We start from the raw sequence: 62,830 nt of genomic DNA, 5'->3' as shown, positions 1-62,830 counted from the left end.
TTGAAAAACTTCTCACAGGTAATTGTAATTCACCCTACTATAAATAGTTTTTTTCTTTCACAGAAAGAAATTAATCACGAGCAAATCAAATTGAAAACCTTAAGAATGATGAAGAAAACCATTAAACATAATTAATTTTTAGTTGTATACCACTTAAACAACAGCTGAATTTTTAGTTTATGGAAATCAAAACATTGAATTCCAGAACAAAATGATAATTTTCTGCTTTAAAATACTTAGGTTGGCCTTGACTTAAAAGGCCCAAGGCCCTTTCTGTCTTGCAGATTCATTTAATAGCTAGTTTATGCAATTACAAAAATGGTGAATTCAAGCTACCCTTTTTAATTTCTGTACGATAACTAAGAATTCCTATTGTGTGGGGAGGGGAGCTTTGGGGGATGATGACATAAAATTTCTTATAAAATAATTACTAAATCTATGCATATTTCTACATATATACAATATTGAAATTAGTGGAAGAACTTCAATGGGGAATATTTTTTCTCATAAACTGTGGACGAAGTAATATTCCCTAAAGAGGTAAATTGGGATTGGCCGTCAAACATGCATTCAAGGATAACAAATTTACCTTTTTTTGGTATTTTTATTGACAAGTTGAAAACTTAACCCTCCCCCTAACTATTGAAAAAAAACATTATACTCTTCTATTCTCAAAGGTTGGACCCATTCACGTTATTATTAAGCTGCAAAGGTCATTTTTTAATAAATTTTTCTCCTGTTTAAATTTGTCTTGACAGATTGTGCCTCTGACCTATTTGCCTCTAGGCCTAAAAGACCTATAAAAGGTTACGGGTTGGGGAAAAAACAACAATCAGATGTATATTAACAAATGAAAAGGATTAACAAATAAAACAGAAATGGAGACTGGGCTTAATATAGGACTTTTATAAGGTTTATTAAAAACTTCTTTTTGAAGTTACGAAAATGGATTTTTTATTGACATTTTTATATCCCTTAGCTTACGGATGTAAGTTTCAGATACTTCCTTTTAAATTTTTAGCGTAGTAATTTTTTTCACAGTAGCCTGTTTGGTATTGCAGCAACAGCAGCAGCTGCTTATTGTTTGTCAGACATATGTATTACTAACTTGTGCTTTTTAGCCAGAATGTGCTGGACCTTATCAGCACAACCAAGTTTTTCCCACAAAATCATGTTGATTAATAAGGTTTTGGATATTCAAGTTGCTCGGAACTTTGCTTAACACAACCAGAATAGAAGATTGCGCCTGAGCTGGGACTGAGGGCCAGCCTACTGGGCCTAGGGGCTTTATCGAGGTCTCCTTCTTTTCAACAATAAAATTTAACATCCTCACGTACTTGTTTTAGCGAGATGGTACAATAGTGCTTGGTTTATTACAGATAACTGGCATGTCACAAGGATCAACTATAACAAAGAGGGGTAGCTCCTCTTTGGACGCTAGGAAACACTTATCAGATTATTAAATATTGTCAAAAATGTTGTCCTTGGATTCTAACCCTTGCACTTCTCAAAAACATCAATTTTCAAGTCACTTTTTCAGATGTCCTTTGCCTGCTTTATGGCATCTTTCGCGAACATTTTTGATAAAATCTTCATAATTGTTTCTTTTTTTTGTAATTTTCCGCTGCAGAAAATTCAAAAACTGATTACAAAAGTATAGAAACCGTCATTTTTGGAGGGTTTCCTTACGAGAGAAATTAAGGAAGTATTAAAGGCCGACCACGTTGTCCCCGCAAATTTTAGCAAAAGCCCGATGGATTCCACGGCTCTTGCTACCAACTCTCTCAACCCCCTTCTGCTTACTTTTCTCTCGTCACCTCTATCGCAGCTTGATTTCCTATAAATATCGGATTTCCTAATTATATTCTTACTGCTTGATGGTTAAATGAATTGTCTAATTTCTTGCTAAAAACTAGTCAAAAAAGTTTCATACGCAACCTTAACATGTTGAGCTATTGTAAAATAAGTTCATAAAAAATTTCCAACCCCTTTTGCTTAAAATCCAGAAAAAGATTATGTTTTCGTTCAGAATACAGTGGTTCACGCAACGAATGCTATTTCAAGATTGTCATTACTCTAGTCAGTGTAATCAAAGTGGGAACAGCGGAATTTTTTTCACGAAAAAAAATTACTCAGAAAATGTACAACTTAATCATTATTCAAAAATGTAACACAAATAAAAAACGTAACCAAAATCTACTACTTTTAGGACCGTAACCTGACTTAAAACGTACCGAAAATGGTACGAATCTAAACTTCGCGGCAACCCTGAGTACACCACGTTAAAAATAATTCATCACTTCAATCAATCTGCAGGAACTAATGGAGGCCACATAAATATCATACGGTTATCTCCTTTAATCTTTTTTTTTTTTGTAAGTATAACATTTATAATTTAATGTTAAGATAAAATAAATTGACTTGCTTACTATCTCAGAAATGGTTTAGGTTAGGAAAATAAAACCTTCAGGGATGAAGCTACATACTAAAGTATGTACTGGGAAGGTATCTTGTAGCAACTACCTCCACTCCCTCTCCCTCTAGAGGGCCCTGACCTTTGATGACCATTAAAAAATGTGTGTTATTAAAGTGAAACCTTGCATAATAGATCGTCTGCTTCATTGATATACAAAAAAAAATTGTTCTCAGGTCTATAACTTGGCTCAATTTTATTTTATAAGGTTTCTAAGATATGTAAATACACTTCCTAAACTTAAAAAAAAAAAATATTTATATGGCTCAAAATTCTACTGAAATAACAGGAATTTCATTTTCAGAACTAAAGGCAGAGAAAAAGCAAGTAGGCTTAGTAACTGAAAATTAAGGTTAACTTCTTTTGGGCATAGTTTTTTTTCTACATTGGTAAGTTTATGCTTGGTGGCACTAGGGTCAAACCAGCAGATAGGAATTCTTGACTTTGTTTGCTGCTTTTAAGTTTAAAATATGAAGTATTGAAAGAAAGGCTATCCTTATCCCCTTTTATTTGAAGTTCCTTTGATCAGAAATTTCTCAATTTGTATATTAGATTTGGTGCAACTTCATTTTCATGGTATAAAAACACTTCATTTATGTAAATACATATCAAAAACAGATCATGACAGGATTGCCTGCATTTTCTATGCTTCTTCTGAGAAAACTTATGCACTTAGCCTACTTCAACTTGGAGGAATTTTTATTAGGGTTTTTGATGGCACTAACCCTGCAATAATTACAAATGAAATTCTAGTCTGAACTGATAATGCTAGGTGGATGCTAAGTTAATGCTGGATCCTGAGCTTTCAGACACACACTGTTTCTGGGCTGTGCAGTAGTTAGCCAGTTCTTGTCTTCTTCAGGCATAACACAAACTATCTTAACTTGTTACAATTCTTAGTCCAACTCAATTCCTAACTAAACCTCATGTAATTTGTAATTTCTGTATTAATATGTCAGTTAACAACTAATTTCTCCCTAGCAACACTACCTTTCCAACTAGCTAGAAACAAAAATTGCCCCAGAAACACTTCAATGAACTTCCCCAGAAATTGTTTTATTAACCAACTAGCTGATGATTAACTTTGCCCCAGAAAACGTTTCCATTTCCAACTAGCTAGAAAAAGTGGTTGTCCTGGAAAAAATTCTGTTAACCATCTAGTTTGGAATTACCTTTTCCCCAGGAAAATTTTCATTAACCAACTACCTGATGACAGGAATACTTAAATTTTTGCTCTATTTTTATGGCACTTGGTATTAACCAAGTGACATATAGCAGTCGCCAATTCTGTCGGTCTGTCTGTCTGTCGGTCCCGGTTTTGCTACTTTAGGCACTTCCAGGTAAGCTAGGACAATGAAATTTGGCAAGCGTATCAGGGACCAGACCAGATTAAATTAGATATAGTCATTTTCCCGATTTGACCATCTGGGGGGGAGTGGGGCCTCGGTTAATTCGCAAAAAATAGAAAAAATGAAGTATTTTTAACTTATCAGCGGGTGATTGGATCTTAATGAAATTTGATGTTTGGAATGATATTGTGTCTCAGAGCTCTTATTTTAAATCCCGACCGGATCTGATGACATTGGGGGGAGTTGGAGGGGGAAAACCTAAAGTCCCGGTTTTGCTACTTTAGGCACTTCCAGGTAAGCTAGGACGATGAAATTTGGCAAGCGTATCAGGGACCAGACCAGATTAAATTAGAAAAAGTCGTTTTCCCGATTTGACCATCCTGGGGGGGGGGAGTGGGGGCTGGTTAATTCGGAAAAAGTTGAAAAAATGAAGTATTTTTAACTTATGAGCGGGTGATTGGATCTTAATGAAATTTGATGTTTGGAATGATATTGTGTCTCAGAGCTCTTATTTTAAATCCCGACTGGGTCTGATGACATTGGGGGGAGTTGGAGGGGGGAAACCTAAAATCTTGGAAAACACTTAGAGTGGAGGGATCGGGATGAGACTTGATGGGAAAAATAAGCGCAAGTCCCAGATACATGATTGACATAATCGGAACTGATTTGCTCTCTTTGGGGTAGTTGGGGGGGGGGAGTAATTCTTAAAAATTAGAAAAAAGAGGTATTTTCAACTTACGAATGGGTGATCAGATCTCAATGAAATTTGATGTTTAGAAGGATATCGTGTCTCAGAGCTCTTATTTTAAACCCGAACGGATCTGGTGACATTGGGGGGGGGGCAGTTGGGAGGGAGAAACCTAAAAATTGGGAAACACTTAGAGTAGAGGGATCGGGATGAAACTTGGTGGAAAGAAAACACGAGTCCTAGATACATGATTGACATAACCAGAACGGATCCGCTCTCTTTGGGGTAGTTGGGGGGGGGGTTAATTCTGAAAAATTAGAAAAAATGAGGTATTTTTAACTTACAAACGGGCGCTTAGATTGGAGGGATTGGGATGAAACTTGGTTGGAAAAATAAGCAGAAGTCTTGCATATGTGATTTACATAATTGGAACGGATCCGCTCAATTGCGGGGGGGGGGGGGTAATTCTGAAAAATAAGAAAAATGACGTATTTTTAACTTACGAAGGAGTGATCGGATCTTCATGAAACTTCATATTTAGAAGGACCTCGTAACTCCGATATCTTATTTTAAATCTCAACCAGATCAAGCGTAATTGGGGGGGGGGCAGTTGGGGGGACTGGAAATCTTAGAAAATACTTAAAGCGGTGAGATCAGGATGAAACTGGATGGGAAGAATAGAAACCTGTCTAAGATACGTGACTGACATAACTGGACCAGATCTGCTCTCTTTGGTGGAATTGGGGGGGGGGGGGTAATATTGAAAATTGAGGTATTTGTAACTTACGAAAGGGTGACCAGATCTTTATGAAATTTGATATTTAGAAGGATCTTGTGCTTTAAAGTTCTAATTTCAAATTCCGACCAGATCCTGTGACATTCGGGGGAGTTGGAGGGGGGAACCGGAATTCTTGGAAAACATGAAAATTGGAGTATTTACATCTTACGAATAGATGATCGGATCATAATGAAATTTGATTTTTAGAAGGAATTCATGTCTCAGAGCTCTTATTTCAAATCCCGACCAGATCTTTTGACATTGTGGGGATTTGGAGGGGGAAATCTTGGAAAAACATTTGGAGTGTAGGAATCGGGATGAAGCTTGGTGGATAGAATAAACAAATGTCCTTGATACGTGATTGACAGAATCGTACTGGATTCGCTCTCTTTGGGGGAGTTGGGGGGAGGGGTTCAGTGATTTGGCGAGTTCGGTGCTTCTGGACGTGCTAGGGCAATGAAAATTGGTAGGCGTGTCAGGGAGCTGCACAATTTGACTTGATAAAGTCGTTTTCCCAGATTCGACCATCTGGGGGGCAAAAGGGAGAGGAAAAATTAGAAAAAATTAGGTATTTATAACTTACGAGTGGGTGATCGGATCTTAATGAATTTTGATATTTAGAGGGACTTTGTGACTCAGAGCTCTTATTTTAAATCTTGACCAGCATTAAGCCTCTTATTTTCCTTTTTAAATCAATCTATTGATTCATAGAATTTTGTTAGAGCTCATACCATATGATCTCTTGGCTCTTAGCTCTTCTTGCCTCGTCACAAGTGCCATATGAGCTCTTAGCTCTTGTTGAAATTTAAACTTTTGAAAGTAGGGCTATCCTTGTACACTAGTATTGGAAGTTCCTTTGGTCAGAAATTTTTCATTTTTTGGATTAAATTTTGCACAACTTCAATTGCTTGGTCTGAAAATGCTTCATTTATTTAAAGACAAACCCAAAATGGATCATCACAGGATTGCCTGCATTTTCTAGGCTTCTTACACTAACCCTGCCATAATTACACATGAAATTCTAGTCCAAACTGTTAATGCTATGAAGGATGCTTGGTGGATGTGACACACTGCATTTGGGCTGAATAGTAGTCAGTCATTTCTCCTCTTATTCAGGCAAAATGCAAACTGGCTTAACTTGTAACAATTCTTAGCCCAACTTGAATCCTAACTAAACCTCAAGTAATTTCTGTATTATTATGTGAATTTACAAGTAATTTATCCCTAGCAACACTTTTAAAACTACCTAGAAGCAAAATTTCCCCCAAAAAGACTTCTATTAACTATCTAGTTGGCAAGTAACATTCTCCCCAGAAAATTTGTATTAACCAACTTGCTGATGAAAAACTTTGCCCCAAATATTATTTCATTTGCTAATTAGCTGGAAAGTGTTTGCCCTGGAAGCAATTCTGTTAACTGTCTAGTTGGCAAACAGCATTGCCCCAGAAACTTTTGTTAACCATCTAGTTGGCAAGTAACTTTTCCCCAGAAAAGTTTTCATTAATCAACTAGCTGATACAAAATTTCGCCCTAGAAAACATTTCTATAAGATGGAATTCTATAAGATTTAGATTATACTAATCATACATGCCAATTATGCTCTTTTCCTCACAAATATACAGTGGCAAGGAGGAAAGTTGGCAGGCCTAAGCTTATAGTTTAGCCAGCCTCGAATTGGAACAACAAATCAATAATATGATATTAGATAAAACTTGAATTGGTTACAGCACAAGCACATGATAAAAGTATAAAAAAAACAATCCACTCAAAACTAGACTTGGAACCTTCTCTGCCACTTGTTATGGGTGATGGGAACTTGACTAATCAAAAGGAAAAGTCTTTTCTTTGTCAGTGATTTTTGGTATGAACTTGGTTAGGAGAGTTCCACCTTCATCAACTTTATTTGTTAGGTTTCCTTTCATCTTAGCTTAGGCCTAGGTCATTAAAAATAAGTTGAAACCATACTCAAATTCAAGTGAATATTTGCAAAATTAAAATATTCAGGGGCCTCTTCAAAATTTGCGAATATTTGGAAAGTTTGAAATATTTAACATAATTGAAAAGTTCAGAAAAATTTAAAAATATGGAAAATTTTTGCAAGATTTTTATACAAAATATTAAATTTTTCTCAGTCATTTTTAGGCTTATGCACCATGTCATTACATAGTCATGGGTAAGAATGCGATTTGATGGCTTAGCTTAATAAACTGGTGATGAGTTACCTTGGTCAAGGATTACATTGCATTTAGAAGCAGTTAAGAGTATAATTTAATACTTAAAATGAAAAATTTGTGGGCAAAGGAGCTTCCAAAAAAAGCGGCAAAGGATAGCCTTTCCTGCTGAAAACAGTTTTCATGTATTTATATTCTTCTTTTATGCATAAGATCAGTTTTGCAGGGTTTTACTGTTGTAGCACAAGGATTTTTAAAGGTCACTGCCCTCTAGAGGGAGAAGGAGTGGATATAGATACTACAAAGTCCCTTCACATGAAATACTTAAGTCTGTAGACATATACCCGAAAGGTTCATTTTTGTAACCTAACCCCTTTCCAAGATAGCAAAAAGTAGATAAGCCAGAATTTTACCCAATGTATCTCCAATTTTGGTATATATATGACTGTCCATGTTATTGACTTAGCAATAAAGTGAACATGCCACTCAATACCTTGTTTTATGCTCTTTACAGATAAAATAAGGGTTTCTATTGCAAAATTTATATTTAGGCACTTATTGAGCTCTTAAAAATGATGAATTTTCAATTAAAGCATGAGTTATTGGTCTTTTTGTGACAAAATAATACTACATTTTCTTAGTGCTATTTTCTTGGCTTGTTTTTGACAAATAATACTACATTTTCTCAGTGCCAAAATTATTTATAGTAAGGTTAGATTAGATCAAAAGGTGCTTAAATTTGAATTTGAAACAATTATTATTTTGTAAAGAGCAAAAAAAGGCTTGAGTGGTATGTTCACTTTATTGGTGAGTCAATAATATGGACAGTCATATATTTACCCCAATATCTTGGCTAAAGTAGAATTGTACCAAGGAGTTACATTGATAATTAAATTAGGCTAATCAGGTTATAAATTGATTTCTTTATTAAATGTCATATTAGGCCTAGTATTTGTGGTAATTACTATGCTATTAGCTATATTGTTTCTAATTTTGTCCCTGTCTAATATTTTGGTAAATCTGCATTCAATCACAGAGGAAAAGGACCAAGGTTCTAGACTCCTTAAAAACTTTGTTAACAAAGTACTTGAACTGTGATCTGTAACTAGCTTAGATAGGATTAATAGCAGAAATATCTTATAAAGACTACAAATTGAATCATCAAGGATTATTTTTCATTTTCTGGGCAATGATTATTATATCCAAAAGGAGAATAAAATATTGTATCTATTGTTATTCCTTCAGTAGAGTAGCACTTCTAGACTTTAACTAGCTTTTAGGGCACCCTCATAAGTATTGGGAATTTCACAATGTAAATATAAAATGGTACCTAACTTGCTTCTTTTTCTTTTTGTCTTATCATGTAGTTTTGTTTTGGAAGTACAGAGCTAAGCTGAAAGATGAAGACAAACTTTTGGACATTAAAATTATATTCAATATCTACCTGTAAAAATAGTCCTAATGAATTGACTTCTGATGTACTATATGCCCTCTATATATGATGTACAATGATTTACTACATGTCCTCTCAGCTCTTCAAACAGTTTTTGTCTCTCCAGAATTAAAAATAGAAAAGTAAACGACTGTCATCAGGACAAAAGAGCCATAATTGTAACCTCTAGTTGTACCTTTTCATTATTCATTGTTTTATCTAATAACACACTTAAGCTTAATTTATTATTACCATTATTATGTAATTATAATCTCTGCTCACATAACTAAGCTAGACAGACTTAGTGTGTACTAAAACATGTACAAATCATAAACTGGCTCTTCATGAAAATGTTAGCATATTTTGGACAAATATTCAGGAATTTAGAAAAAATAAAAATTCAACAATTCCTAGGCTAATATCAAGGGCCATGCCATCAAGTAGCAAATTAAGTAAACTAGTAAATAGCTTCAAAACATAAATTGTCACTTTCTAACAAAACCTATTAAACATAAATCTCAGCCTAAAAATCCTATAACTCAGCACAGAAGGAAATCTCAGCTAGAAATGTGGCATAAAATACATCTATGTTGAACAAATACAGCAATTTTTTATCAGAGTATGGATAACCTCTAAGAGAGTGAACTGGTGCTAGTACAAAAAAAAAAACTATCAAAACTATCTAGTTTTTGGTGACACACGACATTTTGTTTTTCAGTTTAAAGTTTTCTTATTTACATTACAATATTGAGCTACTAATGCTTTACCGGGAACAAAATACCAACATGCTAAAAACCACGCTAAGACAAGAAGTGCCCTAAATTAAGCATGTTGACCAGAAAAAATCAGGCCATCTAAAAAAAATACATTGTGGTAATTTTGTCATTTTTCAAATCTAATGGCTAAAATTAGTAAATTGGAATTGTCAGTAAATGGGATGAGACATAGACCTAAATGAAAAAAAAAGCCATTCTGGTTTTCAAAATGGTATCCAAGGAATTGGTAAGGGCGTCATTTCACAATGTTTAGACTTGATGGATATGTTGAACTCAATCAAAATGTATCCCACTGGTCATAAGTTGCGTATGTGCAGTGTATGAGGGTTGGTTTGCTAAAGGTATTTAGTTGGAATTTTCAGGGTATGTCAAATAATTTTTTTTTTCTTATGTACATCTAGCTTGTTAAAATGGAGTTTGTATATCTTAGGGACACTTAAGGATGTTAAGTTGAAACTTTCAGGGAAAGATGAGTGGGATTTTGAGCTGTTAAAAAAATACTATGTTCATCCTTGTTGTCCAAATGGTGTGTCTTCCACAAGTGACTAATAGTATTCTTTGAAGCTTTTAAGGAATGTTGAGAGGTACATTGAGATAAATCACAAGACACAAATTAGAACTAATAAATTAGAACTGAATATTTCAATTCTTAATCTGGAACCATGAAAAACTAGACAAAATTTTATTATAATAACCAATAACAGAAATTTTGCTATCAGAACTGAACAAGATGATTGAAGAAAAACTTAACGGAAAAGATTTTTTTTTAAAAAAAAGAAAGATCCACTTTGAGCTTAAGACCAACAGAAGGAAATTTCTATTGTAACCTAAAGCAAAACCTAACAGGAATGAAAATAAACCATCATGTGATACCATACATTGGTAGAAATAAGAATTGTACCATACGTTAGAGGAAATCATAAAATTAAACCATACATTGGAGGAAACAAGGTGTGCCAACTATGTTGCTTTCTAAGAACATTCCAAAAGATGTTGTTACAGATGTTTGGTGACAGTAATCTTTTCAAAATATAGTGAAATTGAGGATATTTTTCAAAATGAGGTCACAGTGCAAATAAAATAAACCTAACTTGCTTCATTTTCTATTTGCCTGATCATGCAGTTTTGTTTTGAAAATAGAGTTAAGTTGAAAGTCTACCTCTAGCTTAAAGCCAACAGAAGGAAATTACTATAGGAACATCAACCCAAAACAAACAGGAATGAAAATTAACCATCATGAGTAACATAAATTTTAAATAAAAAATGTAAATGAACAAATAAATCTTCAAACGAGTGAATTGAACCAAATTTAAAACAAACAAATATTAATACAAACAGGAGTTTGGCTATTGTCCCCCTCTCCCTCCCTCCCCCATAATTATGGAAGTCTAAATGCTGTTGTTCCATTTGAGCTTTACTGAAAACGATTTATTTCTCTAATGTTTTCTTTATGTCATTGAAAACATTGAAAAAAAACCCACAATAACATAAAAAGTAAAATTGTAATGAAATAGCCTATAATCTTGAATTGCAGAGTTCCTAAGAAGTAAGGTTATTGTATATTGAATATGTTTTTAGGCTTATTAGTACTTTCCAGTGATGTTGGTTATCATAGTGATTTAATTTTTTTTTTGTCCTAGTCGTTTTGACAAAAATAGAAAGTTGTTTGTGACAGTTGCCAAATTCCTAAATTTAATATATTTTATTCGTTTTAAGCTTGAACTAATATTAAATTTAAATTTATTCGTTTTAGAGTTTCTTTATTCATCTTTGTCTGTAGGCTACATGTTGTCTCTAAATTTATTATGATTGTTTACTTTGTATAGCCAGTTTTTCAGTATGAAGAGTTTCAGTAATGTTAAATGTTTATTTTAAATTTACGAAAAATTGCTACCTTGGTTTTTATGTTGTAGAAAACTCTGCAGTAGGTTGGATATCTTCTCTTTAAGCTAGAAGGTGGAATTTTCTGAAAACAACGATTATAAGAAGAAAAAAACGCGGAACCGGAAAAATTTTAGGTGACTTTTCCATGGTTGCCTCTCCAGAGGAAATACTACTAGATTGAAGATCTTATTTTAGTTCAATTTTATTTTTTCTGCTCGTACATATCAAGTGCAGCTTATATATGCATTTACGCTTGAATTGGCCCTCTCCCTATTGTCTTCGAACAATGGCTCAATACTGTTGTACCATGGAGAAAAACAAATGATCACCCATCCGCGGGCTACAGTCACAAAAAATTAAGATTCTCATATCTATGGATAAAGAAATCTGGAAGCTCTGGTTTTGGGAAAAATTGATGTTGCTATTTTCATCAAGATCAGAACTGTTTTAAGGGTGCCATTTTTCTTAAATTTTGCAAGTTGGCTCTGCTAATAACTTTTGAAGCTCAATTTTAAAGATAACACATTTTCACGTATCACCCAGGTCAGATTTTAATCTTTGACGCCTCTAGGCCCAAACGTTTTTGCTGCTCCTTTTTTGCAAGATTTTCGGGGAAGCTCCCAAAACTTTGGGAATAGTGAAAGTCGTAGGGCCTAGTGGGCCTATTGGTAAATCCATGTCTGGTTTCACTGCAATTTCCATTTTATTTTCAATGTTGTATTAAGAACAAAAGAAAATATTTGTAATATAATTCCTTTTAGTAAAGCGCCAAATGTGCAGTAGGCCTTAAACCTTTACTGTTAGAGAAACGGGCAGTAACCATACACTTGCTGTAGTGAAGACATCATTCGATGGCAGTACATAGCCCCACTCCCTGAAAAATAACTGAGGTTTAAAAGCCAATCTTTGATCCAATTCTTACTTGTCTTTGAATTCCCTTAACCCAATAATTATAATAAAAAAGAAGCTGAATTGATTTTGCAGAACGTTGTAGCCGCTTAAGTGAACGAATGATGATTCTAAGCCAGGGAATTGGCTATTTAAGTAGGAGGATGATACTTTTACCGTTAGGGAAATGGGCAGTAGCCATACTCTTGTTTGTAGTGAAGACGCCATTCATTAGAAGTACACAAACCCTACTCCCTAAAAATGACTGCCTTCTAACAACCAATCCTTAACCGAATTCATACTTTTCTTTGAATTTTGTTCTCCCATTTATTACAATAAGGAAAAAGTAAACTTTGTTGCCACTTAAGTAAGAAAATGATAATCCTAAGTAAGAGAGTTGGTTACTGAAGTAGGAGAATGATAATTTTACTGTAGGGTGGATGATTGTCTCCAAGTTTTGACCAGATGCCCCATGGGAAAGCTAGAAGTTTCAATTTCCGATAGAATGAGCCCCCTCCAAAGTTAATATGACCACCCCTTCCACATAACCTGATATTCCAATACATGGGCAACTTAAATAATGTACAATCCTAGCCCCAGGGGATACAGAAGATTTCTTAACCCCTAAGTTGTAGTAATTTGAAATTTGGACTATTTTGAACAATTTCTAAATTTTGATAAGATGCTGTTTGAAGAAAATGGTACAGGAGGGAGTGGGGCTTGGTACTTTTTGATCATTTTCGATTCTTAAGAACTTAAAACTACCATAAGTTATAATTCTTATCCTGGGTGCTATGGAGGATTTATCAACCCCTAGTATTTAGTAATTAGAATTTTGGACTATTTGAACAAAATGACTATCTTAGAGTTTTATCGGAAGTATTTGGGGAAACAGGCGTTTAAGGGGGGGGGGTTAGATACCCTCTGATCACTTTTGATGACTTAGAAAGGTAACTAGAACCTCCAATTTCCGATCAAATGAGCCATCTCTGAAGTGTATATGACCACCCCTTACATAAACCTTATATGCCCTTAGAGCAGAGCTTAAAACACTTGCCTGGGCTCTGGGGAGATGTGTCAACCCCATAGCTTTTGTTATTTGATCTTTAAACCATTTTGAACAAAATAGTTATCTCAAAATTTTGATTGGTTTTATTTGGGGGAAAAGGGCCATGGAGATGGGGAGGGGGAGTTTCCCTCAGATCACTTTGAAATCTTGAGGCCACTAGAAATTCCGATTTAAAATCGAATAACCCCCTCCAAAGCTTATACAACCATCCCTTCCACAAGAACCTTACCCCCAGGACACATATTTTACAACGTTCGCCCCGAGATTCTGGGGGAGGGGTTGTTTTATCCCTCAGTTTTTATTATATAAATTTTGGCCTGTTTTAAACAAAATAGCGTGATAAAGAATTCGATTGGTTGCATTTGGGGAAAAGAAGGTTGGGAGGGAGGGGAGCTGGTCGCCATCAGACCGCTTTTGACTCTTAAAAGATGAATTAGAAACTTGAATTTCTAAGCATTTGAGTCCCCTCCAGAGTTTATACAACCATCTCTTCAATATAAACCTTATATGCCCCTACGGTATAAGCTACAGCCCTTCCTCTGGCTCTGGAGGAGGGGGGGTACGTTGACAATTTAGTTTTTGTTACCTTATCTTTGGACTACTTGAAACAAAGTGGCCTTTAGGAAAAGAAGGTATTTGTGCCAGAGGTGGGCACAATCAAATGAATTCTTCTAGGCAAATGAGCAACATTTGAAGTTTATATGACCGCCACTTACTTACATAACAAGAGCTAAGAGCTCATATGGCACTTGTGACAAGGCTGGAAGAGCCAAGAGCTCACATGGCATGAGCTCTAGCAAAATTTTAAGAATCAATGGATTGATGTAAAAGGAAAATCAGAGGCTTAATGCCGGTCGGGATTTAAAATAAGAGCTCTGAAACACGAGGTCCTTCTAAATATCAAAATTCATTAAGATCCGATCACCCACTCGTGAGCTAAAAATACATCATTTTTTCTAATTTTTCCTCTCCCTTCAGCCCCCCCCCCAGATGGTCGAATTGGGGAAACTACTTTATCAAGTCAATTTGTGCAGGTCCCTGACATGCCTACCAATTTTCATCGTCCTAGCATTTCCAGAAGTACCAAACTCGAAAAAGCACTAGATCCCCCCTAACTCCCCAAAAGAGAGCGGATTCAGTCCGGTTACATCAATCACGTATCTACGACATTTTCTTATTCTACCCACCACGTTTCATCCCTATCTTTCCACTCTAAGCGTTTTCCAAGATTTCCAGTTTCCCCCTCCAACTTCCCTCAATGTTACCAGATCTGGTGGGGATTTAAAAGAAGCGCTCTGAGACACGAGTTTCTTCTAAATATCAAGTTTCATTAAGATCCGGTCACCCGTTCCTAAGTAAAAATACATCAATTTTTCTAATTTTTCTGAATTAACAATCCCCCCCCCGAACTCTCCCAAAGAGAGTAGATCCGTTCCAATTACGTCAATCACGTATCTAGAACTTTTGCTTATTCTTTCCATCAAGTTTCATCCTAATGTCTCGACTTTAAGTGTTTTCCAAGATATCTATTTCTCTCCTTCAACCCCCTATGTCTCCGGATCCGATTCAAATTGAAAATAGAGCATCTGAGACATAAAATCTTTCTATATATCAAGTTTCATAAAGATCTGATCACCTATTCGTAAGATACCTCAATTTTCACGTTTTCCAAGATTTCTGGTTTCCCCCTCCAACTCCCCCCAATCTCACCGGATCTGGTCAGGATTTAGAATAAGAGCTCTGAAGCACAATATCCTTCTAAATATCAAATTTCATTAAGATCTGATCAACCGTTCGTAAGTTATAAATACCACGTTTTTCCTAATTTTTCCAAGTTGCCTCCACCCCTCAACTCCCCCAGAGAGCGGATCCAGTCCGGTATGTCAGCCACGTGTCTTGGACTTGTGTGTGTCTATAACCTGTGCTTATTCTTCCCATCAATTTTTATTCCGATGTCTCCGCTCTAAGTATTTTCCAAGATTTCTGTTCTCCCCCCCCCCTCCAACCCTTTATGTCCCCGGATCCGATTCGAAATGAAAATGGAGCATCTGAGACATAAAATTCTTCTATATATCAAGTTTCATTAAGATCCGATCACCCATTCGTAAGATACCTCGATTTTCACGTTTTCCAAGAATTCCATTTTCCCCCTCCAACTCCCTTCAGTGTTACCGGATCTGGTGGGGATTTAAAATGAGAGTTCTGAAACACAAGATCCTTCTAGATTTCAAATTTCATTAAGATCTGATCACTTTACATGAGCTTTACAACTGAAAGCAATGAATAGATTTGGAGTCTATTTGGACAGAATATTCTTTGTATGAAGGAGGTTGCTTGCTCCTTAGCTCCCTATTCTTTAATGTGAATTTTGGCTTTTTTTTTCAAATTTCTAAGAAAATCTACAACTGGAAATTTTTTTTCAAATTACTAAAAAACTTTTCTAATGAACTAAGTGTTGAGAAGGGGAAAATTCCCCTTATATACAGAGTAATTTATATTTATTTTAAGTTTTAAACTTGCTCCTTACTTTAGTGAAAAACCTTTTCTATTTGTTTAACTACATTTCATGAAACTGTAAAGTTTTATGAATACAATACTTTTGCTAGCACAGAAAAACTATTAATATTTCAATGATATCTATTTGGATTTTGATGGATAATAAAAAAGTTCGTACTATAGAACTGTAAGTAAGGAGCGCCCCAGATCACTAGTAACCTAAACTCTAAACAAGAGCTAAGAGCTAATATGGCACTTGTGATGAGAGATCGGATCCGGTCCGGTTTGGTCAATCACGTATCTAGAACTTGTGCTTATTCTCTAACTCGCCAAAGTACTAGAAATCCCCCCAACTCCCCCAAAGATATCGGATCTAGTCACGTTATGTCAATCATGCATCTAAAATTTTGATTTTTCTTCCCATCAAGTCTCATCTCGTTCTCTCCACTCTAAGCGTTTTCCAAGATTTCCAGTTTCCAAGATTTCCGTTTCCCCTCTCCACCAACCCCCCTCCCCCCCAGTGTCTCCGGATCTGATCCGAATTGAAAACGGAGAATCTGAGACATGATATCTTTCTATCTATCAAGTTTCATTAAGATCTAATCATGCGTTCGTGAGATAAACGTATCTCAATTTTCACGATTTTCCCTCCCTCCCTCCGGTCTCTTTGGGGGATTTCTAGTGCTTTGGCCAGTTCGAGAATAAGCACAAGTTCTAGAGGCGTGATTGACATAACTGGACCGGATCCGATTTCTCGTCACGAGTGCCATATGAGCTCTTAGCTCTTGTTTAAGGCCAGAATATCCCAGGATACAAATCTTCCCGAACAAATATAGAGGCGTTTTCAAGAAAAAAAAACATACATACACTTATATTGCTCGCTTATAGAGATAATATTGGGCCATTCTTGCAGCAGTAGTTGCTATCTAGTAAGAAGTAAGTCACAGCCCATAGTTGCCGAAATTAAAAAATGGGTTTTTACAAAAACTGCCTAATGGCAAGTATTTCTCTTTTTGAAATATTAATTATCGTTCAGATTCAACTGAACGGGAATTTCTGATTGCGCTACGAAATCCTTTGGAATTTCAGAAAGAGCGTGAAACCAGGCACGTACACCCTGAAATCCTAAATATTTTGAAACTGCCCCTTCCCCCACATAGATATGACGTGACCACATTTTTGCATGGGCATTACCGAATCAATACTGATATGCATTGTTTTTTTCGTTTTTTTCTTTTCTTCTTCTACTCCAAGGGTAATTGTACCAAAGCAGAGGTAGTTTGATAGTGGGAGAGGGCTCATTTGAACGGAATTGAAAATATCTTGATACCCTTTTCAGTGATGTTAACAGAGGAGACGTGAAAGGGGAAATTGCCCCCCCTCCAAAACAATAAAACTGTTACAAGACAACTACCAGGATAATTTTTTTTTATTATTATTATTAACTACTAAATTACAAAAACTATAAATACACACAACCGCCCGGAGAAGGCTTAAACAGCCTGATGTCGGACGGCTGCAATCCTCTAATTCTTAACCTAATGAATTAAAAAAAAAAATTAAAGAAGGACAAAAACACTCACTCAATTAACCGTTAATACCAGAATATACATAAATAAAGGCTAAATCGAGTTAAATAAATCTTTACCCATTTAGTCGCTGATATAAATTTTTTATAAATATATTTTACAGACGTTTCGCAAAAACTGGAAAGTCATTAAATTTGTCAGGAAATCAGTAATTCTTTTTTTTGCAGTTTTATAATATTTTGCCGTCAGCCTAGACATCACTAGTTATCAAAACTTCAGCTGTATTAATCTTCCTCCCGATATTCCATCCCTGTCTGTTGTTGGGAATAACTTTCCTTGAAAAGCATAGAAGTACTATTACTACTCCTACTACTGCTAACAATTCACTGCAGCAGTAAGCCACCTGAGGTCTATGCACTTCTCATCCATCCCAATTTATTTAAAGCGTCCCTCTTTACACCCTCCCAAGAAGTTTCCATGACCCTTACGGCATCTTCCCACCCCATTTGGGGACGCGTTCTATATACCATTACTTAAAGGTAAGAATCTAAGACTGGGAAATTACTATTTCTCTTAATTCTTTGTACTAGAAAATTTACGGAATTTGCCTTTTCAGGGCTAGGAAAATTTTTTAGGTTTGGCGGGCTCAGGCATTGAAGAAAAGTAGGGAGAAATTCAACTTTAGCGGTAACCATAGAAGTAATACATTGTAACAAATTACAGACACTATCTGTTTCAGCTGATTCCTTATGCTTTTCCTTCTATTTCACCAGCAGAGGTTTTCTAGAGCGTTTGAAGTAGGCAACACTGGTTATTTACACCTGCTTCTCTTTTACCGTCATTAATTTCGCCATTTTCTTTTCCACTGATTTTGCTCTATAGTGTGTGCAGTCATTTTTCTGTTCCCTCTGTTTTTTATCTTTTCATTTAATATCATATGTACTCTATATTATTGTTTGTTTTTTTTTCTTTTGTGGGGAGAGAAGGAGCTACTACTACTATTCGTTTTTAGATCCCTGTCGGCTATTTATTTGCTCGCCCCTTGGCAATGTTTATCTGTATAGTGTATGATCTACTATTGTATGACCACAAAAGATAACGGCGTAACATCGGTCAATGTGCTGTCTTGTGGATCGTTCGTTCTATGAGAATAAAACGAAGACAAAAGGAGACACATTAGTGCTACCCATGCACAAAAATTAATTCTCCTTGTTGTTCATCATCAAACATTACTTGACACAGTTATTTGACACCGTATTTGAGGAAAGCACCAAAATTTGCTGAGATGTAATTTCGAGTCTGCTCTTCAATATGGTTCAATTACGCAAGCGAAATCCAAGACTAGGTGGCTTGAAATCCGGTGTCACCACTAGGGGTGTCACCGTGATTTTCGGGGAGACAAAGGGATTTTCGGGGTAGTTGAAAGCTCTGACATCAATACAAGAATTGTACAACACCATACCGTAATCTTGTAAAATGTACTAGATTTCGAGGGATCGTGCTAAATTAATCAATTATAGGGGAAAGTGCACGTTCTACCTAAGAGGTAAACAATTGCACGTTCTTCGTTGAGTTTTAAATTAAAATCAAATAGTTGTGGGTATCAAGTAATGGGTAATCAAACGAACTGGTATTCATAAAAAATACTTGGTAAAAATGCAAATTATTTTGTGACATCATTAAATTTGCTTCAAATATGGACACAAAAGCTGAATTTTTAATCACCTTACAAAAATACACAGACTCGAAACATTAGTATTTTATGAGATAAATGTTTTCTTAGTTTAACTTTACTAGTATATATGCTTTTCATTATTCCATTCATTTGTTTAATTCTATATTTCTATCTCGTTACTAACAAAAAAGGACACATATACAGCGATCATCATTTTTTAGTTTTTACTGCTGATGATGAACACTGTATATGTGTTCGAAATATCCAGTTAAATAATTTTATATTTCACTGTCAATAAAAAGGTATCATCCCTATTTTGAACTGTTTTACTTTCATCATGGAAAGAAGTGTGGTCTTCGAAGTTATCAAGGCTAATTTATTCTTCTAATAATATTTCTAATTAATAGATCTTAATTAATAGATTATAATATTTTTTTAATATAGATCTTAATTAAATTAAAATATTTCTAATAATACTTCTAATTAATAGAATTTATTCTTATAATATTTCATATCTGTTTCAAACCTTTTTTTGGTTCTATTGCAACTGAACCCTTATGTATCTGAAGTCTTGTAGCTGAACCCATTTAACTGAGCCCTCGTGCATCTGACCCCAGGGGAAACGGAGCCCCTGTTTAACTGAACGCACATGGTAAATTTAATTGCATATCTTAAAAATCTTATAATTTTATAACACACATATTTTTAAAGGTCATCAAAGGTCAGGGCCCTCTAGAGAGGAGTGGAGTGTAACTCAACCCCTGTGTAACTTTGCCATCCTGTAACTGAACCCTCGTACAATTGAACCCCCTGTGCAACTCATCCCCATTCAAGTGAATTTTCATGCAGCTAAATTCTTGTGCTACTGAATTTTCGTATAAAGAAAATTGCCGTTAATGCTGATTCAGGAATGATATTTATTATTTAAATTATTCTTCTATAGTGTACTTCTTCTGTCTTTTTCTGACATTTCGTTTTAAGCGCTTGATATATCCTTGAAAATAATAAATTTCCCATCAGTTTTTTGGTCCCTAAATGGGTCGATCACTTAATCCACTTATTTCCAGTAATCGCTTGAATACTTTTTATATTGTCTAAAATTGGACTTTCAAATCTTGTTGGATCTTCAGGAATTAGTTTGTAATTTTTTTTTACATGCTCTTTAATAACTTTTAGTGAATTAAAGCTATTCAGTTAAAGTCAAGTTCAACAACTTTTTTTTGGAAATGGATAATTTGGGGCAAATCTTTCAATAAAGGATGGAAGCAGTTGTTTCCCTTTCAGATTCTCCTTCTTCTGTTTTAATCGTTATACACTTTTTGCAGATTTTTTTTTTCATTGTTGTATCACTCCAAATACCATTTAATGAAGAACATGTCTTCTTTGTACTTTTAGGTGTGTTTGTTGCTGTTCGGGGGAAAGAAACTTTGGGGGCCGACTTTAAGTTTCCATCATGCCCAAAGATGTTTAACATTTTTCATCCGCACGACCTCATAGCATTCAGGGTAGAACCCCTTATTGACCCTCTAATGGCATTCATTCCCCCCGTCTTGATGCATGGACTTGATCAAGGAACTCGAAGTAATTCCCAATCTATGGCTGAAACGAGAAAGATTTTTGCGAATGTCTGGGAAATTATTACATCACCTTTTAGCAATCGTGTTGGAGGCACGGAGCAGGCACAGAAAGGGGACGACCCGATTCAGGTATGCTATTAGATGGTTGTGTTCCCATTTTAACTCTCGAACTCTTACCTCTGCTTTCCCATTGAATATGTCAGGAATCCAATAGATGTTCCAATCTCTCTTTGTTTTGTTAGTTTCACCCGCCAAGATTAAAGATATGATAAAACTTTATTCCCTAATAGTTATTGCTAGCTGTATATAAGCTGAATGATCCATTTGATTCATTTCAAGAAATGCGGTTTTGAAGATTTTCGGCCGTTAATGATAGCGAAAAAAAGTTTATCTTCGAAGCTTGGACTTTCTATTGACACAGAGCGTGGGGAATCTTTTTCAAAAAAAAAAAAACTCAAAAGTCACAGATTTTTTTTTTTTTTTTAAACAAATATAAGATCCATTTTTTTAAGAAAAAGATCTGTTTATCCACTTTGAAAAAGAAACTTTCAACTTGTCTAGAAAAAAAGCTATGTAAAAAAAAAAAAAAAATGATTCGTTATGACAACTTTAGAAACTGTTTATAAGTGAACAAGCCAGTTTTTCATATAAGAAGGTTCTTCTCATTTTGTGTACTTTTATATTATTTCTCGATTGAAGTACAGAAGTTTATTAAAACAAAAATTTCAGGAAGTCATCCTAAAATCAGTATTTGGTATTCGAGATCGACTCTTCCAGTAATATTTCCAAGAAATCCAAAAGAGATGCAGAATCCTCTGGCTCTCAGAGCGATAATGGCTCTCAGACTACAGCGTAGGCAGTAGTGTTTCTCCGATGAAGTTTTATTATTTTAATTGGTTGAGTGTAAAAAGATAAGAAAAATCGGGAAAATGTATCCATTTGCAGTCATATAAGTAATGTTATAGTTTTGGCTTGATGAGTGAATGGATCAGAAGCTATTGAATTCATTAACATAAGCATCTTGTCATTAAGGTGGAAGTTACAACTGTAGCTTTGTCCTGAAATCACAATTTTCTCAAGGAATATAACAAAACTTAGGAGCTTAAGGTTTATGATGCCTGTTCCGATTTCCCATGTTAAATTTCTGGAAGCTTCTATTTCTTTGTACTTCACCACAAGATTAAGATAGAGATACCATTCGATAGCGAAGACTGTGTTCTTGAAAATCTCAATCTTAGATTTTTTTTAGTTTTCCTTATTTTTTTTTATCTTTAAAAAACCTTGTAAATACTTTTGAAAAGTAGGGTCTCATTAAAAATCTTGTATATCTTTATTTTCGATCAAAATAAAACAATTTACACACCGTTGTATTCAGAACTTCCTGATCTATTTACTTGCGTGGTTAAAATTACAATATTGCTTAAATTTGTCTTAAAAACGCAGTTTAAAGTTCTATAAAAAACAGAAAATTGAGAATATTCAATGAATCCGAGAGGGCGCACAAGTGCTGAATTTGGGTTTATCGTCAGGAGATTCAATGCAGTGGGTGGTTTTGGGGAGAGAACACATATGATTGGGTGTTACTCATCAGAGCTGTAAACTGCCTGTTGATATCTCTGGGTCGTATCTAAATCTAATATTGTAAAGAAGTTTCTTTACATTGTATCTAATATTGTTCTATGAGAAGATAATGGGTAATAAGAAAGCAGCAGCGTTAAATAAAAGGAGAAAGTTGGGACAGTTCCGAAGGCAAGTTAATTTCCTCCTCTATTGTTTTATAATTATGTACGTAGTATAATTTTATTATTCAGTCTATCCTGTTAAAGGTAAATCCAATGTTAATAATAATTCCTTGCTGTTCATGCTAAAGATTTTTAGAAAAAGCTTCTTATTCGAATAAACATCCCTTATGTTCCAGGATTCGTTCTTTAGAATAGGAACAAAAAGTTAAACTTAGCGTAAAGAGCAAGCCTAAGATAAGGATTTTATTAAACACCAACTTTTGTTTATCTTATATTTTTATGTTGCTCCTTATTTTCAGTTTAAAAAACTACTTTTTTTAATTAATTTCTTGTCATTTTTCCAAATATTGTTAAGAAATTTGCCACCTCTTTTTCAAGGGGCTTCCTTGGAGCACCCCCCCCCCCTCGTATTAAAACCCCTATTAGAGAAAGTTCCTACTGTATAAAATTCTCCCCTGTAAATTTTAATAACTATTCTTTTTTGCTACATTCGAGCATTTTGCACAAGAAAATCTTTTTATGTCACAGACTTGTGTATTTCCATAGAATAAGGCTACTTTCTTAAACGGTTAGAAAAGTTTTGCATAGAACAGTGTTATTCATACGAGAGGATACTCTAATGTACTTACTCTATTGATCATGTGCGTGATTAGTTCGAAAAACTGCTGAGCAATGCCAATGGCAGGCCTAATAAATTATTTTAGATCAATTTAGACCAATTGATAGTTCTTTCAGGCAATTAAATAAAAAAAAAAAGTTTTTCCAACTGAAAGTAAGGAGCGACATTAAAACTTAAAAAGAACAGAAATTATTCCGTATATGAAAGGGGCTGTTCCCTCCTCAGCGCCCCACTCTTTACGCTAAAGTTTTTTACTGTTTTAAAAAGTAGAGTTGCGAGAAAGAGAACTTGAAAAAAAACTTAAGCGTAAAGAGCTAGGTGTTGAGGAGGGAACAGCCCCTTTCATATACGGAATAATTTCTGTTCTTTTTAAGTTTTAATGTCGCTCCTTACTTTCAGTTGGAAAAACTTTTTTTTTTATTTAATTGCCTGAAGAGGGGAAAACCCCTTTCATTCACGGAATAGTTTCTGTTCGTTTTAAGTTTTCTTAAAACTTAAACTTACTTGCAGTTAAAAAAAAATGTTTGTTAATTTAATTCGGAATGTTTTTGCATTAATACATGTTTTGACATGGATACTTTTAAAAAAAGGGGTGGGGGCGGCCTAGTTGCCCTCCAATTGTGGTTACTTAAAAATACAACTAGAACTGTTTTTTTTCGAACGTTTTTATTAGTAATAATATACGCAACTTGCAAATTAACTAAATTAACGAACTTCTATTTTGGTATATTTTTATTACGTATATGAGGAGGCTCGCCCAATCTTCAATACCTTTGTCTTAACACTAAAGCTCGAATTTCATCCCAATTCTTGAATAATAACCCCTGAATCACAAAGACCTCGATATAAATAGTAGAAATTACTAAAAATACTTTAAAGAGCAAGTTATTGTGGAGGAGACGAACCCCCTTATATACATAATATTTTCTGTTCGTTTTAAGTTTTAATGCTGCTCCTTAATTCCAGCCGAAAACATTTTTTTTTATCTATTTTTACCTTATTTTTTTAATAATGCTAGAAAATCCTGCCACCCCTCTCTCTTAATGGAAATTTTATTCCCTCATGATACATTCTTCCTTGGAAAGATCCGACCCACCCCAACCCCACTGTGAAAAATTCCCCTGAAAAGACGGCTGTACCCTTTGCAATAACAATTACTATATGTAAACAATCGTCAAAGTTTGTAACTTGCAGCCTCTCCCCCCTGGGCCTGTGGGGGATTGAGTCGTTCCCATAGACATAGTTATTAGGTTTTTGAATATGCTTAACAAAATGGCTATCTCAAAATTTTGACCCGTTGACTTTGTGAAACCAATGAGCGGGGAAGGGGGTCTAGGGGCCCTAGTGTGCGACTCTAGTGTGCATGGAGACTCTAGTGTGCATCAACGCCTTATAGAGCGCGTGTCCTATGGAAAGGAAATTATGAAGCATGAATGCTCTAACCACGTTACTAAGAATTTTACAGGGGATTTATATAACCTCGCAAAAAATAAAAACACATTCTCCAAAATTTTAACAAAGAGCTGCATATCAAACCTTACAAAAAATCTTCGTGGTGCAATAAAAAAGAACCGAGAAGACGGGGGCTCTGTAGACAATTGAAAAAATCTAATTAAAAATGTGCCGTCTCATGTATTTGGGGACCACAAAAAATGTTCTTCTGGATGCAGCAAATCGGGCAATGTTGAAGGAAAACTGTCAAGAGTCCCTACAATGGTTAGAGAAGCAGTCAATGACAAGCTTCAAAAAGTCATTCGCAAAGCCCCTAGCCTATTGATCGAGGCTACCACAAATATGGCAGAAATGAGCTGTCGGTGACAGAAGTAGCGGTTAGCATTTTTCAATATGACTTAGTATTTTAAAAGTTCAGAATATTCTAGAGGTAATTCCAGAGGTAAACGGGCCTCTGGGGGTCTGTCGTGGTAATTTGGCAAAAATGGCTACATCTCGTTTATCGGTTAAGATGAACGGCTGCCAAAAATCCGCTGTTGCGTCAATTGTGGGAAGGGCATTGGGACGTTTGTACGCCTCCCATTTCCCATGGACTGATCAATGCATTTTTGGGTGTTTTCATCGAAAAATTCCAGTTTTTGCAGTTTTTGCTACCGACAACACAAAATAAGACCGTAATAGAAGTTAAACAATTGACCTCACCATCGTTGGAAACCCCGTACTGGAGACTTGCAGTCCCCCACCTTCATCAACAAGGAAAATTATTGTTTTCTGTGTGTTTACTAGTGCTTTGGAGACAACTTAACCTGCTTGTGTCATATAAAGAAACCAAATTGCAAATGAAAAGTATCAAAACGATTAATTTTGAAAATTCCTTGTAAGCATTATAACTTTGTCTTTAATTTTCTTCTATTTTATGTTGATGTAGTTATAGCATACAGTTTATTTAATTGTCTGCCATTTGGCCTCGAGCCCTCTCTCTGCCAAATTGACTTTTTATATTGAAATTATGTTGTAATAAACAGAACTTGAACTTGGATATTTATGTTCCATATGATCTTATTGATCTTATATGATCCATATGTTCCATTGGATCTTTCCAATAAAGTATTTGCGGTTTCCCGTCGTCAATCTCTTCTTTCGGAAACTGAGCTAGTACATTAGAATTGTCGGAAAAAACTGCCCTCTTTTCTTCGGAGGCACAAATCTCTTCCTCATGCAGGGAAGGAGAGGGCGGTAATTTTTGTCTCCATAATCAGTAGGTAGTGAAATCCTACCTACCCAGTGTACACACAAAATGTGTTCCTACATACCCAGTAGGTAGTGAAAAATTATTGTATAATATATTAGTTCTTCATCAATTTTTTGATGGTTTTATCTTCGTGGGGCTCTTAGAAAATGTAAATTTTTTAAATCATACCTTATCTACTCATGAAAGTTTTTGCCCAGAAAATTTCTTTTCCGCCAAAAACTTATCTATGCTACCCCCGCCCCTCCTTAGGTAGTGCTCATTTTCACATTTAGCATTTCTCTTGTATTGACTAATTTAGATTTAAGGAACACATTTGTATCTGTGATTTTCCTATATCACAAAATGTTCCAGGAAAGTCTAAAAGGATTTGTTAATAGCAAGCATAATTACATATGAAGAAAAAAGGTCTTGACCAGACATCGCAACCATCTTGAGGTTATCGCTCTTGTAATGTATTTAGCCAGTCTTCAAAATTTATCCTTTCATAAATTTTTTAGTTCGGAAAAACATATTGTCTATTGTCTGCAAATGATTGACTTTCCTTTTCTTTTCTAGATAATGAAGTAGCTGGGCAGTAAATTTCGGAAAGTAAATTTCTCTGTATAGGCCTGTTCTCTGTTGCATTCGTCTTTTTGTGTATAGACGCTTATTTTTACATAAAAAGACAGTGCAGCAGAACTGGTTTCTTATAATTTTAAAGTTTAAATAAAAAAAACAAGGGTTCTAAACCTCAAGTTAAATAGAATCTGAGTAAAATTCGCGTATATTTTTTTTTGCTCCCCTTTTTATATTTTACTAAAAAAATAGAACCCTTAAAAAAATTTTAATCGATTTTCTTTTTTGCTCATTCTTCACCTAACGAATTTACTGCTCATTGAAGCTGTGCAATTATGTGGCCTCTGCTCCTACCAAAGAACCTCTTCCTGACTCAACATAAAAGAACATTTTTTTATTTTATATTTATATATGAATTTAATCAATAAAATATTGTTTCTTTGTATTCTTGCAAACTGCTTGTTGTTCTTAGATTTAGGGATAGTTCATAGGGACGGAGTGCAAGATAGGGAAAATTAAAATAAATACATAACTATGTTTATCAAAATAATTAATGAAGAGCATTTATTATACACGAACAACTATTGTATACTTTCAACTTTAAGCATCCCCTTTTAAGAAGAGGATGCCATGGAGGAAAAGTGATTTTGTGGTTATGTTTCAAAAACAGTTTCGACAGACCTATTTCTGGGCCTACCATTTTATTTTTGCGGATTAATGCTATAACTTAAAAAATGTAGCTAGGACTTTTTTATATATAGAGTGAACCTGATAAAAGTAGGAAAGGGGATCTTGCTTGTCCAAAAACCCTAATGCTAGGGTTTACTGTATCTATATGCTCACTAATGGCGAAGTTATAATAATTATAAAATGACTAAAATAATTCATTCTGTCAAATATATTGACCATCGGGTAAATAATAATTTCAATTGAAAATATATTGCGTATTCATTGAAGAGCCAATGCCACTAATTGTTTTGGGGAGTTAAATGAGGGTTGTACTACTCATATTAATGACCTTTTCCGTTTCTTTTTGTGCTGGGTTTCTACTTTCAATATAGGCTGTTTGGTTTAAGATTGTTAACTTAGTGGATTCGACATATGCCCGCTCTGATCTCTAAAATTGTGTCTTTTCTCTCGCGAAAATGTATCGTTTTCATGCATTGAATTTTTAAATGAAATAACAATGTATACAGTACTTTTGCGTTGACGATAGCTTCTGGTCTATGGATGAGCATACTAACCCCAAAAAACCTTTGGGCGTTTTCATGAGTATCTAGGCTTGTATGAAAAGCCTAGAGGACACTTTTAAGAACCAAATAAAATTATTGAAGAAGAATTTTGATTTTTCAAAAGAACTTTGCAGTAAGGTCGTGGAAATACGGCATATATTTTATGACATTTTCCAAAATGTTGAAGATTAGCAAAAAAATATATAAAACGCCTTTTAAACCGTCGATTGTTGAAAAGACGTTATACTTTTGACTGTGGGGGAGACCTGTACTTAACGCTTTTGGTCGGTAAAACTCGTGAAAATTTTGTTATAATAGATTTTGAGTTGATCGTAAATCGAAAGTAACTCTAGAACAAAAGAGGTTATAGCATTAAGCGTTAATTATTTATAGCATAAATGCAATAGTATTTTTCATAAGCTTGCTATTTGAGTGGGATCGAATATTAAACCTATTCCAATTTTCGGAATAGACCCTAAAACTCTTACTTAAAGATGCAAATCAGTGTTGTCAGCTAAGTCATACCACATCTGAAAACTTATACAATTATTGAAAAAATTTAACTCGAGTATAGAATATGAAAAATGGATTCTTAAGAATGTCGAAATTTTAGTTATTTTTGAAACTCTGCTTAGAGGTCAGAATCAAAATCCTACGGGCAAAACAATAAAATTCTACGGTTGAATAATAGGGTTTCAATGTCACGTGACCCATACGACATCGTTTATTGCTTGATAGCCAATGATTAACGCAGGGGTGGGGAATAAGTGCATGCATAGTAAGTGCAAACAAACACTACTTAGGAACAGTAGGGAAATTTTTCCAAGACAGTGGAATTCAATTCAGTGGATATTGATTGAATCCAGTGCATATTATAAGCGCCTGAAAAAAAATGCAGAATAAGCTACTATCGCAATGATCATTTAGAGGATTAGCTCTTAATGTGAGACAAGTCTATATTTAATCATCTTATTGGTACATGCGCCGTTAGTGAATGCTCTATGTTTACTTAGTAATTCAATAATAAAACTTAAAACCAGTGAAAGTCGTGCAACCAATGCCAAATTTCCACCGTGCAGGCGTAGTATCTCAGCCCCCCCCCCAATAAAAAAATATTAATAATCTATACCAACTTGCTTCGTTTTAGCTTATACTAGAATCTAATTAACAGAAAAATCACAGAAATTCTATTACGAATAAACCAAAACATGTTGACCATGCTGAAAAAACACATGCTTACCAGGTGTGGAAAAAAAGTCACCATGCTCTTTGGGAAACAAGTTCTTTCTGCTGTTGTAATTGAAAATACCCTTTATAACAAGTTTTTGCCGATTCGAGATATAAGGCTCAACCCCTTTTCATAGATTGTTGGCAACTGTAGTATTTTTTTTTTAGTAATGACCTTAGTGCAATCAGGCTGTCTAAACATAGGAATTGACTATCCCTTGTGAGGTGTTTCTTTACCTACCGTAACGGTGATACTAGTATATAGCTAGTAAGATTGGTGGATACTCAGAAGAATATCCATTGATATCCTGTTATATCTCTAGAAGCCGTATTATTAATCCTTTGGATGAGTATAAACAGCTTTCTATGAGCTCTGCAGAACACGGGCATTCATTTTTGGGAACAAGCTTTGTGTAAAATTTGAGGAGAAATCCCAGCTGGTGTAGAACAAAACAGTAATTGTAATAACAATATCACCCAGATCAGTCGGTAAAGATGACCAGCCAATAAGTGGAAATCCATTGCCCCCAGACATTCTGGCTAAGGCCACCTTTGGTTGGTGCCAGACCAAATCAACGAGGGAGTAATTACTCGTATTCTTTTGTCCCACCTTGTTATTTCTGTGCACTTCTAACATAGGGCAACTCTTCTACAGTTTCCAGTAATTTCGCAGGTTCAAATTATTTTTTTGAACCTAGCTATGATACCATTACTTGAACCCTCCTATGATAGCTCCACCCCAAAAACAAGAAAAAAAAAATCAAGATAAATAAGAATGTAAAATAAATACTATAGGATATTCTGCCTATATTTTGAAAAGTAGGCAAAATATTTCAAGATTTTTTCTTTTGTGCATATTTTCTTTTTGGCTGTTTAGTTTTGCACGTGGTGAAATTTTCGGCCGGGGGGGGGGGGGGCTCATGGAGGGAAATATTGGAGGAGTTTTCAGAGGGCCACTTTGTTTGATTGGGAATTTTTTTACAGGAGGATATTTCCAAGGGAAAATTTTCCGAGGGAATATAACGTCCATTAATCTAAAGGAAAAGCTTATATTTTAACGAGGCTTATTTTGACACGTCGAATTGACGAGTATTTTCACAAGGCCCTATTACCATAAGGTATCCATGCAAATATTTATGTGTTGTGTAATATTTAACACATAAACGCTAAAATAAGCTGAATAAGCTAACTATAAATAAACCACTTTTTATTTCCTTAATCATGTCCAAAGACTATTTGTATAAAACCCAAAAGCACATATATACACTTATTCAAAAAAAAAAGCAAATTTGACATCATGTTACACGTTTAAGGCCAAAAGCCATTTCAATCAAAATGCTTGAGCATTGTGCAAGTTAGGTTTACTTTTGCAGCCATTAGGGTAGCCATTAGTCATTAGGGCAAGGGCCCCCAAGGGTATGAGTAACTACTTATTTTATTCAGAAGGACTAATAAATAAATCCTTGAGGATAAATAAATTTGTTAGACATTGTCGAATTCAAGATCATAAGGCTATTTTTATCCTGAGATGAATATATGTTGTTTTCCAAAAGACATCTCAGGAAAATGACCAAAAGTTATAGAAATAATATTTCTTATGAAAATATTAATTTGTCAATTATATTAGAAAGATGAGAACGTTATACTTTGATAGACTACGAATCGAACAGAAATCTCACTGATTTTTTTAAAGATTCCCTTTTTTATACAAAAGAAAAAAAATGAGGTACATAGCATATTTTAGGGCAAAGGCTCATTGATAAATTTTAAAAGAAACAAAGACAAAGTAACATTCCGAATAAAACATTGAGCAAAAGTAAATCCAATTGCTTGACGGATTATATTCCCTACTATTCTCTATATCCTCTATCAAACTAAGATCAAATAGAGCCTAAATTTTGGAATATTTGGAAAGGACTCTTCTGAAATGGAATAAAAAGTTTTAATGTTTTTTGTTTTTTTTAATAAGTCAGAAGTGATTGAAAGGTAACAAGGCTCATTAATTAACTCTTTGGCATATAGTCCATTCGCTACAAAACACTAAGTGAAACTGGAGGTCAAAATAGTTTTTTGAATGAGAAAGAATGAAATGATGTCAAAATTTGCTGCTCATGGGCCCACTCCCCTCTATTTGTGCTGTTATTTAGCTCAAATGGCCCACTTATTACGTGTAAGCTGAGACTTTAAGCCGAATCTTCCGATATACCATATCGATACAATTCTACTTACTCTTATCTTACGTCTGCGAACACGATGAAGCCGCGTTGCCAACTGGACAGTGTTCAGCGCCTGGTGATATTCTGTCTGCCCACCAGAAACCCGAGCGTGAGCAATGACTGTTGTCTGGCACGTGAGAACAATCCGAGAAAAATTCCATAATAAATCAATTTAGCGATTTAATTCCAAGGTTTTGTTGGAATGGAATCGCAAGAACTGGTAAGAATAATACGGCAAATGTTTAGATTCGTTCCAAGTGCTCTAAAGTGGGTATTACTGCATATAGCAAGATTCTGACGATCGCATATTATTTCTTTTGACGATTATTTCTTTGTCATTTATTAGAGAAGCGTATTCATTTTTTAGGTTTCTAAAATCCCCCTCCAACGAGACTAAAAATGCGTAAAGTGGGTTTCCTTAGATGTAACATTACCAATAGAGTGAAGGGTATTAGTCCTTGAGCCCCGCGGGCAGCGGGCCGAGGTCTGTATTCTGTATTTATTTAAAAGATTGATAAAACTAAAAAAACTCAAACGAGGCTTATTGAATAAATATAGAATACAGACCTCGCCCCGCTACCCACGGGTCTCATAGACTAGTATGCTTCGCTCTATAGGAAATGTTTACTGTAAGAAGGCCCAATTTACACATTTTTAGTTTGCCCCATGGAGAAGGAGGGTCAACCAGAAATGGATGCGCTTCCAGAATTGACATTTCTAAGTGCTCTAAACTGGAACGAAACTAAACATTTACCAAGAATACTCTTCCATTCAATTTGAATTCCACCCCCAGGAGTCTTCTTTGCCTAATTGGGAAAGAGGTTGGTATAGGTTACTTCTGCCGACTGGGTTAGGGAGCGGTTTAAATTTGAAAAAAAAACTGTACTTTCGTTGAAAAGATTAAGAAAAGGAACATATTCTTCATCTCCCAACATTTTCATTAATTTACGCCTTGGCAGGGGAAGGGGCTCAAGTCTAATGGATCAGAATCTTAGAGGTCAAATTTCAGGGCCCTCTAGAGGGAGAAAGAGTAGAGGTAGTTGCTTCAAAATACCTTCCCGGGACATACTTTAGTCTGTAGATTCATCCCTGAAAGTTTCATTCTCCTAACATAAACCCTTTCCGAGATAGCAAGAAGTCAATTAACTAGAATTTTACCAAATAAATAGTTATTTGTTAATTTCAAGAAGATGTGAACAGAAATTTAATCAAATCCAGAATTTCGGAGAGAAAAGACCCCAACCTCCCCCCCCCCCACCTCCGGGTACTTTTATACCGTTTTAACTGCGTTTGGCTATACCGGTCGTGAAATTGCTATGAGGAGCCTCCTTTAGAATGTTGTTAAGCTTATTCTATAACGCATAAATAATTGTAATATAAAATCCTCAATGGACTACCTCACAAAAGGAAAAAATGCCACATTCTCATCGCTAGGATGTGTTATATTTCGTTACCTATTGTGTAACACATAAGAAAATCCATGCACATTATTTTCTTTTCAATCTCTGACCCGTGGGTAGTGGGGCGAGGTCTGTAATTCTATATTTATTCAATAAGCCTCGTTTGAGTTTTTTTTTTAGTTTTGTCAATCTTTTAAATAAATACAGAATACAGTGTAATGACATTGTAGATGATTTATTTATGCATAAAAATAAACTGAGAAAATTTGTAATTTTATAAGAAAGATGTAAAAAAAATGAGACATGGCTCTATTTCATGGTGCTCACGAAAAGATACTACCCTGTTGACAAATAGTCAGAGCAAAATTAGAAGTTTAAAATAGCATAAACTGTTCTTCATAAAATGGGGCCAATGCCCCTCAAACTAATGCTGTAACACTATAGCATAATTATCCTTTAACGAAAAAAATGGTGTTCGGAACATCTCTCTAAAATTAGTTTTGAATCTCATCGCCGATTAGAATCATAAATATTTTGTTTCGGCTTTTTAAAGTTGTCGTTAAAGCATTCATTACGATGCAGCATTTCATCAGAAAGTTGGGGTCTCCATATGACACCCCACTTTCCTCCTGTTCATCCTGGACCCCACGCTGCTGTTTAAAAATTTGTTAGTTGTTTGATTGATGAATTGTGGATACAAAAGGGTTGACTTAGTAAAGATTAATGTTTCTCTTAGAATATGGCCTTATTTATTGTTTATGAAGAAACTCTTTTGTATGTGTCGCAACAAGAGCTGCTCTGACCTTGTTTTGCCAAGTTTTCATCTTCTCTTCAAGTTCAGTGTTGTTCAGAGATTGAAAAGAAAATAATGTGCATGGATTTTCTTATGTGTTACACAATAGGTAACGAAATATAACACATCCTAGCGATGAGAATGTGGCATTTTTTCCTTTTGTGAGGTAGTCCATTGAGGATTTTATATTACAATTATTTATGCGTTATAGAATAAGCTTTATTTTAATACAAGATAGGATCCATTTCGCGTCATAATACTCAAATAAATTATGCTGAATTGAGCATTAGGCTAACAGTCACTTGACTCCTAGTAATCCACCGCGTTTTCAAGACTGCTGTACCAGGTTAATACTAGCAGCATAGTATATCAATATTAACAAGTCAATATTAAAGCCTGGTATTACAATCCTGCTTTGAGAGAGTAGATGGCAGTTGAGTATCAAATAGAGTTCCTTCTAATCTACTTATTTTCCATGGTTTGAACGGATAATACATTTTGAATATTTGACTATGTGTCTCCATTAACCAGTGAATATCTTTCTTAAGTTTATTAAATATGTAAATATCAAGTTCATTTATTTCTTCTAGTAGCCACAATTCATGAAAATATTGTGGGGGAGGTCAGTTATTTCCATGACATTACCAAAACAAGTCTTTTTAATATGGAAAGTGCTTCTATTACTGAAACTCAGCTCAAATGTAACATTCTAAGCAAGACTTAGCTTCATTAAGTAGGCTTAGCCTATCAATAAATGTGCAAGGATCGTGTAAGTTTTTGTTAATTTTTACTATTGGCCATAAATGAAAAATTCTTTTAGAATCGAGATAACTAATTCTACCAATGACTATTTGGTGAAACGGAAGTCAGTTCTTTTGTACCTGGTTTAGGCTTACCACTGCTAACACGGTAGAATTGTACCGTTTTGGTACAATTTAGAGGTCCTATTATAATACGGTACATTTGGAAATTTTGTGGCAAAACCAAATTTTCTGATACATTTTGGATTTACTTGCTGCATACTGGCTCAGATATCTGTTTAAGTTTTAGTCTTTCGAATATTTTTTTTTTTTGGTATGGCAAATGTTTGACCTGCTGTTCGGATGGTACAAATTAATCTCGTGGTACAATCTTCATTGAAAAACTGGTACAGTTTATCTCAAATCTTTGGCAACGCTGGCTGGACCCCTTCGAATCTAATGTCGGGCCAGAGCCTGCTAATTTCAATGCCTAATAAATTTAAGGGTATCTAAAATGGTTGATGGGTGAAATCCCAAGAGTAATGCAGATAGTATCGCAGTATATACAAAAAGAAAGGTTGCCAGCTTGTTGACTAGTTGATAGACAGAGCCTCGTTCGATTTACTTTATTTGTTAACTAATAAGTAGATTTTGAAATAAGATAATCGGCCTTTCTGATTCAGGGGTCATTCTTAAAGAATTGGGATAAAACGTAACGTAAGTTACGTAAGTTATGTACGTTTGTTACGTAAGTTAATTCTTAAGTTATGTTTTTTTTTACTAATAAAAACGTTCGTTAAAAATCTAGTTGCCTTTTTGAGTAACCGAAAAATTGGAGGGCAACTAGACCTCCTTCCCCACCCCTTATTTCTCAAAATCGTCTGATCAAAACTAAGAGAAAGCCATTTAGCCAAAAAAAGAATTAATATGCAAATTTCATTTTAGTAATTTATGTACGGAGAGCCAAAATCAGACATGCATTAATTCAAAAACTTTCAGAAATTAAATAAAAAAACAAGTTTTTTTAAATGAAAGTAAGGAGCGACATTAAAACTTAAAACGAACAGAAATTACTCCGTATATGAAAGGGGCTTTTCCTCCTCGACACCCCACTCCTTGCGCTAAAGTTTGATTCTTTCTCGCAACTCTACTTTTTAAAACAATAAAAAACTTTAGCGTAAGGAGCGGGGTGTCGAGGAGGAAAAGCCCCTTTCATATACGGAGTAATTTCTGTTCGTTTTAAGTTTTAATGTCGCTCCTTACTTTCATTTAAAAAAACTTGTTTTTTTTATTTAATTAAAGAACAGACGCGACACAGATGGGCCTATTTTTTTCTTTTGGGAGAAATATTTTTTTTTTTTGGGGGGGGAGAAAGATATTGATTAATAAAATATGGTTAAAAGAGTGTTAAAATCGATTAACAAAAAAGATAATGGGTGGAAATTGAAAATAAAGGGAAGCAGAATTTGTTTTAGAGGGAGAGAGAGAGAGTTTCAATTAAACGAAGAAACAATGTACCAAAACAGGTTTTCATAAGGAAAATAAGCAATATCATAGGCAGTGTCGCTCTATATTAGCTTGAAACATCCTTGAAACTTTTAAAGGAGTGCTATCGGGAGTGGGATAATATTCTTTGTTTTAGTTTTTTGTTTTTTATTATTTGTTTATTATTTAAATCATAGTGTCTATTGTCTGCAAATGATTAGCTTTCCTTTTCTTTTCTAGGTAAAATGAAGAATAGGAAAGCTGGGCAGTAAATTTCGAACACTCTGTATAATCCTGTTATTATCTGTTGCATTCGTCTTTTTGTGTCATAGTGCTGTATTTGACAGAAAAAGGCAGTGCAACAGAACGGGTTTCTTGTAAATTTAAAGTTTAAATAAATAAAAATCAAGGGCTCTAAAACTCAAGCTTAATAAAATCTCAGTAAAATATGCGTATATCTTTCTTCCTCTCCCATTTTCATATTTTGTTTTTAAAAAATATAGAGCCCTCAAAATTTTTTTAAATAATTTTTTTTTTGCTCCTCCTTCACCTAACGAATTTACTGCTCATTGAAGCTGTGCAATTATGTGGCCTCTGCTCCTGCCAAAATACCTCTTCCTAATTCAAGACCAGTTTTTTCCAATATTTTTTAGAAATTTGAATCAATAAAATATTGTTCCTTTGTATTCTTGCAAACTACTTGTTGTTCTTAGAGAACAACAAGTTCTCTAGGAAGGGAGAAGAAGGGAGAGGAAAATTATCTAAGAAGGGAGAGGAAAAATTAGAAAAAATTAGGTATTTATAACTTACGAGTGGGTGATCGGATCTTAATAAATTTTGATATTTAGAAGGACTTTGTGACTCAGAGCTCTTATTTTAAATCTTAACCGGCATCAAGCCTCTTATTTTCCTTTTTAAATCAATCTATTGACTCATAGAATTTTGTTAGAGCTCATACCATATGATCTCTTGGCTCTTAGCTCTTCTCGCCTCGTCACAAGTGCCATATGAGCTCTTAGCTCTTGTTTTAGTAATGACTTTAGCGCAATCAGGCTTCCCAAACGATAGGGATTGACTTGCCCCTTGTGAAGTGTTTGTTTACCTAGTGCAACAGGGATACTAGTCTATAGCTAGTAAGAATGGTGGATACTCAGAAGAATACCCATTGACACTCTGTTAGATCTCTAGAAGCCCTATTATTAATCCTTTGGAGGAGTATAAACATCTTTCTATGAGCTCTGCAGAAAACGGGCATTCATTTTTGGGAACAAACACAAAAAACAGCTTTTCAGAATAGGGTAGGTGTCCTAAGATTATTATTGCCCCAAGGCTTTCTAAATTAGCAGCAAACCAGGTTTGTTTTCCTCAATGAGATAATTTTGAATATTTGAATTATTTTGTATTACTTTTCTTTTTCAAGTTCAATGGCTAGTTTCAAGATTTTTTCATAAAACAAATTTCATTGTAGATAATTTTGTTACTTTGTTATACTTTATAAGACAATTGTTTTAATAATAGCATCAGTTTTTCCAATTTCCTCCTTTCTTTAGTATGAACAAACAAATAAACACGCATCCGTGATCTGTCTTCTGGCAAAAAATGCGAAATTCCTTTTTGTAGATAGGAGCTTGAAACTTCTACAATAAGGTTCTCTGATACGCAGAATCTGATGGTGTGATTTTCGTTAAGATTCTATGACTTTTAGGGGCTGTTTTCCCCTATTTTCTAAAATGAGGCAAATTTTCTCAGGCTCATAACTTTTGATAGGTAAAACTGATCTTGATGAAACTTATATATTTAAAATCAGCATTAAAATGCGATTCTTTTGATGCAACTATTGGTATCAAAATTCCATTTTTGGAGTTCCGGTTACTATTGAGCCGGATCGCTTTTTACTACAGTTCGTTACCACGAAATGTTTGATTTATGAAGAGGGTAGATGCATTATTGTTTACTCTTTTCTGTTTATTTGGTCTTAAAATGTGAAAGTAAATAATCTGCAGGGGGCACTGAGTGATATTTTTTCATGAAAAAGGGTGGTAGAAGAAGTTTGGGAAGGACTATGTTAATTAAAGAACAAACACAACACAGACGGGCCTACATTTTATGGCAATTGGTATTACCAAGTGACATAAAGCGAAGAACGTCGTACCGGGTACATTCACCAAAAGCAGCCGGTTACTATTGAGCCGGGTCGCTCCCTGGGTTGCCAAAGGGACACTTTTAAAAAAGACACTTTTTGGCATTTTTTCAAAATCAATACCATATGCATTTATTTTCAGTTTTCTCTTAACTGCAACTACTTCTAATTTGTGCTTTGTGCTTTTCAGGTTCGTTTTCGTCTTAGCGATTTTTTTTATCGTATCCGCACTACTTTCCTTTTCAAAAGCGCGAAAATTCAAACGTGGTGAAACATCTGACTTCAAGTCACATGATCCTGAAGTCTGGTGGTGAAGAGCTAGTGTCCTCACCATCTTATTTCTGGAAGCTCTTGTTAGATGTGAAGAATCCCGACGGCACTAATGCGCGTTACCTCACTCAAGTGCTGGTGCCGAAAGACAGTTTTCTCAACTAACAAACATTAAAACTAAGTTGCGAAATCGGTTGGAAGTGAAAACTGTGTATTCCCTCATGCATTTAAGCAGATGGTTACTCGTATTGCTGCGTCGGTGGATCGGTGGAGGATTCCGCCAAAATTACTTAATAACTTTTCGAGGTGGTACTGCTGACGACAAGGATGAGCAAATAGAGAATGAATCTGAACCTGACCTAATTCACTGACTAATCAGAAAACCAAATAATTGAAATCAGATTGCAGTAGCAGAAGTTTTTTTCTCCAAAATGGGTAACCACTAGAAATTGATTTTTTTTTTCAAAAACAAAAGCTGAAGCTTTGAACAGATTTATTGTCCAAGAATTTTGCATTAAAGTTTCCCTTCGTACTCTCACATTCTTATAATTTTCTTCGTTCTTTCTTGAAAAACCCAGCCTTTTCTGAACCCAGGGTGTGGCTGGACCTCTGTATAGCGCTTCTGAATTGGAATCCGATTCATTCTGTATATGCTCACTTTTCGTAAGTCTCCATAACATGAAATGCACCGTATGGGAAATCCAGCACAGTCATTCCCTTATAAAGGTCTCTTCAAGCTGTCTAGGTTTTTGGTTCGGGCCATCTTGAGCCACGAAGACGGAAAAGGCCTAGCGCAAAATATTTTGGATTTGCTTAGACATTTGTTGTGCACCATTCTGCTTTTGGTGAAAAGGATTGTGATTAATTAAGCCTTTCCATTGTCTTTTACAGACGCCGTCGACCTCTTCTCAGAAGAAAGAGAGCTGGCAGAGAGAAACGGATTATCCTCGAAAAACCATAGCTATTCTTGACACCAAAAAGCCTTTTTCTTTGGTTTTGTGTGCTTTTTTTATTTCAACATTTGATTGAGCACATTTGGTATTTGTTTTGTCACTATTTGCAAAGAATTTGACATTTCTTTGTTTTTTGAAGAATAAATTAGCTTTGATAACTTCGAAGACCACACTGCTTTCCATGATGAAAGTAAAACAGTTCAAAATAGGGATGATACCTTTTTATTGACAGTGAAATATAAAATTATTTAACTGGATATTTCGAACACATATACAGTGTTCATCATCAGCAGTAAAACTAAAAGACATGAATAAAAATAAACAAAATTTATACCTAATAAACTAATTACATATAGTTTATGGCTCTTATTTTTTTCAATGCAACATTGCAATTTTCTTACCAAGAGGTTTTTTTGGGCCCTAAATTATATGGACTTCCAAAGATACATAAGCCAAATCTGCCGTTACGACCAATTGTTGCGAGTAACAAGTCACCAACAAGTGCTCTGAGTAAGTGGCTAGTGTCATTGTATAAACCACTCATGTCTACACAAATTTTTTACATTAAGATTTCGCCAGAACTTGTAAAAAAAACTAAAAGAAGTTGATATTTCTTCAAATTCTATAATTTCAAGTTTCGACATAGTGTCAATGTATACGAGTATTGATGTAAAAGCCGCAGAAATTCTTCTTGAGAGCAAGATACTAAGAAATTTGGACTTAATTGGTGGTGAAACTGTTTTTGGAAGTCGGTGTAATTATGAATTTAGTTAGGTTGTGCAACATACTCTCTTATTTTTTTCAATTCAGAGGGTTTTTTTTCGAACAAGTAAATGGTTTACCCCTGGGGGCCCCTTTAAGTCCCTTATTAGCAAATTGTTTTGTAGAAAATATTGAAACAATAGCGTTAGATTCATATTTTTTAAAACATAAATTTTGGGGGAGATATATGGATGACATAATTTCAATATGGAATTATGGGGTGGAGGAATTAAAAAATTTTTTAGAACATCTTAATTTTTGTGGAGGGGATTTAGAATTTACAATAGAATTAGAAGAGGATAATAAACTTCCTTTTCTGGACGTCCTTCTTTTAAAAAATGAAAATAGTGTGGATTTTAAGATTCACAGAAAACTTACTAACAATAACAGATTTTTGTCGTTTTTCTCCAGTCATGCTTGCCAAGTAAAAAATGGTTTAATCATATCTTTAACTGACCGCATTTTTAGAATTTGTTCTCCAAAATTCATTGAGGAGGAATTATTGTTGTTAAAAGAGATTTTAATAATTAACCATTATCCGGGCTGGTTAATTGACCAGACTTTTTCGAAAAGAAGGAAAAAATTTCTAGAATGTTCTGACGATATTCTGGAAACAACAGAAAAGAAAGATATTTTTTGTTCTCTACCATATGTTCCATTTTTGAGTGAAAAACTTAAAAGAATTTTACAAAATAATGGTTTAAAGGTAGCTTTAAGAGGTAGTAATACTTTGGCTAGTTTTTTAAATTCTGGAAAGGATCGGACTTCCGTAGAGCAACAAAGTGGGATTTATAAAATTCCATGTACTTGTGGAAGCTCTTATGTGGGACGTACTAACCAGAATTTAAAAACGAGATTGCTACAACTTCATAATTCCATTTCATCGTCTTTAAAGCAAAATACCAAACCCTCTCAGAGCATATCTTTAATTTTCAAATCATTTTATTTTGTTTTAAAATGTTTATTTGATTTCTAGGGACCAAGGTTTAAAGCAAAATTTCAGGGAAACAATCGACATTAAAAAAATTCTATTCAAGAATAATTCCATAAACAGAGATACAGATGAATTTGGATTGAACTCAATTTATGATAATTTACTGAGGTCAAATAAAGTAAATATCACCTCACCTAAGAGCTATGACCTCTGTCCACGTAATATGTCAGTTAATTCTAATGAACCGGAACCGAAAAGGTCAAAGAGATTTGCCTCGGCTGTTGCATTGAAAAAAATAAGAGCAATAAACTATATGTAATTAGTTTATTAGGCATAAATTTTGTTTATTTTTATTCATGTCTTTTAGTTTTACTGCTGATGATGAACACTGTATATGTGTTCGAAATATCCAGTTAAATAATTTTATATTTAACTATCAATAAAAAGGTATCATCCCTATTTTGAACTGTTTTACTTTCGTAAATTAGCTTTATACAGAACAACTGATATTTGTCTTGTCATTATCTCTCTCCTTATCAAGTTTGATCTCTTAGTTAATTGATTTCATGAATACATTAATGTTGGATGAAATAACGCTGTTGTTGTGTATTTTTGCGAGAGCAGCGTTACCAAACGCGTTGGCGAAAGCCAGGTGAAAAGGATGTGAAGCACGTTCCAATCCAAGCGCGTTTCAATCGCTTTTTGATATCAGTCTGCGGGAAATGGTCGACAAAATTTTGCAAAAGATCTGATATGCTACTAAAGGAAAAAAAGGGAGCGAGGGCAATTAAGCTATGTCGGCAGCGACAGACACCGTGTCTGTGGTCTAACTGGCGCAAATCTTTTAAGCCTTGTCTTCATTATGAAGCTTTCCGGCCGAGACGGCTGGGGCTTCTCATAGTGAAGACAGGTTTTATCGCCGTTTTCGTTTTCTCGCCGTACGGAGTAGACATTTTGGCTGAAAACGAAAGAAACTAAACAACAAATTTTGTCATTCATCTTAGATGTAGTCCAACTTTTCTTTACGTTCCTGCAACACCTCAAACGCAGCACAAATGATTCAGAATCTTCTACAGTTCCTGAAATTAGACTGCGCTTTCGAATTTTTTGCCAAAAACGACAAAAATGAAAACTGTCGTCCAAAAAGCGGCAAAGCCGGATCTGGAGCCGGAAAAGGCCATAATAAAAACAAGGCTTTGCTGAGTTGTCGGAAGAAGAATAACTAGTACAACCGAAGGTTTGAGAGAACCCAAGAAATGGTACTAAATTATTTTTCTTCTTCGCGTATTAGGCGATTTGAGGTTTTACATGGGATTTTACTTATTTGAAGAACCGCTTTGTTTTTACTTGAAAAAAAGAACGTAATTCTTGCCCTGGAGTTGCGAAAAAACCATTTAAAGCCTTTTTTTGTCAACTTTTAAAGTACATTGGCTAATTTTCTAGGAGGACACTAAAAGTGTCCCTTTTTCGCTGACTTTGACACTTCAGTCCCAAAAAGTTTTGGCAACCCTGTTCAGATGGTGGTGGGCAGTACCTCAGTGCAAACCACAGCTTAGACACCAATACAGTTATGACAACTCCTATCTTGCCAATGAGAAGCGTTTGGTACAGAGCTCTGAACTTGGAGCCTCCTCCAAACCCGCGCTCCGACGCGTAGATCGTACTACAACACCATAGGCGGGAACGCATTTTTTTTTCTTTTTTTTTGCATACACAGCTTAGATACCAATATTGGTATCTAAACAACGTTTAGGGCATAAAACAACGTTTTAAAGATGAGGTTTATACTCCATGTCCCTAAGTGTTTTTTTATTATATTTTGTATTTTTTTATATCAGAATATAAAAGGGAGAGAATTTTGAATGCTCTAGGCTTGGCGAAGCGTTCGCTTGTTGGGGCTTAATGATTTAAAGTTTCGCTAAAATTAATTTTAAGTCTTTCTAAATTGTGAAAAGATTGTTTTTTCTAACTGATTCAAAATACATCCGCCTTGTTAATTTTGGACAAAAGGTACCAAAAAATATTTTTTTAGGTAGCTTTTTAAAGAAATATTTTAGAAGAGCGCCTCGCTTAAGAGCTTTAAGCTTAGCGGAAAGAGCGAGGTGTTGCGGAGGGACAACCTCTTTCAGATACGGAGTAATTTCTGTTCGTTTTAAGTTTTAATGTCGCTCCTTACTTGCAGTTAAAACAAAACAATTTTCTTATTCAAAGAGATCTTCAAAGAGGTCCATTCATAGTGTCCCTGACCAGTGACGCCTATTCAAAAAAAAGATACAATGGGATTGCCTTTTTTTTTTAGATGGAGTTTTTATTATTTTTCCAGATAGAGATGCAGAAAGGGTATTTTTCAAATACAATGGGGATGCTTGTTTTTTACCACCCCCTCCGATTGGCACCTATGCCCCTGATCTGCCTCGTTATATTGCATTTTGATGTCTTAGATTATCCAAGTCCATCCCGGTTTAGCCTTCTACTATCAATCAAACCAAAATGTTAGAAAAAATGTTTTGTCACTTCTTGGTCGTGAAAAGTTTAATGTTTCACCCACCAGACAAAACAATTTTCATTTGTGACTGTTTGGGAAAGTTTGGCATTTGATCCCATAAATAAGGAAAATACGCCAATGTGTTGCTAACTAAGTGTTTATGTTAGAGGTCAGATGCCAAGCTTCAAATGAGCAATAAAATGTTAATGACGATTACGTTTATTTTTTGCGACTGCCAATAGATGGTAGTTACCGATAGTTAATTTACGGTTTAGAGAGAGAGCTAAAAGAGGAAAAATCATTTTCCAAAATGACATTTTGCAGTGTAGTATACTCCTGAATTGCAATTAAGGGGAAAATGTTCATTTCACCCGTACCTTCCCACAGGAAGAATCTCCTGTAAGATTTGCCCAATCGCCCCATATATTAGGAAAACATTAATTTTACAGTCGTGATGTTTCAACCGTCTTGATCTGAAACTGCAATGTTTCTAGTGTTCTTGATTATAATACGAGTGTTTTTTATAATACTAGTATTCGTGAATACTACTGTTCAAATTATAATACTTATGTAGTATTCTAATACTGGCATTGCCATAAAAACGAGGCAACCAGCTTGTGAAAAACTGGCCGCTTCGACGCAAGTGAGCTTGAAATTAGCTTTTGGACTGGCTTTTTTTATGTTTAAAAAAATATGTTTAAGCAATTTTTGTTTTAAACTAGAAACATATTTTATTAGTCGGACTGACGGACAAATCTATCAAACTTGTTGTTTTATAATTTAACAAAAGCACCAATAGAAGAATAATTGAGAAAAGTTTATAACTACTTCTTGAAAAGGTTTTTAGCAAACGTTAGAATGTCATAGACATTCTAACGGAAATGAAAAGTTCTAGTGCCTTTTTTAAGTGACCAAAAAATTGGAGGGCACCTAGGCTCCCTCCCACGCTAATTATTTTCCCAAAGTCAACGGATCAAAATTCTGAGATAGCCATTTTATTCAGCGTAGTCGAAAAACCTTATAACTATGTCTTTGTTTTAAACTGTTTTACACTGTTTACACTGTTTTTTTCACTGTTTTAAAAAGAAGAATTGAGAGAAAGAGTCAAACTTTAGCGTAAAGAACGGGGCGCTGATGAGGAAGTAGCCTCCTTCATATACGAAGTAATTTATGTGCGTTTTAAGTTTTAATGTCGCTCCTTACTTTCAGTTAAAAAAAAACTTGTTTTTTTTATTTAATTTGTAGATAAGAGACATCTACAGTTGGGTTCTCTGATACCGTAAATCTATTGGTGTGATTTTCGTCAAGATTCTATGACTGTTAGGGGATGTTTTCCCCTATTTTCTAAAATACGGCAAATTTTTCAGGCTCGTAACTTTCGATGGATAAGACTAAACTTGATGAAGGTTATATATTTAACATCAGCATTAAAATGCGATTCCTTTTGTGTAACTACTATTGATATCAAAATTCCGTTTTTTAGAGTTTCAGTTACTATTGAGCCGGGTCACTCCTTACTGCAGTTTGTTACCACGAACTGTTTGATATGTATTACCAGTGCCTAAAATTTGAGTGTATAAAAATTTGGGAATGTCGACATTCACTGGTGAATGTCTTAAATACCTTTTTTTTCTCGATGGATTTTGTCAGCGCTGCCAGACAACTTTTTCCATTAGAATCAAGGTTTGATGATGACAGGTAAGGTTAGATTAGGCTCGCTGAAGTATGGGTTGGGTTAAGTTTGGTTTTTAACCCATTTCTGATATTCATAACCAAATTTAACGTAACCTAAATTAAACTAACGTAAAGTGTAATAACCTGACTTTAATATTTACCGTCATATGATGCGTCAGACTGATAAAGCTGACTCGCAGAGCTAAATTGGAGGGAGGTAAGCAAAAACAGCCTCGTTAAAACGGGTTCCTCTACAAGCTTATTCCTGTGCTATCGGGTCTTAAATATCGATAGAGCGTTGTAAATTTGAACAGATTCAATATTTAATCGCTCAACACAGCTGAACCCGACGTTTAGAGTGACGAGGGAGGGTACACCGAATACTCATTATTAGCTTCTCTACTGACACAGAGATTTACTGTTACTAAATGTTTTCTACCTAAAGCATTAAGGCAGGACGAGATCTCAAGGAATCTTCCTTGAGAAGGAAAGTTTTCCCATTAGTTTGCCTGACGTTCCTGAATTAGTGATTTCGGCGGTTTTTATTTTAACAGATATAAAGAAATCTGGTGAATATTTTGATCTAATCAAATCTTGAAGCCGACAATTATTTTTTTTTATAATTCCAAAATATTTATAAAACCATTTTTGGGTTTGCATTTCAGATCGCTACACTTGACACTGTTGTTGTGGTGTGTCAAAAAATAGAGCAAAAAATATTCTATTCAGCAACCAGAAGCTTATTTCTATAATACATGCTTGCTGGTTGTAGTTTCTTCAAACACTTTACATATTTGTATTCCGTTGTCAAAAATTCCCCTAAAAAAAACTAGATGCAGCTGCAATCGGAGCGCGTGAGAATGCATAAATTAGACCAAGGTATTAACCACTCGGATTGTTCTTGACATATTCAGTGAAGTATTAGTTAGTTGTAACGGGTTTAAACAGAGTCTGTAGAATAAGTAGTGTGCAGACACCAAGCTGCCGGTTAAAAATAAATATATATAAAGAAATTACACTGTATAAATAATTACAATAATAATAACTGCTAAGGATAACCTGCGCCTAATCGTAATTTTGAGTGAGAAACCCCTTAAGTTCAACCTTCTCATGTTTATCTAGTAGAAGCGACAAAGAAAACTGATAACTTTGTGTTTGACCGAGTTGCCGCCCCTTGAAAAAGAATTGACTAGGGAGTAAAATGTTGTTAATTTTGGAATTAATAATTTGGTTGTTAATTTGAAAAAGTTATAAAAATTGAGGTATTTTTAACATATGAACAGGTGACTGGATATTAATGAAATTTGATATTTAGAAGGAACTCATGTTTCAGAGCTCTTATTTCAAATCCAGATCTGTTGACATTGGGGGGAGCCGGAGGGGGAAACCAGAAATCTTGGAAAATGCTTATAAATGTCGTAGATACGTGATTGACGTAACCGGACTGAATCTACTCTCTTTGGGGGAGATAGGAGGTGGGGTTCAGTGCTTTGGCCAGTTTGGTGCTTCTGGACGTGCTAGGACGATGAAAATTGATAGGCGTGTCAGGGAGCTGTAAAAATTGACTTGATAAAGTCGTTTTCCCCGATTCCAACATCTGGGAGGGGGCTGAAGGGAGAGGAAAAATTAGAAAAATTGAGGTATTTTTAACTTGCGAGAGGGTGATTGGATCTTAATGAAATTTTTTATTTAGAAGGATCTCGTGACTCAGAGCTCTTATTTTAAATCCCAACCGGAATTAAGCCTCTGATTATCCTTTTAAGGCAATCTGTTGATTCTTAGAATTTTGCTAGAGCTCAAACCTTATGAGCTCTTGGCTTTTCCGACCGCGTCACAAGTGCCATATGAGCTCTTAGCTCTTGTTGTTATTGCAGAGCATATGGACTTTTTTTCGTATGGAAGTAAGGGGGGAGTTTCTGGAGGATTTTCCATGAGAAAAAAACATTTCTGTAAGGGGGGGGGAGAGGGCAAGACTTACACATGAATTCCTCTTTTCTACTTTTCTCAGCACTTTACGGCTAAAAAATATCAGAACCCAAATAGAATATTCCAATTTGGAAAACCTTATTTTCCACGAGGGGGTATTTTCCAGGGGAGGGTTTTTCATGAGGAAACAGGGAGGGTGTAAGCGCCTAGACCCGTAGATAGTGACAGAGTGAAGGGAAACCCCATTAACAGACATAAAAAAGAAGGAATAAATCTGGATTTAAGAGTTTTTGGTGTCCGATTTTCTTTGTTTTTGTGACAACAAAACAAAAAAAAAAATTAATTATCTTGACAGTTATTTATTTTATGACCTTAAAAACAAACAATTCCAATAATATTGAACATGTAAAGATTTATCTTGTGTTTTACCCAATGTAAGTACTGTGTTTGAGATGCACGAGAGTTCAGTTATACGAAGGTTCAGTTGCACAGTGGTTCAGTTGAACGGAAGTCTATTTCACGGGGGGTTAGTTAAATTGGGCGATGTTGCATGAGGGCTCAGTTAAATGGGGTTCAGTTGCACGAGGGTTCTGTTACATGGTGGTTTCAGTTGTAATGGAACCGAATTAAGGCTTTAAGTTGTAGCTTGCGATTATCAAGTCTTGACTTTTCTGCTCACTTCTGTTTTTTGTTTTCATTACTTGTTTTCCTGAATTAGAAATAAATTTCCCTTTTTAAATGTCTTTCCAATTCCTAGAATGAAGCTATGCGTTATCTCAGTTCTAGGTTATATACTATTATGATTCTTTTTATGCCTTTGTTTTGAACTAATCTGGCGGTTGAGTTTGGAGGCATCCACCTTGATTTGAACTCGGAAAGACAGTATTTAAATAGGGTTTAAGATACAAAAGTGGTCAGTTGATTCCCGTGTCTGGGTGAATAAACAAGTTTAAGTTGAACACAGTTAGTCGCCATAGAAGCAGATGTTCGAAAAGTTATGTCTATTGGAAGAATATCTGTTTGATCTCAGTATTCTTCGTTTGATATCCTTTTGAGCTGAAAAGGTTGAATTAGTGTGAACTACTTGTCTAAAGGAAAACTTAATAGCTCTTGAAGAGAAAACAAAAAAACTATAATTCACTCCGCTCACTACGTCCTGACGTCCAGTCAAATCATATTGTACCACCTTTTGTCAAAGTATACCAGGAAATTTCTGATTGTACCAGAATGTACCTTTAGAGGTGAAATGTACCAAAATGGTACAATAGTCCAATAATATATCTTTATGGCACTTGCTATTTACCAAGCGACATACAGCGATTGCAATTTCTGTCCGTTTGCCTGTCTGTCTTTCCCGATTTTGCTAGATCGTGCACTTCCAGATAAGATAGGACGATGGAATTCTAGGCCAGATTAAATTATAAATAGTCGTTTCATCAATTTGACCATCTGGGGGAGAGTGGGGGGACGGTTAATTCGGAAAAATTTGAAAAAAATGAGGAATTTTTTTAAATTACGAACGGGTGATCGCATCTTAATGAAAGTTGAAATTTAAAAGGACCTCGTGTCTTAGAGCTTTAATTTTAATTCCCGACTGGATCCGGTGACATTGATCGGGATGAAACTTGGTGGGAAGAATAAGAACAAGTCCTAAACACGGGAATGACATAACCAGACCAGATCCGCTCCCTTTGGGGGGGTTGCGGCGGGGAAACAATTCGATAATTCGGAAAAATTAGAAAAAATGAGGCATGAGGCTTTAACTTATGAACAGGTGATTGAATTTTAATGAAATTTGATATTTAGAAGGACCTCGTGTCTCAGAGCTCTTATTTTAAATCCTAACCGGATCTGTTGACATTGGGTGAAGTTGGAGGAGGAAACTGGAAATATTGGAAAATGTTTAGAGTGGAGAGATCAGGATGATACTTGGTGGGAAGAATAAGCACAAGTCCTTGATACGTGATTGACATATCCAGACCGTATTTTCTCTCTTTGGGAGAGTTTAAGGGGGGGGGGCTATTCGAAAAAATTAGAGCAAATGAGATATTTTAACTTACGAAGGGGTGATCAGATCTTAATCAAATTTGATGTTTAAAAGGACCTCGTGTCTCAGAGCTCTTATTTTGAGTCCTCACTGGATCCAGTGACATTGGGGGGAATTGGAGGGGTAAACCAGAAATTTTGGAAAATACTTAGAGTGTAGAGATCGGAATGAAAATTGGTGGAAAGAATAATCAAATGTCCTAAATACATGATTGCCATAACTGGACTGGATCTGCTCTCTTTGGGGGAGTTAATTTGGTCAATTTGGAAAATTAGAAAAATGAGGTATTTTTATCTTACGGACGGGTGGTCAGATCTTAATGAAATATGTATTTAGAAGGACATGGTGTCTCAGAACTCTTATTTTAAATTCCAAGAAGATCCGACGAGATTGGGTAGGGTCAGAGGGAGGAACCGGAAATCTTGAAAAACGCTCAGAGTGGAGAGATTAGGATAAAATTTGGTGGGAAGAATAAGCACAAACCCTAGATACGTGTTTGATGTAACCGGAACATATCCGCTCTCTATGGGGGAGTTGGAAGGATGGGGGGGGGATAATTTGGAAAAATTAGAAAAAATTAGGAATTTTTTACTTACGAGCGGGTGATTTGATATTAATGAAATTTGATATCTGGAAATTTGCAATTCCGACTAGAGCCAGTTTTATTAGGGGGAGTTGGAGGGGGAAACAGGAAACATTGGAAAATGCTTAGATTTGAGAGATCGGGATGAAACTTGGTGTGAAGAGTAAGTACAAGTCCTATATACGTGATTGACAAAACCAAACCGGATCCACTCCTTTTGGGGGGGTTGGAGGAGGGGGATTTTCAGTTCTTTGGTGAGTTTGGTGCTTCTGAATGTGTTAGGAATTTGAAAATTGATAGGCGTGTCAGGCACCTACGCAAATTGACTTGATAGCAGTCGTTTACTAGATTCGACTATCTGGGGGAAGGGGGCTGGAGGGAGTGGAAATCGTGAAAATGGATGCATGTTTATCTTACGAATGGGTGATCGGATCTTAATGAAACTTGATAAAATAGAAATATCTCACGTCTCAGATGCTCCATCTTCGATTCGGGTTATAGAGAGGTAGAGGGGGAAAACAGAAATCTTGGAAATCGAAATTCTTGGAAAACTCTTAGTGTTGAGAGATCGGGATGAAACTTAATGGGAAAATACAAGCGCAAGCTCAAGATACGTGATTGACTTAACTGGGCCAGATTCGCTCTCTTTGGGGGATTAGGGGGGGATTTCTAGTAATTTTTCTAGTTCGAGAGTAAGTACAAGTTATAGATACGTTATTGACACAAGCAGACCGGATCTGATCTCTTTGGTGGATTTGGAGAAATTAGCCAAACAGTCTAAATATAATGTAGAAATTATGAGCAAAAAGCAAGATATCCCCCATTCCCATATTGGGCCCATCTTGACAAATCATAGAAAAATGATGGGAGAAAAAAAATCTAAATTAATGGGCACCTCAAATCAATTATAATTGAAACTGCAAAAATAATCCCATTTTTCCTTAATTCTGGCTTCCTCTTTTCTAAATCCCATTTCCTTAACTTTCTTCTTATCCTTTATTCCTTGAATAAAGTCAACTCGAGTTATGGGTTTTAATATTTCTTAGCAGGGGACTTGATCGTCTCTTACTAGGTTGCTAGCTACTGCTGCAACTCGAATTACTAGCTACCATTGCAACTCGGACTATAGGCTAAGGTTCGTTCTTTACTAAGGTTTCGTTCTTAACTTATGCTATCTTTTCGAAAGATATGCTTATTTTTATCATCATGTATGTAATTATTCCTTCTTTGGTATAATATAAAGGCTAGTGGTTAGGATAGCTGGCTCTCACCCAGTTAGCCTGGGTGCAGTTCTTGGTATGGGAAAATTTTGCCTATGACGCTTTCTTAAAGCAAAGTTATCGACATCTTCTAGTAAGCATGTCCACACATATGACATTTTTCGGGCATTTTTATGCAAAAATATTTGTTTACACAAGAATCAGTCGTTTAAACTTAATGAAAAACCCCATTAGCGTTTCTTCTGATTACTCTTTGCAATGAAGGTCAGCGTGGCACAATGTATCACCCCCGAAGAAACTCTTCTGGTACACATTATCACCCTTAAGGATTTTCCAAGCTTTTTCCCAAAAATAAATTTATAAACTAAAAAATTACTATTGTTTTTTATTCGAACAGGGGAAACTTGTTATTTTATTGCTAGATTGCAATGTTCCATAGAAATTTGAAGACCCTGACACTCAATGGCTGACAAACGACATTCTCTAGCATGCAATATCCCACATTTGACATTTTTTCGGGGGTTGTCCTGCAAAAATATTCGTTTACACTAGAGTCGATCACTTAAACTTACTGAAAAAAAAATCCCCATTAGTGTTTTTTCTGATAACTCTTAGCAATTGACACCAGCATGGCACAACTTACCAGCCCTAATCCCCCCCCCATGAAGACACCCTTCTGGCATATATTATCAAACTTAAAGGCTTTTCAAGCTCTTACTGTCAAAATAGATTTATAAATTAAAAAAAGACCATTGTTTTTATTTGAACAGTGGAAACTTGCCATTTCATTTCTAGGTTGCGTTGTTCCATGGCAATTACTAGCCCAAGACACTCAAGGGGTGACAGAATACATCCTCTAGCATTCAGTATCGCACATATGACATGTTTTCGATGATTTTCCTGCACAAATACTCATTTAAACTAAAATCGATCATTCAAACTTAATGAAAATAAATCCCCATTAGCGTTTCTTCTGATAACTCCTAGCATTTGAGACTAGCAATGCACAATGTACCAACCCCCATCCCCCGAAGACACCCTTACGGTGCAGATTATCATACTTAAGTGTTGTTCTAGATTTTCCCTCAAAAATAAATTTTTAAACTAGAAGTAATTTTTTTATCTGAACTTATTACACGGTGATTTTTGTTCATGGAACTTTTGGAACATTTTGGAACACAATGGGTGTGAGAGAAAATGTTCCTGGTGAACAATTTCTTAGATTTTCTACATAATTTGCAATTTTTTGCGTCGGAACTGAATTCAGGCTTCCCCCAAAATAAATGGCTTGGACCTGAGCAAGTGTGAAATAACTTATGTGGTTAGGGGGTTGCACAAACTCGCGAAGACCAATAAACCGCAAATCTTTTAAGCCATGTCTTCATTATGAAGCTTTCCGGCCGAGACAGCTTGGGCTTCTCATAGTGAAGACAAGTTTTATCGCCGTTTTCTCGTCGTACGGAGTAGACATTTTGGCTGAAAACGAAAGAAACTAAACAACAAATTTTGTCATTCATCTTAGATGTAGTCCAACTTTTCTTTACGTTCCTGTAACACCTCAAACGCAGCACAAATGATTCAGAATCTTCTACAGTTCCTGAAATTAGACTGCGCTTTCGAATTTTTTGCCAAAAACGACAAAAATGAAAACTGTCGTCCAAAAAGCGGCAAAGCCGGATCTGGTGCCGGAAAAGGCCATAATAAGGCTTTGCTGAGTTGTCGGAAGAAGAATAACTAGTACAACCGAAGGTTTGAGAGAACCCAAGAAATGGTACTAAATTATTTTTCTTCTTCGCATATTAGGCAATTTGAGGTTTTACATGGGATTTTACTTATTTGAAGAACCGCTTTGTTTTTACTTGAAAAAAAGAACGTAAATCTTGCCCTGGAGTTGCAAAAAAAACCATTTAAAGCCTTTTTTTGTCAACTTTTAAAGTACATTGGCTAATTTTCTAGGAGGACACTAAAGGTGTCCCTTTTTCGCTGACTTTGACACTTCAGTCCCAAAAAGTTTTGGCAACCCTGGTCGCTCATTACTACAGTTCGTTACCATGAACTGTTTGATTTATGAAGAAGGTAGATGCATTATTGTATACTCTTTTCTGTTTATTTGGTTTTAAAATGTGAAAGTAAATGATCTACAGGGGGCACTGAGGGACATTTTTTCATGAAAAAGGGTGGTAGAAGAAGTTTGGGAAGGACTATGTTAGTTAAAGAACAAACACAACACAGAAGGGCCAAATTTTTATGGCAATTGGTATTACCAAGTGACATAAAGCGAAGAACAGGACCGGGTACATTCACCAAAAGCATCGATGGTGGTACCGTTATACTTAATGTTTATAGCTGTTTTACCGCCATCTTCAGTAGATCTTTTTCTATACAGTGGGTATCCATCATTGCCGGTAATTTTGTTATGTACTAAAAGTCGAGGATATTGCTTTGTGTACCTTCCTTTGGCCATGCATGGTGATTTTTCATTCAGTGCACCGCAAGGTACATGTATCATATTTTTTACCACTATATCATATAGTGCCGGATCGCTCCTTACTACAGGTCGTTACCACGAACTGTTTGAAAAACAAAACACAAACCTCTTTTCATCTTGAGAACATGTTAAAATATAACACAGTTGATGGAAAAAAACTGATTGAAGATACTATTAAACAGTAGATGTGTGACGTAATACCTTTTAAATAACCCCAATCTAGTTGGATACTCAAATTTACAATATATGGTGTCAAGTTTTGCGAAGTTGAAGGACAGGCTCTTTATTAGTTAATTTTAATCCAAGTGTTAATTAAAACTTAACTTTAATGTTCTAAAACCTGTAAGAGATAGAGAAAAGAAGAACAATTAACTTTGACACTATATATGAAGTTTCGAACATTTTAGGCATATATTTTTATCTTGAACAATGTTGGGTTTAGAATCGTGAACAGAGGAGTGAGTTTTGAGTTCGGAGGAAATCAGTGTCTGTGGCGACCTTAAAATTACATCTTGTCCATAATTTTTTTTTTGAAGGGGGGGAGAGAGTATTTTTTCTTGGGGATGGATACACGAAAGCTGAAAGAAAAACATCAAAAAAACTATGTTTTTTTTACGTTTTTACGAGTGGGAAAAACATTTCAGGGGAGGGAGTCGAACCCTTCCATCCCCCCTGGATGCAGCCTGATCTTGATTTTTTTTTTTACTGGAAGAAAACCAGGCACAAATTACATTTGCTCTTGTCTTGGAATATGTTTGAGAGTGTGTTATGTAATGGAAAGAAAGAAAGAAAGAAAGTTTACTTGAGCCCTGCGGCCATACACAACATGATTTAATAATACAACACTGCACAGAACACACACTCAATATAAAACAATACTTATTTTCATTCACTCGGGCTCGACTGAGCCTCTCCCGCCTTTTCCACATATCGTGCCATTTTGCATATGGTTCCATGCATCGAAGACCTCAGGATACCAGAAAGCAGCACCAACCGATGGTCCCCCCAAATTTCATCCATAAGACTTTCAAGCTCCTGGCACTCCATGAGGAAATGGGCCAAATTATTATCCTCTTTTCCGCAATACCCACACTTACCATTTGTACCCTTATTTTTTTATTTCTGTCCCCTATTTACTGGAAGGCAATTTTCCCTCAACTGGATCCATTATTTTAAATATCTAAAAGGTAAATTTACCTTAAAATATTATTCTTCCCCAAAAACTTCTTTTACTTTACTATATTCCTTCAGTGTTTCCGACGAACGTACTAAACAACCCCACTTACCCCACTCTTGTATCTCTTGGACTTTCAATCTCTGCATAATTTCTGGAAGGCATTGTGTGTTTCCGGGTCCATTTCCTTCCATCCACAAATAAGAGAAGCCTAGTTTGTCAAGAGATTTGTTGATTTGTTGAGTCCAAGTAGTTTTCCTATTAATTCGAAGCAAATCATTATAAGCTTATATAGCCAATCGGTCCTCAGGAAGTTGGGCTAATATCAGCCAAAACTTAAATACTTGATAAAGCCGGTGCAATTTCAGTGAGAAGATGCCAAAGTCTCCTTTGATTAGCTGGTTATGTGTTGTCTGGTGCAGCCCGAAAAGTCTTTTGTAGTTTCTAAACTGGACTGATTCTAGATTCTCCGCGGCCTCCAGGCCCCATAGCTCAGCTCCGTAATGGATTGCCGGTTTAATTTTCGAATCGAATATTTGCTTAAACATTTTTAATGACTTCGACTTTTTCACTAGGTCATTACGTAATACTGCACCCACTGCTGCTTTCCCTCGCTTTGACATTTCGCTCACATGTTCCTTCCAACTGCAGATAGGTGTCAGGGTAAATCCCAGATATTTCGCCTTTTCCACTACCTTATTCTCTTGTCCTTCGAACCGAAATTTCTCGTTCTCGACTAAATTCCTTCTTCCTTCTTGATTGAAGATCATTATCTCCGTCTTCCCGAGGTTTAGACGTAGTTTCTTCGATTCAAGGTATTCTGCCATCAGGTCAATTAAAATTTGTAGTTCACGAGCTGTTTTCGCTACTAATTCCATGTTGTCGGCGAACAGCAGAGCCGTAATCGTTATGTTTCCGACCTTAACGGTTGGGGCCCATCGTTTCTCCAAGAGTTCTACAATGTTGTGCACGAATAATCCGAATAGCCGAGGTGAAAAGGCACTTCCTTGTTTAACACATCTTGTCTGTTCAAATATCCTTGAATCTCCTTATCCAAACACTCTTTTCTGCTTTTGTACTCGACTGCTTTTGTACTTCCATACATATTAGCTACCAGCTGTGCAAAATGACCAGGTAGTCCAATTTTAATTAATTCCATTATCAGTAATTCCCTATCCACGCTATCGAAAGCTTTTTGGAGGTCTAAAGCCACGTAAAATTCATTTTCTCCTCTTCCATATTTTTCAGAAAGGGCATGCAGTACAAACATTCTGTCCGCTGTATTATATCCGGCCCGGAAACCTCCTTGCTCTTCCTTTATTCTTTTGTACACTTCAGGCCATTTTGACAGTCTCACATCAATAATTTTCTCAATTACTTTACTCATCGTTGGTATTAGAAATATGGGTCTATAGTTGGAGTGTTCCTCCGCTTTTCTCTTTTTAAAAAGCGGCAAAATTACTGACGTCTTCGATGCTTCGGACCATTTACAAGTGCTAAGAATTGCATTGAATATGAGGACCATTATGGGAACGAATGACAGTGCAAACTTCTTATAAACCATAATAGGGATTCCATCCAGCCCCGGCGCTATGCCCCCTTTCTGATTCTTCAAAAAGTTTTTATTTCCTCCTCCTTTGTTTCCTCCAGCAAACTGTAGTCATGCTCTTGGAGCGGGAAACAAGTTCCCTCCGTCGGGATAGAATTTAGCACTCCAAAAGGTGCTGTATCGTTTCCTATTTCAAAATATGGTGGCCATGTTTCTGGTTCTGGGCATTTTTGTTGGGTAGATTTTCTTTTCTCAGGGTCTTGAATTTTCCTCCAAAATACTTTCATGTCATTCATTTTAAAACTCTCCGATAATTGTTTTATATCCCTTATTTCCGCTTCTCTTTTTTTCTGTTTCAATAACTGTTTATAATCTCGCCGGATAGCTTTCATCTGGAGAACTACTGTCACTTTTAGGGGGCTCTCTTTGAGGGTCTTCACTTTTTCTATTATTTGCATCAATTCTTTTTTCCTTGCTAAGCATTCATCATCAAAAAATTCCTTTCGCTCGCTCTCAGGGGACACTTTAGGCGTTATTTCATGAATAATTCCGTTTAGCCCGTCGATCATCTGATCGACTGGTAATTTACCTTCTTTCAAGACCTTCAGTTCCTCTTGTACCTTCTTATCAAGTAATCTTTCTTCCATTTTGTGTATTTCTGGTTTCGATATTTCTGTTTTTAAAATTTCTTTTCTATGGAAATTTCCTCTATGCTGTGTTTGTAGAACATTCTTCGGAAACTTTTGCAAGATTTCTATTAAAACTGGGAAATGATCTGAATCTACAAAAGGGAGAACTTCTACATTTCTAACATCCATCGCGAGGGAAACGTCCACCAGTACATAATCAATAACACTCCCTTTCGCACCCGTAAAACACGTAAAGTCCCCCTTACCCTCATCATTCCCAAACCTCCCATTCCCTATAACTAGCCCATTTTCTCAACAAAGATCCAAAAGCCTTTTACCCCAAATATTCAACTTCCTACCTTCATCCATGCTACTTGTTGTAATCCCGTAAGCCTTAGCAGCTGGAACCACTGCCTCACAAATCACTCTATCCACTACTTCTTTTTTCACGCTGGTGTACGCGTTAAAGTCTCCCAATAGCGTTAAACTATGGTCATGGTATTTAAATTTCATTTCTTCAATATCTTTTTCCAGAATATCCCAAGTATCTTCATTTGTGTAGGAACTGTTCTGTGGTGGTAAGTAAACTGATCCGATCACTATCTTCCGTCCTTCAGAAAAAAGAACTTTGACCCAAATTATATTTTCCGACTTACTACTTAATCTCTGGTATTTTGACAAACTTTTACACTTTAGCAGGACAATAACACCCCCGTAATAGCTTCTGTTTGACGACTCTCATCTTGACACTTTTTCTACATAAAATCTGTCAAACAGTGGCGTTTCGTTGGGGTCATGCCAAGTTTCCACTAAACACACAACGTCAAATGCACTCACGTCTTCCGATATTTGCTTATATTTGTTCTTTGGCCCCTAGAGTCCCTTATGGAGTCCTTATTTTTTAAGGAGTTCCTTATGATTGTTTGATCTTCAGACTATATTGAACAATTACCTAAAATTTGAGTAAGATATCCTTATTAAGAATGCGGGTAAAAAGGGCATTGGACAGGACTGGTTGACCTCCATTCATGTTTGTTCCTTAGAAATGGTACTAGATTTTTTTTTATTTGCAATCGGATTAGTTCCCTGTCAACATTAGACAACCAGCGCCTCAATATACAGCCGGTCTGGGAAAAAGATAATAATAAAAAATTATTAAAGTATTATGACTTTTACTATGGACAACGCCCGAGCATTGCTTCTGAAAAGACTTTACTTTTCTACGAATCATAGATTTGTATTACAGTGTTTTTGGGTAAACAAGGGACTCAAGCCTATTTACCATAATACTATATTTATTGCAAGTGATTAATGTAAAGATGGAAGCGTTAATAAATGGGTTCTGAATTTTGGAATCCATTTATCGCTTTTGGTTTTACCTGTTTCTAAAAAAATTCTTCTAGGTTAGGTTCTCCTTGTACTCTTTGAAGATAAGGCTATCAAATTTGTAGATTGTTCAGATTCTTAATTGTCCAGAGCTACGAAGTGAAGCTGACCGTGTATTTGACTCAATTATTGAAGGATGGACAGTCTCAACGTCTTTGGAATTGCTGCTGTGAAGCAAGGTAATTGATTATTGCAGCTGATTAAGCCCATCTGTTTTAGATTCTGCTACTTTATCTAAAATTAAGGAGTATTACAATATTCCATTTATTTTCTTGTACTTTCATTAGACAAATACACAAAACAAATTGTAAAAGGTTTTACAATTTGTATCAATCATGTTCCAACGACGGAATTGTAAACCTATATTTAGTTGCGAACGACGGACGGGGGTTTTTGTTCTGTTTACTCCTGGTATGAGTTGTTTTCTGCTTTACTTATAGTTTTATATCTTATAATGTTTGATTGTGCAATGACAAAGTCAAAAATGCTGCAAAACTTTTTTGGGTATTAAATGTGTCTTTGGTTACCATTAAATCATTGTCCTAAGATTTCTAAACTAAATTTTCTATATTTTTTTTTTAGAACTTGAAGATCCTCAACCAAAGGATCACAAAAGTCTGTTTGGTTTTACTGATCTTATTTCATTACCTATGGAGGGTAGTAATCTTGTGAATTGTTTTCAAGACCTATCAACCAAGCTCGAGCCCAATTGTGACCCTCTGAAACAGGAGCTAAATGTTAACGTGGACAGTGGTATGCTTTTCGATATTTATTCCTATGTTTGGAGGCCACAATAGAATATTACATTTTGAGCAGCCTTAAAAAATGCAGTAGAACTGAAAAAGTATTTTAGTGGATGGTCTTGAAGTCAATGGCAGTGATAATCATTTTTTTTTCCCAAAGTTGATTCTCTTGAAAAAAAATCAAATGGCAAACTTTTTGGTCTAGTTTAAATCCTTTTCTATCATTCTAAAAATGTTCTATACAATCTACTGTTTTCGCCAAACAGATTAAACTGTAAGCAGGATGCCAACAATAATAGAGATATGTTTTTTTTTTAACTCTATCACACGTGGTTTTATTGATGACAGTTAATATACACATACTATTAACATAAACCTTAGTCAAAGAATCGTAAAGTGATTTATTGCATTGATGAAATTCTTAAAATAGTAGAAGAGAACATAAAAAAGAGAAAAAAGAGATAATTAAAGGAAAATTTATAAAGCTCTCAAGAAATTTTCTAAAGTTATCATTTCGTTACTTTTAATATATAATTTTGATTATCTATATAACACAAGCAGGATTATTTGTCCCCAAAGCACTAGTAAACACAAGAAAAACAATAATTTACCTTGTTGATGAAGGTGGGGGATTGCAAGTACCCAGTATAGGATTTTCAACGATGGTGATGTCAATTGTTTAACTTCTATTACGGTCTTATATCGCGTCGCTGGTAGCCTCTTCATTGGAATTATTAAACCTATTTTTTAAAACAAAAATCACTGCAGTAGTAAATTTGAAAAGATGTTTCAAAATATAACTCAAAATTTATTACTATAATCGAGCTGAACTTTTAGCACGACAAAGATCGTTGTCTTCAGTCTGAGAATATCATATAGAAAAAAAAAACAATTAATAAAAAAATATGTATAACAAACTATGTCTTTTAACCAGCTAAAATCGTATTTGATTTTTTTTAATCAGTTAAAATTGAATCTTGTTTGTTTCTGTTTTTTTTTGTACAGCTGGAGCAATACCAACATAAATTAGTATTAAAATCGTATCTATCTGGAGTTTTAGACTTGATGTTTTAATCGGAATTATATTTCAAAACTCCTTTTGAGATGGATGGTGCTAGTTTCAGTTAATTGCTAAATGAGTAGTTATTTTTCGGTTTCTGTAGTTGTGAGCGGTTCGTTGGCTGTTAATTGTGCCAATAGCTCAGTTAAATTGCTACTTTAATCATTCATTAGGAGCTAAAAGCCTACGTTAAAGAATATCGACTATGGTGATTCCAAATGGTGGTCTTTCTATTCTTATGCCACTTTTTTTAAAATTTCTCTTAAATTTTTTCTTACTATAAACTTTTGCCCTTAAAATAAACCGAAATAAAAGTCGCCATCTGTGCCAATCACCGATGTCACCTGAGTTCTAAGAAACCAATTTGTCAGAAATGACTTGTTTTCTCTCTAAATGGTTTTTTTTAAACTTTTTAAGTGACGCAATTCATTATTCACTATTTAAGTAACAAACTTGTTTAATATGAGAATTTATATGTGATTTTTATTGCAACTTTCCTAGAACCTAAAGACGAATCAACAAACGACGATAAACATATTTTCCCTTTATTTTCAATGGAACACGAATACAATCTTTTGGCTGGCTCTTCTGGCATATCTGCAGATTGCAAACCCAGTTCTGGTCACCTTAAACTGGAGTCACAAAGTGGCGAGGACAAAGGTATTTTTCAAGTATATTGAGCTTCTTGTGTATATTTGGGTGTCTAAAATAATAAAGCATATCACTTCCTTTAATATTGTGGTGGGGCATCAAAGTTACATGCTGGCTGCATATTGTTATGCCGGATACATTTGTCAAATAAACATTTAGTTTCCTAACGTCTGGGATAGTTTTAGTTATCAGGATATTAAATTTTATATCCCAAATAAGTCCATGAACAACACGACAGAAATACCTTTATTTGCAACTCTCTTCTAACTTTTCAAACTCATTTCATCTTTTTTCTTTTTTGAAAAATATTAGATATTTTCTTTTGTTTCTGGTGCAAGGATGTAGATGTTTGTAAATGTTGTTTGGTATTTTTTAGACAACCTTTTTTGAAGATTTTGCAAAATGACAAGAATAATACACCAAATAACACAGAGTAAAATAATTCCATTGTTACAAGATTATGTTGATGGCTTTAATGAAAAGGTAAGTTGTTCCAAGCTTTTGAGAGTGCTTATCTTTGGACAGATTCATGATCACCGAGCCGAAATTTATTGTATCATAAATTTTTCCCGGAATATATCGAAAATATTCCGGGAGCTGAGTGCATCTTTTTATTTAAAAGTAAATTAAAAAAGTGTTTTTTTGAATGAAGAAACGTAGTTTATTAGTAAATTTTCTTTATGAAAAAGGCATAGTGGGAGTACATTCATTGTGTTTTAAATTAATAAATGATTTGTTGAAAGTCAAAAGATTGCAGCTATCTTTTATGATGCGCATTGGTTTGAAGGTTTGAAATATCTGAAAATGTGTCTGTAGGGAGGACTTGATTAGTGCAGCACCTAAGGCCAAGCTAGCACATCATGTATTTAACATTCATGTATTTAACTAATTTAACACGAAGGATTCAAATATACATTTTAATGGAAAGGTTTCTATCTTGGTGATATTTTAGTCATACAAGATATGCCATGTACATAATTTTATGCCCCCAGGGCAATACCTTGGCTAATTCAGACAGTAAGTGAATACAGATGGGATCAGGGGCAAACTGGATGTCCCAGTTGAGTAAGGAAGAATGGTCGAATTTAGTTTATTCACGAAGTATGCTCTCCATCTAGATCGTATTACATCTGTGGATTGTATGTAATTGACATGCTTGTCATGGAGGAAGCAAGCCCTGAAGTTCTTTTTTTAAGCCAGTTCTTTTACTCCTTATCATTGACATTTAATGAAGGAGTAATTGGCTGGGAGTCAAAGGATTGCAGCATTCTTTTATCACACGCCTTGTTGCCCTCCCTTGATGGTTGATTTAACTGCTGCTTATTAATATGTAGTTTACAAATAAATTAGTCACTCAGTCAGTACTGAATAAATTCAGTTCCTGGATACCACACTGTAGAAATTTTTTTTTTGAAAAATAAACTCACGTTTAAGTAAACACATGCACAACCTCAAGCTTAAGAATTTCAATTACATTACAAGTTTAAGGTTTTAAAACTGAGAATATATTTGCCAAAAATATATGTTCTGCTCTTTATCTAAAATAATGCATGAAGGATTCGTTGAATCACGAGAATAATACCTCAAATTGCCCCTTAAAATTTGACCCCGAAGGCAAGATTCATTAAAACTAAATATATAGTGAATAATGAAGGTTAAGTGTTAAAAATGGAATTAAGTGTCCAATAAAAAGTAATTTATGTTGAGTGAACTTTACATTATTTCCGTTTCCATCCTTGCAGATATCCCAAGAAGCCACACTGTGAAAAAACCTTTCGAATGTGATATTTGCAGGAAGTGTTTTTCTAGAAATTCTGATTTAATTGTTCATCAAAGAACGCATACTGGAGAAAAACCTTTCAAATGTGACATATGCGAAAAAAAATTCAATCAAAAATCGAACCTATTTTCACATCAAAGAACTCATACTGGAGAAAAACCATTCAAATGTGACATGTGCGTTAAAACATTCAGTGAAAATACAATCTATCTATTCATCAAAGAACTCATACTGGGGAAAAACCTTTCAAATGTGAAATATGCGAGAAAACGTTCAGGCAGAAATCGAGTCTATCTTATCATGAAAGAACTCATACTAAAGATAAACCTTTCAAATGTGATATTTGCAGGAAGTGTTTTTCTACAAATTCTGGTTTAATTGTTCATCAAAGAACGCATACTGGAGAAAAACCTTTCAAATGTGACATATGCGAAAAAAAATTCAATCATAAATCGAACCTATTTTCACATCAGAGAACTCATACTGGAGAAAAACCATTCAAATGTGACATGTGCGTTAAAACATTCAGTGAAAAATACTATCTATCTATTCATCAAAGAACTCATACTGGGGAAAAACCTTTCAAATGTGACGTATGCGAAAAAAAATTCCATAGAAAATCGTCCCTATATGAACATCAGAGAATTCACACCGGAGAAAAGCTTTTCAAGTGTTTTACGTGTCAAAAAGCATTTCGTCAAAAACCCCACGTAGCTGTTCATCAAAGAATTCATGCTAGAAAATAACATTGTTTTGCTACAAATTCTCGTTTTTTATACCTGATTGTTGCCTTTGATTGTAGCATTTATTAGTTTCATTCATTCTAGTGTTTTTTTTTCTTTCTTTGTTGTGTTAGTTTGTAGACATTTTGCAGTAAA

General features: G+C 35.2%; 1 protein-coding gene and 1 long non-coding RNA gene across 2 annotated transcripts in view; both read left to right on the top strand.

The window, feature by feature from the left end:
- The first annotated feature begins 2,271 nt into the window (after positions 1-2,271).
- LOC136034441 (uncharacterized) lies at positions 2,272-26,850 on the top strand. Its single transcript, XR_010619184.1, has 3 exons — positions 2,272-2,375; positions 20,604-20,914; positions 26,406-26,850. It is a non-coding gene; the product is annotated as an uncharacterized LOC136034441 (long non-coding RNA).
- A 31,458-nt stretch (positions 26,851-58,308) lies between these two features.
- LOC136034440 (zinc finger protein 25-like) overlaps positions 58,309-62,830 on the top strand; it is a 6,892-nt gene continuing 2,370 nt past the window's right edge. Inside the window, exons 1-3 of the mRNA XM_065715621.1 lie at positions 58,309-58,471; positions 60,023-60,181; positions 61,915-62,830. The exon at positions 61,915-62,830 is cut by the window's right edge and continues 2,370 nt beyond it. Coding sequence (XP_065571693.1) covers positions 58,369-58,471; positions 60,023-60,181; positions 61,915-62,330 — 678 coding nt within the window. The 5' untranslated portion in view covers positions 58,309-58,368 and the 3' untranslated portion in view covers positions 62,331-62,830. The remainder of the gene's footprint in view (positions 58,472-60,022; positions 60,182-61,914) is intronic.

The sequence above is a fragment of the Artemia franciscana genome, chromosome 13, assembly GCF_032884065.1.
Source record: "Artemia franciscana chromosome 13, ASM3288406v1, whole genome shotgun sequence".
Taxonomy (NCBI): Eukaryota; Metazoa; Arthropoda; class Branchiopoda; order Anostraca; family Artemiidae; genus Artemia; species Artemia franciscana.
Note: the sequence above shows the minus strand (reverse complement) of the source record. Positions and strands in the feature narration are given on the sequence as shown.